Below are 72,089 nucleotides of genomic sequence, written 5' to 3' on the forward strand. Positions count from 1 at the left end.
CCTTGTGTATGCGATAGAGGCTGTATTTATCAACTGATCTTCATGAAATTTGATCAGAATGATTACCTTGATGAAAGCTAGGTCAAGTTCGAAAATAGGTCATCTGGGATCAAAAACTAGGTCACTAGGTAAAATCAAAGAAAAACCTTGTGTATGCAATAGAGGCTTTTTTATCAACTTCATGAAATTTAATCAGAATGATTTGAAATCTAGGCCAAGTTCGAAAATGGGACATGTAGGGTCAAAAATTAGGTCACTAGGTCAAATCAAAGAAAAACCTTGTGTATGTGATAGAGGCTGTAGTTTTCAATTGATCTTCATGAATTTTGGTCAGAATGATTGCCTTTATGAAATCTAGGTCAAGTTCGAAAATGGGTCATCTGGGATCAAAAACTAGGTCACTAGGTCAAATCAAAGAAAAACCTTGTGTATGTGATAGAGGCTGTAGTTTTCAACTGATCTTCATGAAATTTTGTCAGAATGATAAATTTGATGAAGTCTAGGCCAAGTTCGAAAATGGGTCATCTAGGGTCAAAAACTAGGTCACTAGATAAAATCAAAGAAAAACCTTGTGTATCTGATAGAGGCTGTATTTTTCAACTGATCTTCATGAAATTTTGTCGGAAAAATTACCTTGATGAAATCTAGGCTAAATTCGAAAATGAGTCATCTGGGATCAGAAACTAGGTCAAATAAAAGAAATGCCTTGTGTATGCAATAGAGGCTGTATTTTTCAAATGATCTTTATGAATTTTGGTTAGAATGATTGCCTTGATAAAATCTAAGTCACGTTCGAATATGGGTCATCTGGGTTTAAAAACTAGATCACTAGGTCAAATCAAAGAAAAACATTGTGTATGCAATAAGGGCTGCATTTTACACCGGATCTTCATGAAATTTGATCAGAATGTTTATCTTGATGAAATCTAGGTTGATTTTAATGTGGGTTATCTAGGATCAAAAACTAGGTCACTTGGTCAAATTAGAGAACAACCTTGTGTACGCAGTAGGGGCTGCATTTTACACTGGATATTCATAAAATTTGGTCAGAATGATTGCCTTGATGAGTTCTAGGTCAAGTTAGAATATGGGTCATCTGTGGTCAAAAACTAGGTCACTAGGTCAAATCAAAGAAAAATCTTGTGTATGCGAGAGACTGTATTTTTCAATTGATTTTCATGAAATTTGGTCAGAATGATAGCCTTGATAAAACTAAGGTCAAGTTCGAATATTGGTCATCTAGGGTCAAAAACTAGGTCGATAGGACAAATCAAAGAAAAATGTTTTGTATGTGATAGAGGCTGTATTTTTCAATTGAGGTTCATGAAATTTGGTCAGAATGATTGCCTTGATCAAATCTAGGTCAAATTCGAATGTAGGTCATCTTGGTTCAAAAACTAGGTCACAAGTTCAAATGGAAGATAATACTTGTTTACACTTAAAAGACCACATTTTTGGTCCAATCTTAATGAAAATTGGTCAGAATATTTGTTTCTATGAAATCACTAGGTCAAGCATGTTTACACTGTTATGGTGTGTTTCTCAGGTGAGCGACCGAGGGCCATCTTGGCCCTCTGGTTTGTATTTTTGAATATTCATTTCCTTAAAATCATAATCTGTGCAAATCTTACATATGTCAAGAAAGCTTAAGATGTTAGCCTTATAGCACTTGTGTCCAGTCTCTTTAGGAAGTTGTCAATGGCATCTATCTGAAGATCTTTATTTAATGGATGTAGGTATTTTTTTGTTTTATCACCAAAGACTTCAATAAATTAATAAATATCAAACAGCAGGTTTGCAACAGTTTCACATATATATCTCATTTTAAGCCAAATATATGAAGTTTAAGGCTTTCAGTGTCAAAATTCATGTGGGGAAGTTGGCAGTTACTTGCAGAGAACAGGTTTGTACTGGTACAGAATCCAGGAACACTGGTTAGGTTAACTGCCCGCTGTTACATGACTGAAATACTGTTGAAAAATAGTGTTAAACTCAAAACAAACAAACAAACAAACAAACACAGTGTCAAAAGCCGAAGAAACTGCCTAAAAATACACATGGAAGGTGGAGGGGGTGGGGGTCAGCTAGTATGAGATACAAAGCCAAAATCCATTATACACTTATTGTAACTGAGATTGTGAAGCTTTAAAATTTCATTCCTTGTTGGATTTCTGTAATTACCTATCAAAGAAAATGTATATTATGTACTTTTAGACTGCAGCGTAAAGAGAGACAGTTTCGAGACTACCTTCTCTTCCTAAAGTCTATGTTTAGTTGTCTAACAGCCTTACATAATCTCAAAGGGAGGGACATCAGGTCAAAGGTATTTGTCATATCTAGTTTTTATTCTTTTTTAGATTATCTGTATACAGTTGAATATCGTTACCTCGATACTCTGGTTAGCACGATGTGTTTGATTTGGTCCCGATTTTTCCCTATTTATCTTAATGTAATTATTTATCATTACCTCGAAATGATTAGCTCGATATTTCGTTTAGCTCGATGAGATTTTTCAGTCCCGTCGACTTACCTGTACTGTTTTGACACCTGGTTTCGTCGATATCACAGCTTGTCAAAAAATACCCATGTTATTTGTAAGGTGTGAAAATCAACCTATTGTTGTCCGGTGATGTATTAATCATAGTCAAGTTAGTTTGTGTGTTTGTTTTGTTTGTTATTTAATCTTTAATCCAATTTAAATGTCAGGAAGTTTTGCATTTAACTCCCAATAATTAGTCTTATAAAACACCGTGCAAGTAGGAAAGCTATTTTCCAAAATAAAACTAATTTGGATGAAATATTTTCTGTTTGACTGAGTAAAAATCAACCATTTAGGATTGAGTAACAATATGCATATTTAACTGGCAAATTTTCGTTATCGAAGCACAGTCAAAATGACTACTCAACTAGAAACATTACCGCTGCATTCAGACTTGTTTAGGGAATGAATAAAAATGCTAATGTTTAAATGTATATTTTCAAAAATTAAAAAGTTGTATGTATGTTTTTGATTAACATGTTTTATTTGTCAATAAAATTAAAATCATATTTACATTTTATATTATTTCTTTCCCCTTTCAAGCCCTCTGGAAAAAAGCATTAGATATAATGACAATAAAGACACAAGTACAAAGTAGTCCCTGATAGTCGATATCGTTACGTCGAACTTCGGATACGTCGATGCAATTTTTTCAGTCCCTTGAATATCGAGGTAACGGTATTCGACTGTATTTGTGTTTGTCTCTTGCTTTTGAAAATTTTGTGTAGTTAAAGATGAAACAAATCTTCTCCAGTGCCTGATTCTCGGTTACAAGTTAGTATTGAGCTCTTTGCTTGATATAAAAAGAACTTGTCAAGATTCAAACCCTGTATTTGCAGACTTGTAATTTTCAAGCTACTCAAGATCAATGTTATAAAGTAATGTCTCTCTATTTCTTATCAAAATTTTATATAATGACGTCCCTCTGTTTTGACTCAAAATTTTAGAAGATAAATCAAATGGTATCTTTATTTGTTATCAAATTCTGTAAGGTAATGTCCCTGTTCCTCTGTTTATAAGGTTATTGTTGAGAAGTTGAATAACCAACTGTGAGGAGAGAAAATAATTTCCTTTGTTGAGAAATGTTTGCTCTTCAGACTTGGTTAAAAGACTCAGGTAAACCTTTAGTTATATAGAAAATAGAGGTATTTACTGTTTAGAAGTGTCCTTCACAAAGATTAAAATTTGCTTGTGTACAGGTACCACTGTCCAGAGAGGTTGTTGAGAAACTACAAAAGGAGCATGGAAGGGATGAGGATCAGAGTAGAGGAACATATGTGTAAGTGTCAGCCAGCAGATGTTGTTTTTGATTGAGCCGCGCCATGAGAAAACCAACAAAGTGCATTTGCGACCAGCATGGATCCAGACCAGCCTGCGCATCCACGCAGTCTGATCAAGATCCATGCTGTTTGCTGTCGAAGCATATTGCAGTTAGAGAAACCGTTAGCGAACAGCATGGATCACAAATGCACTATGTTGGTTTTCTCATTGTGCGGCTCAATTAAATTTTGACAGTTAACTTCGAATTTTTATGCCCCGCCATAAAATGGGGGGAAGCATATAGTGTTACCCCTGTCTCTGTGTTAGTGTTTGTTTTTGTGTTCGGGAAATGGTGATGTTCGTGTCCGGGCCATAACTTTGACATGCATGGTCTGATTTCAAAATAGTTTGACACAAATGATAAGCATGGATAGACAATGTGACTTGTGCAAAACCATTCCACTAGCTCAAAGGTCAAGGTCACAGTCCTTGGTTGAACTTAACCAATTTTCACTGCGTAAGTGGTATTCGTGTCCGGGCCATAACTTTGACATGCATGGTCCGATTTCAGAATAATTTCACACAAGCATGGATAGATAATATGACTTGCGCAAAACCATTTCACTAGCCCAAAGGTCAAGGTCACAGTCCTTGGTTGAACTTAGCCAATTTTCACTACATATACAGATTACTAAAGTTTCTGGTTTTCCTACAATATTTTTTGTCAAGCCCATAGGGGAGCGAAGACATAGTTGTCCAAATGGCTGTTCGGTGTATGGGCGTGTGTGCGTCAGTGCGTCCGTCCAGATTTCTTTGTCTGGACAATAAGTTTGTCATTGATTGTGGGATTTTAAAATAACTTGGCACAATTGTTAACCAACATTAGACGGCATGTCGCGCGCAACACCCGTGTCAATATCTTAAAGGTCAAGGTCACACTTGGAGTTTAAAGGTCAAATATGGCTATAATTGAACTTGTCCGGACAATAACTTCGTCATTGAATATGGGATTATAAAATAACCTGGCACAATTGTTTACCACCATGAGATGGTGTGTCGCGTGCAACACTGGCGTCAATATCTTACAGGTCAAGATCACACTTGGAGTTTAAAGGTCAAATATGACTATAATTGACCTTGTCCGGACAATAACTTTGTCATTGATTGTGGGATTTTAAAATAACTTGGCACAATTGTTCACTATCATGAGACGGCGTGTAGCGCGCAAAACCCGTGTCAATATCTTAAAAGTTTAGGTCACACTTGGAGTTTAAAGGTCAAATATGGCTATAATTGATCTTGTCCGGACAATAACTTCGTCATTGAATGTGGAATTATAAGATAACCTGGCACAGTTGTTTTATTTGGCACAAATGTTTGTCTCAGTGAGACAGAGTGTCATGTGCAACTCCCAGTCCTTTTGACAGCTGGCAGCTTGACATGTTGCCCTTGGGCATCTAGTTTTGTAAATAAATAGGGCCAAGGGTCCTTCTTTCACTTTATGAGCAGTACCATGCCTGTGACCTTTCTCATGTTGCAGAGGCATCTGTGTCTGTGGCACATTTCTAGTTTATATTGTTGTTGCTTCTGCTATGTTGGCTGTTAAGATTAGGTACATGAATTATCAGTTAATACACTAAAGTGTAAGTTTCAGAAATTGAATTTAAATTGTTTAAAACATGAACAGTGATAAATCCTTAAGCCAGAAGACTGTTAAATATAAACTAAATTTTTCACAAGTAACAATAGGACTCTTCCGGTTATAGTTTTTGTTCTGTTTGATTCAAAGGAAGCTATACACCCAATATTTCTGTTGTCTGCACCCTGGCTTTTTCCAGTATTAAAAATCATTTTCAGAAAAATCTTAAAAATTAATACATTTTCTGTTGTTGTTTTTTTTTTTCTCTCTTTTTATGAAGTGGGGAGGGGGTTGTTGTATGATATTCATTAGATAGCATCTTATATAGTCAGATTCAGGATGCCCTTTCACAAATGGCAGAGAGACAGGGAGTGTGGGTGTCATGACACAAAGTGTGATAATAATATGTTACTGCAGGTACCTTAGTAAGACTTTTGTGTCAAGAAATATGCACAAGGTCTGCAGTAAAGATATATCCTGACAGTGGTATAATTATGTGATCATGGAGTCCATTCAGTATCTCGCAGTAGAATTCCGTTTAAGTTGGTGCTTGGGTCTGGATGGTTCGTTGAATGGGGAGTGGTTGGTTTTGCACTTTTCCATTACCTCATGTGAACAGACTCAGTTAAAACTATTAATTTTGCTTGGTTGTATGCCATGCTTCCTGAGGACTGTATTACAGATTTTATTTACTAAAAGTGATATTACTTTGTGATATGCATATGACCTCTAGCAGAAAGGTGAAAGGTCATCTTGAACATGGAATTAAGGTTCAAACAGAAACATTGTGGTAATGCCTTTTTTGAGTATTGGTGCTTTCTATCATCTAACGACTGTAGTTCATAGAACAGAACAGAACAGAACAAATCTTTTATTTTTTAGACTTGAGCTTAAGCTCCTCATCCTTAAACAAATAAATATATATATCAAGGTCACACATATACATATGTATATATATCAAACATCAATACAATACAGATACTTGATTAAACGAGAGTGACATTATGATAATTAAAGAAAACATCAGTTTTGCGTATATCAAAGTACACAAACAATTATGAAAGCTAAAACTTTATATATATATCAAAAGATAGACTCGCGGTTGTGATTCATACATACAGGAGTCTGAAAATATTTTTAACCGTAACAGTTATACTTTAAAGAACTTCACAATATGTTACTTCTTATTTTTAAAGCACAGTTTATAAAACAAGCTAATCTGTTTAAGGTCTGTACATTCTTTGATGAAAACAATTCAACAAGTTTAAATACACTAGGACGATCAAAATAATACTTATCAATATATCGTTTTCGAACATTTTTATACTTTTTACATTTCAGAATGAAGTGAAACTCATCCTCAATATCATTTGATTCACAAATTTCACAACGTCTTTCACTTCTATCAAGTCTATTTTGACCATATCTCCCAGTTTCAATGCGCAGTTTATGTGCAGACAGTCTAAACTTTGTAAGCAAATGTCTATACCTTTTATTTGTCACTGTATTCAGGTATCTCTATTCGAATCTTAGCTTCACATATTGTAAACAATAAAACACTGTTGTAATAAATATGTTCAGTCTTGTAAATTACCAATGCTTAATTGATGAAGTGTACCAGTTTAGACTTCAGACGTAGCCAACATTAGATATATTTACATTTGCCCATTTTGTTCTACTTACATTAGTGATAATTGCTTATTACACATTTCTGTTAGAACCTAAACAATATTAATGATCTTCATATTCAGCTTAAGCTTCACATAATTAAGTAATTTGTGCGTGAAAATCTCCTTTGCTAGGAACATACCAATGACAAATACCTAAATGAACCCAAATAAATTCCTAGAGTAAAATATTGAGGCAGTATGTAGCCAATACCTGTACAAAGAGTGTTTAGGTTCATGTAATGTTTCACTGGTTGTGTATTTCTCTATAAAGGTACCGTCATCCTACGAATATAAGACGCACATTTTTTTACGAGATTCTGGTCTCGAAGGACCGATGCGTCCTATATATGTGGATAGAAAAAGACCAAACATTTCCCCTGACTCAAAAATTAAGAAAATCGATCTTTGTTTACCCCGCGTACCTCTATATTGAAGAGAATTCAAGGGGAGTAAATACCAATGACTCGGGCATAGCTAATAGCCGGTATTGGGACCGGCGTCCTAAATTACTTTTGTATAAAATGTAAAATTTAGAGCTCGCGTAAAAAAGATAAAAAAATTAATGCTGTTTTTCAATAAAATATATTTTACAACGCATTTCTGTAACTGATCATTAAGTTTTTAACAAGACCTGTGTAAAACTTTCCAGGCGTGTTTTCACACATTTTACATTAAAATACTTGAAACTCCATAATCAGCAAAAAGTTATAAAAATAAATAGCTGTGTATTTTTTTATACTTCTTTGATATCAGGTAGCCCGGAAATCGATTATCTAATCTTCAAACATAATTTTGATAGTTGTCTATAATTCTCTTGTTCATCGAGAAATTCACTCCCGAGGCATTTTTCATCTTACACCTACTGTCACAATCTGCAAACAATTAACCGTTTAATTATACCTAGAGGCACCTGTAAACTGATGTGCATGCCAGATTTTAGACTGATCCAATATGATCATAGTCGCTGATCCGTAATGTTCAAAACAATGTGCAAAGCAGTCTTAAAATTATGTCATTTTACCGCCACGTGCCAAAGTGTACTTTCGTTTTCACTGGCGTCAATATTCATGGAGTGGTCAGGGGATGCGGCAGTTTAGTGCTTACACAGAGTTTATGCTTTTCAATTTAAATATTTGCCACAACATCCAAAAACATTGACAATGATAAGGAAAAACCAGAGAGTTCGTAGAAACTATAGCGAATTTCGGACAAACATAACTTCGGATAAGTGATAAGTGGGTATAAGCATTTTTCCAGAATTCTCCTGATATTTTTAATGCCAGAATACCATGCAAGCGTATTTAAATTGCTTATTTTCATTACGGGTCCAATATTTCAAATTTTATCATATTAGAAAATGGAAAGGTTCATTTTCAAGGCAACTTAAGAGCGTTTATCTTTCTAATATGATGAAATGTCTTCTTTCTAATCTTTCTTCCTTTCTCATTGATGTTTCTTTATTTATCTGGGTCTTTGTTTTATACAGTTCTCGTGGCCAAGGCAAACATCGTGGTGCTCAAAGCTTCAGGAGTGGTTACAGCAGTCGTCGTACCACAATTGCTGAGGCCAGCAGCGAACTCGGAGATTTTTTGCTAGATGACCTTACCCAAAAAAGACGTTCTCAATATCGTTCAAAGATAAAGTAATCACTAATATAGAGAAATATATACCTTAAACTTGTTTAGAGTTAACAGTTATACATTTGGGCTATACCAAAGAAATCTCATTTTAATACTGGAATTTTTTGTTTGTTTTTGAATTACCAAACAAATTCATTTCATAAATTAAAAGTTCATAATTTGCTGACAAACTTTGTATTATACAAGTACAACTTAAAAAAAGATGCATAGTATGAAAAGCTTGAAAATAACAGGTATATCATTCTATTTATCTATCTTTTAATGCTTGTTCTCTAGACGTTTCCAATTAATTTATATTTCCAATGACTGTTTTTGAACTCATATTTTTAGTTATCTGTCTTTCTGATAGTTCTATTTATCTCTCTAAATGACTATACTATATTCTAATTTTTCTAACCAATCTTTCTTTCTAATTTATCTTATTAATGTCTATTCTCTAACCTGTCAGCCTATTTATCTATCTTTCTATATCTCTCTCTGTCTATGTGATATAGCCCAGGCATGCAAAGTGTACATCGTGGTCGGAGACTTTCATCAGTCAGCTACAATCTTGGTGGTCAAAGCAGTCGCCGCACCTCCGTCACTGATGATTTTAGTGACTTTGGAGATTTTGGCCAAGATGCTGTCTCTCCCAGGAAACAAGCTCCATATCTTCCATCTTTACTGTATATATATATTTGTTTTTATTAGTATTATCTGTGTAATAGTATGATTTCAATGATTCACTGGGTTGAGACTATACTGTTATATTACTGCTGCTGTTTGCACAGTTAGAGCACTATCATGCTCAGTGGCAGTAGAATTGTGGCACTGTTGGATTGAAAAACTAGACATATTTATTGTTAGCGAAATTGTCTTTGTATTCTGACCTCCTGTTCACAAAACATTTTCAGTCTCTGTTGAGTTTGATAATGAAACTTAATATGTCATTTATATGAAAATTACATGTTAAAAATTAAATGATAAGTTCAGGACTATTTCAAGTGACTATACAATACGAATGGTTAGTGTCAGTTGGAATTTAATCAGACTCAACTGAGACCAAAACCTGTTTTGTGAGCATGGGGCCAGTTTTTGGAGGATATCAAAGATCAGGCCTCATAGTCTGACATGTATGCCAAAACAATTGTCCTGGAATTTTGATTAGTTCCTGTATTACTGAAAGAACAAGTGAGGTATAATGAAAATTTTGCCGGCATTTTGTTCAAAATATCACCTGAACCACAGTAATTTACCTTAATGTTCTTCTCATGCTAACCAATCAGCATTCCTAAGGAACACATTTCATGCTTAAGCCATAACAACATTTTTTAACAGTTATTTCATTATGAGCAAAGACAGTAGGGCAGCTTTATTAGAAAATTTGCCGTACTGCATCTTAACTCTCATCATGCTGGATACGATTGATTCTGCCTTTGAGACCAGTGTAGATCATGGTCAGCCTGCATATCCGACAGTCTGATCATGATCTGCACTGTTGGCTATTCAGCCAGTATCTTTTTGGTAAGCACCCCTTTCAACAGTAAATAGTACTGTCCAAATTGGGAGATGGACAAGTTCATTATAGAAACTTTAGCATGGTAAGAATTAAACTTAGGTTTAGATAAAAGACATGCTGTTATCATGATCTGACATTACAAAATTAATCATTTAACCTTTAGCCTGCTGGCGGCAAGTGGTTCTGCCTTTGCGACCAGTGCAGACCAAGATAGAGCCTGCATGGTCTGCACTGTTCGCTATTCAGTCAGTGTATTTTCAGTGAACACTCCTTCAAATAATAAATGGTACTGCCCAAATTGAAAGATGGAACGGTCCATTTTAGAAATTTAGCTGGCTAAAGGTTAATACAATTCAGCAAAATGCATAAAAACATTACAAATAAACTTTATTTCACAGCAAGAATACTTTAGCACATTTCTGTCTCTCACTGCCTGATGCTGCAGACTTTAAGCACAAAGTATATTTTGACTATTTTAATTATGCCTTTTTCTGTTACATAAGGAGTTTTGAGTAAAATACTGTAGAAAGAGTGAATTTGTTTGCTATATCTTCCTTAGGAATGGTATTTTGTTCAGAAGATACTGAATTTTAATCATATCTCACAATGTCATGGTAGTTTACTTATGAAGCACATATTTTCCAGGCAAGTCTTTATACAGGTCAAACTACACAATCTGATTTTTGATATCTTATTTGAGAAACAGAATAGAAATGGCACAACCAGCCATTCATTTGATGAATCTTTAGCATTTAAATGTGTTTGTTGTAATTATGTTTATTTGACTGGATTTCCTAGATCAAGGGGTAGAGGTACACATGCCTCTACTCTGCAAGTGGAGAGAGATCATGGGACTTACAACACTGGTGCTCGTTTGTCCATCTTTAATACAGCTTATCGTTTAAACACTGTTGATACTGCAACCAAAAATGTGTTTGGGAGGAGGTATCAGACAGTTAATATTTATTTACAATGTTTTTTTTTTCTATGATTTGTTTTAGGACTTAAAAATGCCTTATTCATAGGTTGGAAATGGTTCTTTTCATTACATATTTAAATTGATATCAGCGTAAAATCATGATATTTAGGTAATTCATGTAGCTGAAAAGAAACAACCATTTTAAACAGAACTTCCATTGAATACGTATGTGATGAAATATGTGAAAAAGAGAAAAGAGTCTGCTATGTCCATGGATAGGGCATTTTAAAGTCTGATTTGTCTAACCATCCTTAGCAAAAAATGTTAATATCTGTTAACTGACCTCAGTATGATCACAATTTCATTTTACCTAATTCAGAAAAAAAAGGACTATAATATGTGTAAAACAAGTTTTTTTTACATGTTTGACTTAATTTGTTGGAGTAAAATACCTAAAAGCCATTACTTCATTTTGATATTATACTAGACTAAGTATAAAAAACTTTGACATTGACATCGTTTCAAGTATAAGAGACGTTTGTCGAAGCAACTGGCTCTATAACAGGCAAAGAAAGATTGAGAAGTTTTGATGTTTTAGCAGGAAAAGCTAACATGTGATAAAAAGAATATTACATTTTGTGTCTTTCCACATTGAGTTTATTAAACTCATTGAATAAAATTGATAAAATGCAAGTCTGTTCTGAGCATTTTATTAGTTTTATTCAATGAGTTTAATAATCTCAGTATAGACACTGATTTATTATCATGCACGTATGTTATCTGCGAAATAAAAATTTATTTTGACATGTGATAAGTAGAGGAACTAAACGTTTTGTGTTAAGGATGGTAGACTTGTTTATAGTTTTGCGTTTACAACATGATATTGTTCTGTTGCTTGTCCAGTGTAAACAGACATGCTAGATTTGATATGTTGCTTAAAATTGTATTCTGGCACGCCCATTTCTTAAAGTTATTTTATGAAAATGCAAAAACAGTGTTTAAATCAACTTCTATCAAGTTTCACGGTCTTGTCCATTTTTGTCAAGCTTGTTTGCGGAAAGCAACAAGATTCGTAGTAATCCAAATGGTTGTTCGGTGTATGTGTGTTAGATAGTGCATGCATCTGTCTTGATTTTTTGTCAGGACAATGACTTTGACTTGCATGGAGGTTTATATTTGGCATGAATATTAACCTCAATTACCTGGAGTGTAATGCACAAACGTCCCAGACCCCTACCTCAAAGGTCAAGGTCACACTTAGGGGTCAGTGGTCAGTTTTAGAGCTTGTCCATTCCATAAATTTAAGATGCATTCTTATCTGACTAACATTATGCTTAAATCATCACATTGATATTATGTCGATGTCACGTTGACGTGATATTTAGCGCCATGTATGCATCTAGAAATGTAGCTTTCAAATTTGATCAAATATTTTACTTAATATCATGTTTTAAAACAAAATGTCACATTGCATAACTGTCTTGATTAATTTATACACATACTAAGTTGGTTATATACTTTGCAGAATAATTTACCAACATTTTAGCCCAAATTGAACTCCTCCGCAAGATGTATTACCATTTCCAGTCCTGGCGTGTATAAACAAAGGAGCGTGATGACCTACCATTTTGCGCCATGCATGCACAAAGAAACATTTCTGTCATATTTGATCTAACTGTATTAGTATCTAAATAATTTATAGCAAAACCGCGTTTTATTTTTATTTTGCATAAATGGTTGCCTCAATGAGACGGAGCGTCATGCGCAAACGTCAGGCCCCTCTCTCAAAGGTCAAGGTCACACTTAGGGGTCAAAGGTCATGTAAGATCTTAGGCAATAACTTTGACATGCATTGATCAGTTTTTTTTATTTGGTAGATTCCATCTTTTTGGTGCAATTTTTAAGAATTACTCCCCTTTGTTGTTACTATAAAGAGCTTATTTTGTAACTTTTTTGTTATTGGCTGTTGGCAAAATCCGGGAACATGTTTCTCTGCGGTACAACATGGATGCTGCTTCAAATTTTTAGGTGGATTTTGACATGTTTGACCTGGTAAGGATTTTTTGTGGACTTAGAATTTTGCTTTAGAATTACTTCCCTTTGTTGTTCCTACAAATAGCTTATTTTGTAACTTATTTATTTTGGGCCATACAGAAAAACCAACGCAACTTTAGTTCTACAGGGCTAAATAAATAAATTTTGAGTACTGTGTTCAAATTTTGAGGTATGTATCTGGAAATTTCAACCAAGTATTTTGCCTTTCATTTTTATCCACAATTGAAGATGGACAATATTGGCATCGAAGACTTTCTTACAACAAGGAAAAGTTGAGTACCCACCTAATATTCTCCTGACCTAAATCCCTGTGACTTTTTCCTATTTCCCTGGTAAAAGAAAAGGTTTACAGGTAAAAGCTATGCCACTAGAATTGCCCTTGTTTCTGCAATTTTTCAGTGTCTGAATAGTATACCAAGGGGAGACTACTTTGTAGCAATAAGGTCATGGATAGCAATACTTCAAAAGTATGTTTCTTTGCAGAGGGATGATGTGAAAATCATCTTCATTTGATTGATTACTTAGGTATACAAAGACCAGTGAAAGAATATATTGAATCCGTTTCATACTCATAGTTCTGAGACATAATTATGTTCTCATTGTTGCAAACTTTATTTACAATTTCCTGTAGCTTTTCAGTCTACAGAACTTAATATATAGCATGATTCTAATACAATTCAACAAGAAGAATTGTAAAAAAGATGTACTTTCAGCAATGCAACTTTCACAAGAACTATAAACTAGGATATAAAGTTAACCCTTATCGTGCTGGACGCAATTGATTGTGCCTTTGTGACCAGTGTAGATCATAATCTGTACTGTTTGCCATTCAGTCAGTATCATTTTGGTAATCATCCCTTTTAACAGTTAAGGGTACTGTCCATATTGAAAGATGGACAAGTTCATTCTAGAAATTTAGCAGGGTAAGGGTTAAAGAGAAGAAACTGAGGCCTGTATCTTGTGAGTAGTTTATTATTTCATTATCATGATTACAGTAAATCAAGGAATGTTGCAACCATTTCAAGTGAACGTCCACCACTAGAGACATGGGAAGATTTGTTAAATTACCAACCGGAACCATACGTTGAAAAGGAAGGAAAGTCGGGTGGAATGGTCTTCCAGATTGGAGTGATAACAAAGTTCATGCGTTGGTATAGGTTTGTATGTTATATTTATTTCTTCCCAAACCTCTCCTCTCCTGCCTTCAAGCTAGCTTTGTGTCATTTGATTGATTCCTTGGCCCTTCGGCAGACCCTTTGGTTTCTCATCAATCAGTGGCTTTCAGACTTAATAGGATGATCTCTTTGGTTTTCAGAGTAAGAACATTGGAGGTCAAGGTCTCAAGGAACTAGAGACTGAAAACAATTTCTTATCAATAACTAGAAAAGGCTTGCTCCTATTGTACTATTTCATTGACCTGTCAAAACATGTTTCTGGCTTTCATGTTAATCTTATATAGGCGTGAACAAAATATAATGAAAGCCGGTGTAACGGTCAGTTTTTTTTCCCCAGTCAGTTTTTTCCCCTTTCTTCCCCGGGGGAAAGAATTGACTAGTCAGTTTTTTCCCCGGGGAAGAAACTGACTAGTCAGTTCTTTCCCCCCCTAGTCAATTCTTTCCCCCCTCATCAATTTTCCTGGCTAGTCAATTATTTCCCCTGTTAGTGAATTGGAACTGGTTATTTTTGGTTATTCTTAACTAGCCTGTTTTTCATTTCCGATAGTCGGTTTTCATTTAAATTGCATATAAAATAAGAAATATGTTTCATATTTTGTGTAAATTAAAGAAATGTTTTTAAAAGAACTTATTTTAATTTCTGTTGTATTTTTCAAATTTTGACAGGTCAAATAAATTGCTTTTGTTAAAACTTCACTCAGTAACAAAAGCCTCTGAGAAGTGTATTATACAAGTACTGTAACTCTTTTTGCTTACTTTTTCAATTTTTATGCCCCCGAAGGGAGGCATATAGTTTTTGAACCGTCTGTCTGTCCGTCGGTCTGTCAGTCCGTCCGCAATTTTCGTGTCCGGTCCATATCTTTGTCATCGATGGATGGATTTTCAAATAACTTGGCATGAATGTGTACCACAGTAAGACGACGTGCAGTGCGCAAGACCCAGGTCCGTAGCTCAAAGGTCAAGGTCACACTTAGACGTTAAAGGATAGTGCATTGATGGGCATGTCCGGTCCATATCTTTGTCATCGATGGATGGATTTTCAAATAACTTGGCATGAATGTGTACCACAGTAAGACGACGTGCAGTGCGCAAGACCCAGGTCCGTAGCTCAAAGGTCAAGGTCACACTTAGACGTTAAAGGATAGTGCATTGATGGGCATGTCCGGTCCATATCTTTGTCATCGATGGATGGATTTTCAAATAACTTGGCATGAATGTGTACCACAGTAAGACGACGTGCAGTGCGCAAGACCCAGGTCCGTAGCTCAAAGGTCAAGGTCACACTTAGACGTTAAAGGATAGTGCATTGATGGGCGTGTCCGGTCCATATCTTTGTCATCGATGGATGGATTTTCAAATAACTTGGCATGAATGTGTACCACAGTAAGACGACGTGCAGTGCGCAAGACCCAGGTCCGTAGCTCAAAGGTCAAGGTCACACTTAGACGTTAAAGATCATTTTTCATGATAGTGCATTGATGGGCATGTCCGGTCCATATCTTTGTCATTCATGCATGGATTTTAAAATAACTATGCATGAATGTGTGACACAGTAAGACGATGTGTCGCGCGCAAGACCCAGCTCCGTAGGTCAAAGGTCCAAAACTCTTAACATTGGCCATAACTATTCATTCAAAGTGCCATCGGGGGCATGTGTCATCCTACGGAGACAGCTCTTGTCTATCATTTGATTTACACACAATAGCTTTGTCTGGAGCATTAATTACTCCAAAATTATTAAGAGATTTTATTAAAACTTCATACAATGCAAAGGCAAGTACAGAGTACATGAACCATATCTCTGCCTAGCTTACTGTTTTAATTATTTCCCTTTATCAAATTTCCCTTTATACAATTTATCCAAAGCATGATGAAACTTATTAAGAGCTGAAGGGAATTCATTTAAAGTGCATTCAGAGATGGTAGACACTGAGAGAAAGTGCTGAAAGCTCCCTTTTGGAATTTCAGTTGTGCTGTTGATAACACTTTAAGTACTTTAGGTAACTTACTTAAAATGCATAAATAGGTTGAGAACATTAAGGGAAATGTTCATTGAACAAGAATTTTAACTTCGCCTTGCATGTTTTTTTTTATTATTATTTCCCTTTATTCATTATAAGCCCATTTTGAAAAAAAATGGATGTGTTGTGTGATGTCATTTGTGCATCAGTCCTGCTGTCCATCAGTCGGCCATTTCATGTCAAGAGCATAACTCAATAACCATTCAAGATACTGACTTTATTCCTGGCATATAGATAGGTTGTGATGAGACAATGTACAGAGTGCATAAAGCAAGACAGTAGGCCGTGGTCAAAGTGAGGTCAAATCTGTGGGTCATATTTTGTGTCAAGAGCATATCTTAATAATCATTCAAGGTATTGACTTCAAACTTGGCTTATAGGTTTGTTGATGGGAGGCGGTACCCCCTCCCAGACCCGCCCCCTCTGCTGCCCCAATGGGCAAATCATCCCTACACCCCTTGGATTGTAGCTGGGGCCTCTCAGATTTATGGCCAACATTTTTCTAAGTGTAAAACTCTAGTCAATGAATTGATTTTTTGAGAATGTAGTTGCAGTGTATGTGAAAGACTGTGGAAGGGAGGGGAGATAAGCAACATAATTATGATTTTCCATGCCTTTGAATTTTTGTACAAAATTTACAGGCAGAACATTGGTTAACTATATACATTATTGATTTCTGTTCCAATATTTGCAAAAAATGTGATAAATACCAATAAAAAATAAGCCTTAAAAAAAAATTAGAAGCATCTGACGAGGTTCGAACTCCTGACCTCTCACATGTGAAGCATGTACGCTAACCATTGGACCACGAGAAAATGTAAAATAAATTTTGTTACGGCAGCGTTTCTAAATTCGTTTTACTTTGACATTTTTGAAATTTTTGGCTTTTCTACATTAAAAAAACCCGCCCGCTTAGCTCAATAGGTAGAGCGTCGGTCTATGAGATCGATCCTCGGTCGGGGAATATGTTCTCCGTGACGATTTGATAAAAGACATTGTGTCTGAAATCATTCGTCCTCCACCTCTGATTCATGTGGGGAAGTTGGCAGTTACTTGCAGAGAACAGGTTTGTACTGGTACAGAATCCAGGAACACTGGTTAGGTTAACTGCCCGCCGTTACATGACTGAAATACTGTTGAAAAATGGCGTTAAACCCAAAACAAACAAACATGGCAATGATTTTGTTATTCAAACACTGCTGTAATGTACATTATTATTCGATATTGGAAACAAAAAGCGGGCCGCTTGAATCATCTAAAAACTCGTTGCATGAAGAAACCCGAATAACACCTATTCCATTAATACCGCGAAATTTTCAACTCGTTAGAATAAGAATAATCTGTTTTTTTTTTTCACATATCTATAACGGTAATGCGGCGCCGGATCGTTCATAAGCAATTTTATTTCATCAAATGTCGTCCTGAGAATTATTTACAGCGCGAACTGCGGCAGCAGTTCCGGGAATTATGGGCAGAAACAACAACAACAATAAACGGTGAAGGTATAGAACATATTCCCAAGTTGAACGGTATATAGGTTTACTTTGACATATACGCATACACAATTATCTATAGACGGAAAAACCTTCCGTTTTCCCGTATAATAAAACTCTTGGCTTCCTTCGCAGAAACATCCAGACGAAAAACCAAAACATCAGAGAAATTGCCTACAAAACACTAGTTAGACCACAAGAATATGCCTCTTCTGTGTGGAGCCCTCATACACAATTAAATATCACTGAAGTAGAAAAATTTCAGCACAGGGCAGTCCATTGGGTAAAAGACAACTACTCTAATTATGACATTGTCACCAGCATGCAACATGTTGGCAGACATTACAAGACCGACGTGACATGGCACGGCTGACAATGTTTTATAAAATTGTATACTGTTTGGTGGCAGTGCCGGTTCCATCATATCTCGTGGTGCCTGTGAGTATGACGCGCCACATGCACCCCTTTCCTTCAGGCAAATTCACACCTCTGCCAGCTATTATAAGTACTCCTGGAATATCTGACCTAGAGGGGTTTAAGTGTAGTCTTAACCCCTCTCATTTCAAACCGCCCCTGAGTACTGGAGACAATTGTTTTTACCAGCTTTTAACCTATAAATACCTTCACCTTGTATTAACACTGTCACTTTTATTTGTTCTCACTATTTTACTTTGAAGTCTTCTTTTCAATGCTTTTAAAATACTTTTATTCTTGCACTTGACGTGCACCTGCTAGTTTACCCAAAAGGGGCTTAAGCAGTATGAAAAGATATCTGTTCTTTGCATGGGCGGAACCATAGGCATAGCCTTTAAACTTTTAAGGAAGACAATATTGATTGTGAGTACATGTACCAAAGACAGAAAAAACTGTGTCGGTTGGGTGAATTCCCAGGGGCAGATAAGGTAGCCAGATTTAACTTGCCAAGGGGACAAAAAACAGTCGGGTCAATCTGTATGCTGCTTTCTCTTTGATTCGAGCCTCTTAAATCTTTTAGGGGTATGCATATTTTTGTAAACCTGTTCAATTAAATAATTATGTCTCCCACCACACAGTGGTGTGGGAGACATATTGATTTACTCCAGTCTGTGTGTGTGTGTGTGTGTGTCTATCTGTCTGTCTGTCACAAAGCTTGTCCACACTCTAAGTCAAACATTTCTCCTGCGATCTTCTCCAAACTTGAACAAAATGTGTTTGACCATAAGACCTTGGCCAAGTTTGATAACTAGCCAAATTGGTCCAGGCATATTGGAGTTACGGCCCTTGAATTACCAAAAACTGGCCTTTTTACTCTTGTCCGCACTCTAAGTCAAACATTTCTCATCCGATCTTCACCAAACTTGAACAAAATGTGTTTGACTATGAGACCTCGGCCAAGTTCGATAACTAGCCAAATCGGTCCGGGCATTTTGGAGTTACGGCCCTTGAATTACTGAAAAATCGGCCTTTTTTCTTTTGTTTGCACTCTAAGTCGAACATTTCTCATCTGATCTTCACCAAACTTGAACAAAATGTGTTTGACCATGAGATCTTGGCCAAGTTCAATAACTAGCCAAATCGGTTCAGGTATTTTTGGAGTTAAGGCCCTTGAATTACCGAAAAATCGGCCTTTTTGCTCTTGTCCGCACTCTAAGTCGAACATTTCTCATCTGATCTTCACCAAATTTGAACAAAATGTGTTTGACCATAAGACCTCGGACAAGTTCGATAATGAGCCAAATCGGTCTAGGCATTTTGGAGTTCTGGCCCTTGCATTGTAGTGAGTAAACAGTATATAAAGACTGACTTGCTATTTAGATGCATGATTAGGCAGTTGTGGGAGACATTCGCTTTTCTCAAAAGCAGCTCTAGTTTTTGTTTGTTTTACAAAAATATTTGCATTTAACAATGGACATTAAGAATTACAATATTATCATCATTTATATGTACTTTTTTGCACGAGACTGAAGGAGGTCACATCCATCATTTTAAACTTTCTCATCGATTCGAGCCTTGTTTGTTAGGTCAATAAGTGTGTATGTTTGCACAGTTCTATTTCCATAAAGCAAATTTCTATCAAGATTGAATTCTAGTTCCCTCCTTACAACAGTCGAAATATGCTCAGGATGCTTTTAATTTGAATTTAGGCTTACAATATTACCCACTGTGTAATTTCCTTTTGAAATAAGCAATTTTTGATGCAAAACATTAAAACAGGTATTTACTCAATTTTTCAGTGGTTTCATGACTTATATTTTCAAAGGCATTTTAAAATGTAAAGGACACAAGTTTCTGATGAAAGAACTTGCTACATTCAGATGAGCATGAATTTTACTAAAACATAAGGGCTCGAATCGACGAGAAACAGGCATACTACATACACGGCCTGTAAACACTGCATGCTCTCTCTCTCTTTATGAGGTGAGTTGAAAAAAGAGCCAGAGATACTTCCGAGACGGCGCTAATGACCGGAACTATACAAGAAATGTAAACAGAGAAATAGGGTGAGTTTACTTTTTACTTCCTGTAACAAATTCAAGACCTTATTTCAAAAAGGAGCAATGTAGTTCCACTCAAAAATGGTTATACTTTTTATGTATGCAGATCGATTTGCAGAGCGACGGCATTTCTTGACATTAGAACTTTTAAAAGTTGTTAAATTAGGCCGGTTTATACCGAAAGAGGACACTTTCACCCTTACTTACAAAAGTCAGTTCTATTTCACAACTTTCAAAAGTTCTCGAGTCAAGAAATGCCTTTGCTCTGCAGATCGATCTGCATACATAAAAAGTATAACCATTTCTGAGTGGAACAACATTGCCCCTTTTTTGAAATAAGGTCTTAAATTTGTTACAGAAAGTAAAAAACTAAACTCCCCCTCCTTTTTTGTTTACATTTCACGTATTGTTCCAGTCACTGGCTCTTTTTTCAACTCACCTCTGTATTAGAGAGGGAGCCAGTGTTTACAGGCTGTGTATATTTCCATTCTTTGATATGTCTGTTTCTATCTTTCCTTTAATTTTTTCGCTATTTTTTAAGCCACTGTTGCACCAAAACATACTGGTCAGTCACTGACAGAAGTTTATAGATCTATGTATGTGCTTGCTGGAACTTAGAGGATTTTAATCATAGAAATCTTCATATTACCAAAATGTTTTTACAACAGGTTTACTGATATCTTAAACTTGAAGGCTATACTAAATTTGACAACAGCTCAGGTTGGCGAAATTTTTAGATAAATATAACACAATTAACCTTATAACCCTTCTATAACTTGGTTTTTCACATCCCATATACTATGTAGATGTTAAGTTTATTATTATAAAATATGGAAAATTACTGTGAAGTCATTTTTATTCGAGTAGGACAAATTTTTGCGTATTTCGCGCTAAAACCGATGCGCGAATTTAAGACCGCGCTATTATTTTATTTCTTCATTTCTAAAATTGAAAATGCGTGAATTAAAGCCCGCGCAAAACAGTCCTTTTTCACGTTTGCGCGAAATTTCATGCCAGCGAATTTAAATGATTTCACAGTAAACATAAATTAATGCTTAAATTCTTTACAGATATTTGGAAAGCTTAACAGTGTACATGAATGTATAATTCAACATCTTTTCATTGTTGAAATTCGTAACTTTAAGTCAAAAGATGACTAAACTGTGAATGTAGTGATGAAAAAAGATACGATACTTAATTTCACTTTGGGGAGTTGCAACTGTCAGCATGTAGTTTCAGTTTTTCTTTATTATTTTTTATTTCAGAAATGGAGGGTATTATTTGGATTAACCATTCAAGAACTTTATAGATGATACCATTTTACACCTAGACATGCTGCACAGTTCCTCTAACAGGGCCACACCTACAGGCGAGACAATCACAAAGCTTGTACGACAACATTACAAACCCGAACCAAGTAGGATTTTTTACACAGTCAAAACTTTAGAAGTATCTAAGGCCTACTAATCGTGAGTTTCTACTGTATTATGTGAAAAAATAAATTTAAAGTCCTTTTAAAGTTTTTTCTACAGATATGTGATTTGACCCTTTTTAACCCTTATCATACTGGACACAATTGATTCTGCCTTTGCTACCAGTGTAGAACATGATCAGCCTGCACATCTGTGCAGTCTGATCAAGATCTACACTGGTTGCCATTCAGTCAATATCTTTTTTTGTAAGCGTCACTTTTAACAGTTAACGGTACTGACGTCCGACAAGTTCATTATAGAAATTTAGCAGGGTAAGGGTTAAATTAAGTACTTCTGTTATTATACCCCCTCCAAACATGTTTGGGGGGTGGGGATTGATTTTGTCCGCCGCGCTTTATATTAGGAGTCAGTTTGTGTCGTTCCCTCCCGTCCCGAAATTCTATTATCTCAGTTATTACTAAATTGGATTGGATTCAGATTTAAAATAGATGTTCCAACTTATCACCCACATCACATGACACAAGGTGCATAACTCTGACACCATTTGTTCATGAATTATGCCCCCTTTTACTTAGAATTTAAGGTTAATTTTGATGCATTTTCACTGTATCTCAGTTATTACTAAATGGATTTGATTCAAACTTAAAATAGGTATTCCACCTTATCACCCACATCATGTGACACAAGATGCATAACTCTGACACCAAAGTTTCATGAACTATGCCCCCTTTTACTTAGAATTTTCGGTTAATTTTGATGCATTTTCAGTATATCTCAGTTATTACTAAATGGATTCGATTCAAACTTAAAATAGATGTTCCACCTTATCACCCACATCATGTGACACAAGGTGCATAACTAAGGGTGTAACGATATATCGCAATTCATTGTATTGTGATACCTTTGTCTGGCGATACGCATATCGTATCATAGACCTCTTTCACGATACAGAAACGATACAGTGAAAAGTAAAAAGCATTGAATGAAAATTTTCATAAAGCCAGTGTTAAAGATAGTAACTAAACAAATGTATCATTTGTAACAGTTTCTTTAACTTTAATACAAAATTTCAAGTACTTTCCAAGTGTAGGAACTTTGTTTTTCCTTTTTGTCACATGAATGCTCAATCTGTATCGCGATACGTACCATATCGTTGCATCTATATCACAATATGTATTGTATCGTGAGACTTCCGTATCGTTACACCCCTATGCATAACTCTGACACCAAATTTTCATGAATTATGCCCCCTTTTACTTAGAATTTTAGGTAAATTTTGATGTAGTTTCACTATAGGAGAGATCGTGTTTGCATACAAATCAGTGGTGTTTTTCTGACGGCTTAAACTTTCTTAAAACACAGATTATATCAGTAGTTTTTTTATCAATGGCAAGGATATAAAACAAGCAATTAATTGATTAGTTTTGATTATTATTTCGAAATAAAATGGATTAATTATGAACGCTTAACTGACAGTGTTTTTTTTCTAAAAGTATGGAGCCTCGCTACGCTGCTATTAAAATCATATGTCATTTAAAATGGTTATTCATTTTAAAAAGATATTTAAATTAGAAAATATGAAAATCGTAAGCATTTCAAAACTTTTTGAATTTTTAAAATCCATAAATGAGCGAAAAAGTTATTAAAAATTAAAAATTCTGATCCCTTACACAATTGATGTAAAAACATTTGTTTTGCCCACCACCAGATAAACAGGTGTTAATGCGTGACGCCACGACGATCTCTCCTATATATCATTCTGATTGGCTAAGAGCTAAAGGGAAGTAACTCTTTTTTAACTGTTGTACTGAGTTACTTAAATTCCATAATATTAGTCTATTTTTAGAAATTTTATTTTTACATTTCCAATATTTTAGGTATTTTTTGAACTTTTTTATTATTAGTCCAATGTAAAAGGTAAATACATTTTTCTGTGGTAACATGTGTTGGTAAGACACTTCTGTATTTAGTGTATCTCTATTATTAGAGATTTTTACATTTACCTAATCCCTCATCCTCAGGCACATATAGTTAAGGCCTAAAAAAAAAATTATTTGTTTCCGGTAACATGGTCAAAAAAATTAGGGTAGGTAGGTCGGAAAAAATTTTTTTTTTGGATTTTTTTTTTATTAAGGGAGACTTTTCGGAAATTATTTTTTTGTCAAAAAATGATTACAAATAAGGGGGTTATGCCTTTAGAGCATCAGTAAGTTGATTTCTAACATCACTGGCCATGTTTAAAGCATAAAAAGTGCAATTTTGCATTTTTTGTTAAAAAGTTGAAAAAAATATTCTCCAAGGCCATAAAAACATTTTGGGTCGGGCCAAAAATTTAGGGTAGGTCGGAATACCGGAAACAAACATTTTTTTTTTTACGCCTAAGTATTATACTTATATCATTATATGTGCTGCGGAAGCCCAGGATGAAGTACTAAGACAAGTGAATTTTTTTTTTTTTAAGTATTAAGTTTTTTTTTACGTTTTATATCATTCTAAGTATTTTTAAAATTTCTTATGGTTGCCATTCTTCTGTGACAAGACTGTATTGTGGGGGTATAAGTCACTCCTGTGACAGTTCTAGTTGAAAACCTGTCCTGTCAGTAAAACTCTTGCGCATAATTGGTGCCTCATTAAATGGCAGTTAGTCGAGTTCAACAATTTGTCGAAACAGACATGTGGTCAAATCATACTAATTGTCTATAAAGAGGTCTATTTTGTTGAAGAATTTCTAAAATTGTCTTATATTTAAGATTGTCTGAAAACTGAAGTGAAAGTAAGGCATTTAATGTTTCAGAAAGAATGTTTTATCTATGCAATAAAGTTTGTAGTTATTCATGATAGATAAATAGACAGTCAAACACATAAATTAAGTCATTATTCTAGAGCGATTAGAATTCACAATTTTAGTCATTGTTCTAAAACGTTTTATGTTTCCAGTTTTTTATCATCTGTGGTCAATTGTATCATTTTCAACAGAACAGGTGTATAGTCATGAAAAGGTGCAGTGCCGTACTGATATCACATGTCAGAAAAGTAAACCAGATGATTACTGGACCACAAACTACCGTCGACGGCAAGCCAACATGCAGAGAGGGTTTTACAGTTCCTCAAAGGAGCCGTACAAACCTATTGGTGGACAGTTAATTCTTGACCCATGTGAACTTGTGCTATCCGCAGTACCTGGAACGGTTGATAAAAAGGTAAGATTGCTCAAAATTGTCAGCAGAAAAAATACCGCACAGCAAATTTCCTACCTCTTAGGGCCCAGGCCTCATTTCTTCAAAAGACATGGAGAGCCGTATGCATGTGTGATGAAGATCTCTAAAATTTGACATTTTTGGAGATATATAATTACTGGTATGTAGTATAATTTCTTAACATTGAAAATTAAGCTTTGAACCAAAGCAGATAATTTGGGTTCATATTTTAGTACAATTGAAAAAAGGACTAGTGTAGACAAATTAAAAGTTATCTGAGTTTTTGTGATCGCCTTGTGTCCGTCGTCGCCCGCTGTCAACAATTTGACTGTTAACACCCTAGAGATCACAATTTTAGCCCAATCTTAATGAAACTCGATCAGAATGTTACCCTCAATAAAATCTTGGACGAGTTTGATATTATGTAATCTGGGGTCAAAAACTAGGTCACCAGATCTATCAATCAAAGGAAAAGCTTGTTAACACTCTAGAGGTCACAGTTTTGGCCCAGTCCTAATGAAACTTTGTCAGAATGTTACTCTCAATTAAATCTTGGACGAGTTCGATATTCTGTCATCTGGGTTCAAAAACTAGGTCAACAAGTCAAAATTAATCAAAGGAAAAGCTTGTTAACACTCAAAATTTTGGCCCAGTCTTAATGAAACTTCGTCAGAATGTTATCCTCTGCTCAATAAAATCTTGAAAGAGTTTGATATTGGGTCATCTGGGGTCAAAAACTAGGTCACCAGGTCAAATCAAAGGAAAAGCTTGTTAACACTGTAGAGGCTACAGTTATGACTGTATCTTCATGAAACTTTGTCAGAATGTTGATCCTGATAGTCTTTAGGGTAAGTTCGAATCTTGGTAATCTGGGGTCAAAAACTAGGTCACCACATCAAATCAAAGAAGAAGTTAGTTAACAATGTAGAGGCCACATTTATGACCATATATTAATGAAACTTTTTCAGAATATTAATCTTGATGATCTTTAGGTCAAGTTCAATTCTGGGTCAGTTGGGGTCAAAAACTAGGTTACCAGGTCAAATCAAAGGAAAAGCTAGTTAACACTCTAGAGGCCACATTTATGACCATATCTTAATGAAACTTAATCAGAATGTTAATCTTGATGATCTACATGTATAGGTGAAGTTTGAATCTGGGTCATGTGTTGTCAAAAACTAGGTCACCAGGTCAGAAAATCAAACGAAAAACTTGTTAACACTCTAGAGGCTACATTTATGACTATATCTTCATGAATCTTGGTCAGAAAGTTAACCTTAATGATCTATAGGTCAAGTTTGAATCTGGATCATGTGGGTTAAAAAACTAGGTCACCAGGTCAAATCAAAGGAAAAGCTAGTTAACACTCTAGAGGCCACATTTATGACCGTATCTTAATGAAACTTGGTCAGATTGTTAATCTTTTGGATCTTCAGATCTAGTTCTAATCTTGATCAGGTGGGGTCAAAAACTAGGTCACCAGGTCAAATCAAAGGAAAAGCTTGTTAAGGAGGTAGGTTACCTTGTTACCAGGGTAAATTCAAATTAGTTGAACCGCAGTGATTTTTTGTATTTCGTGTAATTTAATGTTTTAATTGCTACAATCTCAGTTCCGTTTATCTCTGTCCCTTCAAGTACAATTTTTATCCAGGTTTGAAATACATGACCATCTTTAGGTATTTTATATAGAACGAAGAAGGAAAATACGGATATTTAACACTTTTCAGTGTATTTTGGTTTCATTGTTATCCGTATAAGTCTGCATAATTAATAGTTTTTCTAGTATGCGCATTAGCTTTCTAATAAAAGCTTAAAATGTATATGTCGCGGGGCTCATGTTCCCATGGTAACGCATTTTCTCTCATTTTTCAACAATTATGTATGAAAACGGGTTTTTTCTACGGCTTCAGTGCCATTCTGTTATTGACCAACATGGAATATTTGGGTAATATGATTAGCAAAATACCAAGAACTTTACATGGTACTATGTTTTTCTTAAAGTTTAGAGTAACCATGGCAACAGAGATGTTTAAAATAGCTTATATGTTGCATTTTATCGTAATTTCTTATAAAAAAATATTATATAAAATTATCTTTCTTGTTAATGTAGCTTTAAAACATTTTATTTCTAACATTAGTAATATTTTCGTATGAAATTGCAGTTAATTTAACAAATTTCACAGCTTAAAATACTTACAGTAGTGCACGTCGTCTGACATTTTTACTGAAAAATCGTTCTGCATGCTGCTATTATTCTCATGGATATTGTTGAAATGAAAATAAAAAGCCTAAGCTGTGTTCCTTAAATAGACCAGTGTCAACGCTTTTGAATTTTACAATTAGACATATAGGTCACGGGCTTCGTTTCCATGGTAACATCAATTTATTTCAAGACACCACAATTTATACTGAAATTTGAACAATTCTAGAGCTTAGTTTTAGTATTTAAGTAACAAATTATCAACGGAAACTGGGAAACAGGTATAACAAATCAAACTGCCCAATTTTTATATGTAAATGACCGTAATAAGTTACCTTTCAGCCAACCATATTCCCAATCACATCAGTTACCATCATCCATTTTCTTACATTCCGCATAACGTTTCAATATAATTACATAAAAGAAGCAAAATATTGATCATTTTTCAGAGCAAAAGACTAATAAAAAGTATTTCATCAAATAATGGCTGTTTAAAAATAGTTCAAATAAAGAAAAAGCACAGAATAACATACTTTCAAAATAAAAGCTATTAATTTTGCGCGGTAACTGACACGTAACGTCATGACGTCAATGACGTCGTTTTAAGGCAACAATGTTTTGAAGCGTTTTTGCGGCAATTCTTTCATTATTTCTGCATTATTAAACCATTAAACATAAGATCGGAGGCAGGTTCAAGATTTATTTCCAGAAGAATGGATATACAAACACATTTAGTTTGTCGTAAACGTCGTCGTAAATCGTCACGTTAGCTTCCGGTTGGACATGCGCACTTACAAATATCAAGATAACCTACCTCCTTAATACTAGAGGTCACAATTTTGGCCCAATCTTAATGAAACTTGGTCAGAATGTTACCCACAATAAAATCTTGGATGAGTTTGATATTGGATCATCTGAGATAAAAACTAGGTAACTAGGTCAAATCAAAGGAAAAGCTTGTTAACACTCTGGAGACCACATTCATAGTATAGCTCTATGAAACTTATTCAGAATGTTTGTCTTGATGACCTCTAAGTCAAGTTTGAATCTGGATTATATTGGATCAAAAGCTAGGTCACCAGGTCAAAAAATCAAAGAAAAACTTGTTAACATTCTAGAGGTCACATTTATGACTGTATCTTCATGAATCTTGATCAGAATGTTAAACTTGATGATCTTGAGGTCAAGTTCAAATCTGGGTCAGTTGGGGTCAAAAACTAGGTCACCAGGTCAAATCAAAGGAAAAGCTAGTTAACATTCAAGAGGCCACTTTTATGACCATGTCTTAATGAAACTTATACAGAATGTTAATCTTGATGATCTATAGGTGAAGTTTGAATCTGTCTCATGTGTTGTCAAAAACTGGGTCACCAGGTCAAAAAATCAAAAGAAAAACTTGTTAACACTCTAGAGGCTACATTTATGACTATATCTTCATGAATCTTGGTCAGAAAGTTAACCTTGATGATCTTTAGGTCAAATTTGAATCTGGGTCATGTGGGTTAAAACACTAGGTCACCAGGTAAAGCTAATTAACACTCTAGAAGCCATATTTATGACCATATCTTAATGAAACTTGGTCAGATTGTTAATCTTTTGGATTTTTAGGTCAGGTTCTAATCTTGATCAGGTGGGGTCAAAAACTAGGTCACCAGGTCAAATTGAAGGAAAAGCTTGTTAACACTCTAGAGGTCACAATTTTGGTCCAATCTTAATGAAACTTGGTCAGAATGTTACCCTCAATAAAATCTTGGACGAGTTTGATATTGGATCATCTGAGGTCAAAAACAGGTTACAGGTCAAATCAAAGGAAAAAGCTTGTTAACACTCTAGAGGCCACATTCATGCGTATATTCTCTATGAAAACTTAATCAGAAGTTTGTCTTGATGACCTGTAGGGTCAAGTTTGACTCTGGATCATACAGGATTCAAAAACTAGGTCACCAGGTTAAAAAATCAAAGGAAAACTTGTTAACACTCTAGAGGTCACATTTATGACTGTATCTTCATGAATCTTGGTCAGAATGTTAACCGTGATGATCTTTAGGTCAAGTTCGAATCTGGGCCATGTAGGTAAAAACTAGGTCACTAGGTTACAAATCAAAGGGAAAAGCTAGTTAACTTATAGAGGCCACATTTATGAACTTATCTTAATGAAACTTGGTAAGAATGTTAATCTTAATGATCTATAGGTAAGTTATCCAATCGGGGTCATAAATTAGTTCACAGGTTCAAATCAAAGGTTAAAGCTTGTTAAACAATCTGAGGCCACATTTATGATTGTATCTTCCTGAAACTGGTCAGAATGTTTATCTTTATGATCTTTAGATCTATTCGAATTCTGGTGTCATTGTGCGCTCCAAAACTCGGTCACACTAGGTCAAATCAAAGGAAAAAGCTTGTTAACACTTCAGAGGCCACATTTGTGACCATATCTTAATGAAACTTGGTCATAATGTAAATCTTGATGATCTGATCTTTAGGTCCATAGGTCAGGTGAGCGATACAAGGCCTTAAGGGCCTTCTTGTTATTTTTCATTTCTCAAATCACTGGCTCATGCATAGCCTTGATTTTTTATATAAATTAGTCTATTATTGGACTTAAATGAGCTGTTTAAATGTTACAGATCAACACTCGGACAAGGAGAAGGGGTACTATCTATGAAGAACAGAAGATCGAAACCAAACCCAGTGGAAAGGAGAAAGTATGTTACTTCATATTGATCAGTTTTTAACTACCATACTGATTATGAAACACACCATGCTTAAGTTGTTGTTTTTTATAACAAGTATTCAATAAATACATGCTCAGTATATTAAAAAACAAATTGAGCCGCACCATGAGAAAACCAACATCGTGCACTTGTGACCATCATGGATCCAGACCAGCCTGCGCATCCAAGCAGTCTGTTCAGGATCCATGCTGTTCCCTAAGGGTTTCTCAAATTGCAATAGGCTTTGAAAGCGAACAGCATGGATCCTGACTATACTGCGCAGATGCGCAGGCTGGTCTGGATCCATGCTGGTTGCAAATGCATTATGTTGGTTTTCTCATGGCACAGCTCAATTTTTTCTTTTTTCTATATTTAGGACAAGAGGATAATGATTACATGACAGACTTAGTCATGAGGTCTGTAGAAAATGCCCTATGTCTTTAGTAAAATTCGCCAAATAATTATGATGCTTAATAGAAGAAAAATAAAAGTTCATTCAAAGATTATTGAAACAGGAATGTCAAACTTTGAATTAGCGTTTTTATACACCCACCATATAGGTGGGCGAGCTGCTGGACATGTCAATAGAATTGGTGTCTGCTTGATAACTATCATATTTCTATCTCAAAGCTAAACCAAACTTGTATAAAGCTTGAATATACAGTGTCTGCTACATAACTAGTGTCCGCCATACTAATGTACAGAAATGTATTACAATACAAGAGAGCCAATATGGCCTTAGGTCGCTCACCTGAGAAACACACCATAACAGTGTAAACATGTTTGACCTAGTGATTTCATGAAAAAAATATTCTGACCAATTATCATTAAAATTGGAGCAAAAACCTTGAGTAAACAAATATTTTCTTTGATTTGACCTGGTAACCTAGTTTTTGAGCCCAGATGACCAATATTCAAACTTGACCTAGATTTCATCAAGGCTATCACTCTGACCAAATTTCATGAAGATCAGTTGAAAAATACAGCCTCTATTGCATACACAAGGTTTAGCCTTGATTTGACCTAGCAGGGGTTTTTATAGCTAAGTGTTGGGAAATAGGCTATACCCAAAAGTTGAGATTTTGACTCGTAATGTTCCACATATTGGGGAAATATTTAGCCCCATAGGATATAGTAAGGATGTGTTTAAGCTCTTTCTCATGCACTTGGTTTCACATTTGTACAACCTCTTTAAACATACTTAACAAATTGTCCATAATTTGGTTTTGTGCAATTTTGGTTGATATTTTTTTCAGAATTGTGGACTGGGAATTTTGCTCGCATTTTGGGAAAAAATACACTCTTTTTATACGCCGTTTGGAAAAACGGGACGTATTATTCGGGAACGCCATGGCGGTGCGGGCGGAGGGGCGGCGTCACAAGACTTTGTCCGGAGCATATTTCTACATGCATGGAGGGATTTTGATGAATCTTGGCACAGGTTGTTCACATCATGAGACAAAGGGTGTCATGCGCAAGAACCAGGTCCCTAGGTCTTAAGGATTCAAGGTCACACTTAGAGGTCATAGGTCAAATTCAAGAATGACTTTGTTCCGGAGCATATTTTCTTCATGTATGGAGAGATTTTGATGAAAGTTGGCACCAATTGTTCATCATCATGAGACGGAGAGTGTCATGGCAAAAACCAGGTCCCTAGGGTCTAAGGTCAAAGGTCAACTTAGAGGTCAAAGGATACAAGAATGAAAATTCAAGATGACTTAGTCCGGGCATATCTTCTTCATGCATGGAATGATTGATTTTTGTTGTAGCTTGGCACAGTTGTTCACCATACTGAGAGGGAGTGTCATGCGCAAGAACCAGGTTCCTAGGTCTAAGGTCAAGGTCACTCTTAGAGGTTCAACGGATACAAGAATGAAAACTTTGTCCGGGAGCATATCTCTTCATTGCATGAAAGGACTTTGATGTAGTTGGCCCAAAATTGTCACCCTCATGAGACGGGTGTCATGCGCATGAGTAACCAGGGTCCTTAGGGGTAAGGTCAAGAGTCACACTTAGAGGTTCAAAGGATACAAGAATGAAAACTTTGTCCGGAGCATTTCTTCTTATAGAATTGGGGATTTTGATACAACTTGGCACAAGTGTTCACAAGCATGAGACGGAGTGGTCATGCGCAAGAAACCAGGTCCCTCGGTTCTAATGTCAAGGTCTCACTTAAAGGTCAAAGGTCAGATATAAGAATGACTTTGTCTGGAGCATTTCCTTCTTCATGCATGGGGGATTTTGAGGTAAACTTGGCACTATTGTACACCATCATGAGACGGTGAGTGTCATGCACTTGGTCCCTTTCTTTTGAGATTACTTCCTTTGCTGTTACTATAAATAGCTTATATTGTAACTTTTTCATTACAAGTCGTAGGGAAAATCGAGACCACTATTCTGTAGTCCAACATGCATGTTTACATCCAATCTGAGGTGTTATTTTGAAGCTATCTCTACCTGGTAAGGATTTTTGTTGTGGACTTGTAATTTTTTTTTTTCGATTTTTTTTTTTTTTTTTTTTTTTTTTTCTCTCTTTAAAGATTAATTCCCTTAGTTGTTATATAAATTAATTACATTGTAACTTTTTTATACATTGACGTAGGGAAAAAACCAAGACACTTTTCTGTGGTACAACATTGAATTTTACTTTCAAAATTTTTGGGTGTATTTTAAGGTATCTCTACTGGTAAGGATTTTTTTTGTGGACTTAGAAAAATAAAAGAATTACAATAATTTCTAAAAAAAAACAACATTGTAAACAACTAGAAATTAAAATTCCATTTGCTAATACAGGTGTAGTGTAAAACAAAGATGTGTGACGGGCGTATATTGTGACATTCTGCACCCTTGTTGGCATTGGGAATATAGCCGAATAACGGCTATAAAAACAGCAAAAATAAAACCCAGCCTAGTGACCTAATTTTTGACCCCAGACAACCCATATTCAAACTTTACCTAGATTTCATCAAGGCAACCCTTCTGACCAAATTTCATGAAAATCCAGTGTAAAATGCAGCCCTTATTGCACACACGAGGTTTTGCCTTGATTTGACCTAGTGACCTAGTTTTTGAACCTAGATGACCCATATTCAAATTTGACTCAAATTTCATCAAGGCAAGTTGAAAAATACAGCCTCTATCGCATACACGAGGTTTTTCTTTGCTTTAACCTAGTGACCTACTTTTTGATCTAGATGACCCATATTCAAATTTCTACTAGATTTCATCAAAGCAAACTATTTTGACCTTATTTTCAGGAAGATCAATTGAAAATACAGCTCATCCATACAAAAGGTTTTTCTTTGATTGACATATGTGACTACTTTCTGACCCCAGATGACATAATCAAACCTTAACCTAGATTTCATCAAAGCAATCATTCTGACCAAATTTCATGAAGCTTCATTTGAAAAATATAGCTCTCTGTTGCATAACAAGGTTTTTCTTTGATTTGACGAAATGACTACGCTTTGACCCAGATGACCCATATTCAAACTTCACGTAGATTTCATCAAGGCATTCATTCTGACCAAATTTCTGAAGATCAATTGAAAAATACACCTCTATCGCATAACACAAAGTTTTACTTTGATTTGACCTAATGAACTCCTTTTTGACCCCAAATAACCCATATTATACTTGACTTTGATTTTCAATCTAGGCAATCATTCTGACAAAATTCATGAAAGATTAATTCAAAAATACAGCCTTCTATCGACATACACAAGGTTTTTCTTTGATTTTGACCTAGTTACCTAATTCTCGACCCCGTTGACCCATTTCAAACTTGACCTAGATTTTCAAGGTAATCATTCTGGACAAATTTATGAAGATCAATTGAAAAATACAGCCTCTTTCGCATAAACCAAGGTTTTTCTTGATTTGACCTGTAGACTAGTTTTTAACCCCAGATAAACCCAATTCAAACTCACTCCTAGAAAGTCATCAGGTAATCATTCTGATCAAATTCATGAAGATCAGTTGAAATAAAATACAGCTCTTTTTGCATTCACAGCTCTAAATGTTGACAGGGACAGGCGACGGATGCAGGACATCGAGTGATCAGATAAACTCACTCAGGTGAGCTAAAAATCAAAGTCAAGTTTCAAAAAATTGTATCTTTTCATTGTGGCACTAAGACAATGGTTTAAATTCCTTAAATTATCAATGTCTGCTCTGTAGTGAAACAACAATACAGTTTTCCCTTGATATTTATAAGCAGATATTGTTATCCTCTTACAGACTGATGATGGGAGTGATTCATTTACCAGCTTGGATCTGGTAGATAATGCCCCCACAGGAGGGTATGATGACATCAAGAAGTTGCTGAAAGAATCCAATCAAAGAATCATCTGTTTACGAGCCGGCTCATGGTATGAGGACCATGTTAAGACTGTTGAGGTGAAGTTTTGTTTTTTTACGGCCCGTTTGAAAAACGGGACGTATTTATGGAACGGCCCCTGGCGGGCGCTGGGGCGGGCGGTTGGGGTGAGGTGGGTGGGCGGCGTCCACAGACTTTGTCGGAGGAATATCTTTACATGTTGAAAGGGATTTTGATGAAAACTTGGCACAGTTGTTCAACTTCATGTGAGGGTGGTCATGCGCAAAACCAGGTCCCTAGGTCTAAGGTCAAGGTCACACTTAGAGGTCAAAGGTCTCAAATTCAAGAATGACTGTCCGGAGCATATCTTCTTTCATGCATGGAGGGATTTTGATGAAAGATGGCACAATTGTTCATCATCATGAGACGGAGTGTCATGCGCAAAAACCAGGTCCCTAGGTCTAAGGTCAAGGTCAACACTTAGAGGTCATAAGGATACAGAAAGAAAACTTTGTCCGAGCATCTCTTCTTCATGCATGGAGGGCTTTTGTTTTGATATAACTTGGCATAAATTGTATCACACCACGAGGCGCAAGTGTCATGCGCAAGAACCAGGTCCTAAGGTCTAAGGTCCAAGGGTTCCCACTTTAAGGTCAACGGATAAGAATGAAAACCTTGTCCAGAGCATTTTTCTTCATGCTTAGAGGGATTTTGATATAAACTTTGTCACAAATGTTCACCACCACAAGGCGGGTGTCATGCGCTAGAAACCAGGTCCCTGGTCAAAAGGTCAAGGTCACATTAGAGGCCAAAGTCAGATACAAGAATGACTTTGTACGAAGCATTTCTTCTGATGCATGGAGGGATTTTGATGTAACTTTGGCACATATTCTTACCCATCATGAGGAAAGAAGTGTCATGGCAGTTCCCTTCTTTAGAATTACTTCCCTTTGTTGTTATATAAATAGCTTATATTGTAACTTTTTCATTATAGTCATAGGGATAATCGGAGACCACTTTTCTGTAGTACACATGCTTGCTACATCCAATTTGAGGTGTATTTTGACCAATCTCACCTGGTAAAGTTTTTGTGTGGAATTGCAATTTTTTTGGAATTTTTTTTTTTTTTTTTTTTTTAGGGTTATCTTCCCTTAGTTGTTACTATAAATAACTTATATTGTAACTTTTTTTATAATGGACGTAGGGAAAAAAACAAGACCCACTTTTCTAGTGTAACAACATGATGTTACTTTTCAAAGTTTAGGTGTATTTTAAGTTTCTCTACCTGGTAATAAGGAGTTTTTTGTGATGGACTTAGAAAAACATAAATGACTTATAATGATACTAAACAACCACAAAATTAAAAATTCCATTGCAAATACAGGTGTAGAGTAAAGAAATTGCTGTGTGGGCGTTATATTGTGACTTTCTTTTTTGCACTCTTGTTTAGCCATTGCTTAGCAACTGGTGTTAGTTCTAAATTTCAATACCAAGTTTCAACCTAGCGTCATTGAGTTTTCCTTCTATTTCTATGTGACCGCGTCACACAAATAATCTGGACATGTTCAAAAAAATAGTCCCATATTCATTTTTTATGAGTGTGTGAGCAACGGGATTCTAGCATAATTTGAACTTTTTATTTTCACATTTGAATTATTCGGAACCACTACCTCCTCTGTCTTGGTATCAGTTTTTCTTACATGAATAACTCTTGGCATTCTTGAAATTCATAATCATAACAAAACAGGCAGAAAATAAATTCTTTGGCTTTGGTTGCGTTACTAACCAGCATGGAGAGACATTGTTTTGAATGGTTATAGCATAAAAGTGGCGCATATTCTAGGAAAGTCAAAGTTAACCCTAACCCTAACCCTGAAATATCACTCAATAAGCACTCAGGGCTTTGATTTCTTTTGCAGTTTGAATTTCAAGTATTATGTGCATATTAATCTGTAGTTTCTTAAGACAATTGTTTTTAAAGTTAAAAAATGGAGGGCCAAACAGCATGTGAAACCAAAGTTTGAGGAAAGTGTTGCAACTTGGCAGGCAGAGGTTAGGGAGTGTTTTTGCCCATTCAGCATAAGACTTTGAAATATGTAGACATGAGGAGAGCAGAGTAGAAAGATATCCTTACAGAAATTTTTTACAGTAACATTGGAAAAACAAACAAAAAGTATGGTACCAAATGATTATGTTCATGGTAAGACAGAAATATCAGTGTTACATAATGTAAATCAGAAACTAAAAATGCTAATGCTATACTGGCTGTTTTTAGCTCACATGTCACAAAGTGACAGTGTGAGCTTTTGTCATCGTGCAGCGTCCGTGTCGTCGTCGTCCGGGCTGTCCAAGCCGTTGAGTCTGTCCGTGCTCGTGCGTAAACTTTTCTTGTGACCTCTCTAGAGGTCACATTTTTCATGGGATCTTTTATGAAATGTTTGGTCAGAATGTTCATCTTGATGATATCTAGGTCAAGTTCGAAACTGGTCACGTTGCGGTACAAAAACTAGGTCAGTAGGTCTAAAAAATAGAAAAACTTGTGACCTTCTAGTGTCCATATTTTTCACATGATTTCATGAAAAATGGGTCAGAATGTTTATCTTGATGATATCTGGTCAAGTTTGAAACTGGGTCCGTGCCTTCAAAAAAACTAGGTCAGATAGGTCAAAAAATAGAAAAACCTTGTGCCCTTCTAGTGGCCATTACGTTTCATGGGATCTGTATGAAAGTGGGTCTGCATATTCATCTGTGATGATATCTAGGTCCAAGTTTGAAATGGGTCAGCTGCGGGCAAAAAACTAGGTCAATGGTCTAAAAATTAGAAAAAACCTTGTGCCCTCTGTAGAGGTCATACTTTGAATGGGATTTCTTGAAAATTGGTTCAGAATGTTCCCTTTGAATGATATCTAGGTCACGTTAGTTTGAAAATGGTGTCACGTGCCATCAATAACTAGGTCAGTAGGTCAAATAATAAAAAAAACTTGTGAACCTCTCTAGAAGCCATATTTTTCTGGGGATCTTTATGAAACAAAAGTGGTCAGAATGTTCTATCTTGATGGATATCTAGATAGATTCGAAACTGGGTCACATGCGGTCAACAAACTAGGGTCAGTAGGTCTAAAAATAGAAAAATCTTGTGACCTTCTAGAGGCCATAATTTTTCACATGATCTTATGAAAATTTGTCAGAATGTTAATTTGTGTTTAGCTAGGTAAGTTTGAAAAACTGGGTCACGTGCCTTCAAAAACTAGGACCAGTAGGTCAAAATAATAGAACAAACCTTTTGGACCTCTCTAGAGGCCATTACTTTTGAATGGACTTCATGAAAATTGGTCAGAATGTTCATCTTGATGATGTCTAGGACAGGTTCGAAACTGGGTCACGTGCCCATCAATAATAGGTCAGTAGGTCAAATAATGAAAAAAACCATTTTGGACCTCTTAGAGCAGCATATTTTTCATGGGATCTGTCTGAAGTTGTTGAATGTTCTCTGATGATATCTAGATCAATTTTGAAATGGGTCAGCTGCGGTCAAACTAGGTATTAGGTCTAAAAAATTAGAAAAAAGCTTGTGACATCTCTAGTGGCCTACTTTTGAGTGGATCTTCATGGAAAATTGGTCAGAATGTTCATCTTGTGTTATCTAGGTCAAGTTTGTACTGGGTACGTTGCCATCAATAACTAGGTCAGTAGGTTTCAAAAATGAAAAAAACCTTGTGACTTCTCTAGAGGGCCTATTTTTCATGGGATTGTATGAAAGTTGGTCTGCATGTTATCTTGATGATTTAGGAGATTCCCAAAACTGGGTACATGAGTCAAAAACTAGGTCCACTATGTCAAATATAGAAAAAATACGCTGTTCTTTTACTCAGTTCAAACTGGGTATGTAGCGACAGGTGAGCGACTTTAGGACCATCATGGTCCTCTTGTTTTAATTGTATTGAGGTGTACAACAGTTTATCTCATTTTCCTAACTCTTCTCTACCAGCACTGACTCAAGCATTGTGTGTGTGGTCACAGGTTGTCTCCCTGTAGTATATAGACTGTTTCGATAGCCAAGTGGTAGAATGTTTGCATCATTTGCGGGAGGTCGTTGTTTTATGCCAAGACTGCGGAATGCCAAAGATAATGGTGAAAATGGTACTATAGTTTCTTTGCTTGGTGCTCAGCATTAAAAGGATAGTTGCAGAAATGAGGTCATCCTGGTGTCAGTGTACTGTGACTGGGTGAGGTTTATTCTATAATATTTCAGTCTCACATTGGCTGTCTTGCGGACAGCCCTTTTTTATATATGCAGTCCACGTTCTTTATGGTTTCATGCAATATGTTTGATTTTTGAAACTGAGGCAAAGTTGTGGTTGACACAATGCGTTGAAATAAAATTGTAGTAGTTCATGTAATTATGTTTGGTGCTTGAAATTGGGTTCATGCAGTAAGTCTGATGTTTGAAATTGAGGTAAAGTTGTGGTTCATGCAGTATATTTTATGTTTGAAATTGAGGTAAAGTTGTGTTTCATGCAGAATGCCTGATTTTCGAAAATAAGGTAAGTTTGTGTTTCATGCAGTATGTCTGATTTTCGAAATTGAGGTAAGGTTGTGTTTCATGCAGTATGCCTGATTTTCGAAATGAGGTAAGGTTGTGTGTCATGCAGTATGTCTGATTTTCGAAATTGAGGTAAGGTTGTGTTTTATACAGAATGCCTGACTTTCGAAATTGAGGTAAAGTTGTGTTTCATGCAGAACGCCTGATTTTCGAAATTGAGGTAAGGTTGTGTTTCATGCAGTATGCCTGATTTTCGAAATTGAGGTAAGGTTGTGTTTCATGCAGTATGCCTGATTTTCGAAATTGAGGTAAGGTTGTGTTTCATGCAGAACGCCTGACTTTCGAAATAGAGGTAAGGTTGTGTTTCATGTAGAACGCCTGATTTTCGAAAATGAGGTAAGGTTGTGCTTCATGTAGAATGCCTGATTTTCGAAAATGAGGTAAGGTTGTGTTTCATGCAGTACGTTTGATGTTTGAAACTGAGGTAAAGGAGTGATTTATGTAGTTTTTGTGATGTTTGAAATCGAGGTAAGGTTTCGGTTCATGCAGTATGTTTGATATCGAGGTAGATTATAGATGATGTTTGAAATTGAGCAATGCTGCGGTTTATGCAGTAGGTTTGATGTTTGAAATTGAAGTAAGGTTGTGGTGTATGCCATACTTTTGATATTTTTGAAATTGAGAGTAGTTCGCAGTGCATGTAGTGAGTTTGATGTTTGAAATTCAGGTTAAGCTGGAATGCATACAGTTCTCTTGACAAAATTCAGGTACGATTGTGCTTAATGGAGTATGTCCAGTTTTGGAAGTTCAGATTAGTTCCTTTACATGTTTGACTTTTTAATGCAGGTTAGGAGGCGATAAAAGCTCATATTATCACAGTAAAGAAATAGAGGATATAACATGACTGTCTTCTCATATTAAATTTTTTAAACGAGTTGAGTGAAATAATAAAGCGAGAGGCAGTATCGACCATTTTATCTTTTTTTTTCAACGAGTTTACAAACAAAAATATAATATTTCTGTACTACATGTTAGCCTTTTCTACTTAAACATCAACTTTCTTCTAACTTTATTATGACCAATTCAACCAAGGTCTCCTATACTTAAAACGACGTCAATGTTACTTTATTTCACTCCCACGACGTTAAACGTTTGATAAATACGCACTTTGTTTTTCAGGGTACCATGCCTCAATTGTGGGTGGAGTACGAAATTGGAAGGAGATATTGATGTATCTAAAAACACAACGGCTGGATCAGTTAAAAACGTTTAATTAAATTTATAATGATATAGAGAGTGTCCTCGTTGAACTTTAGTCGGGAAATTAACAGATTATCACATACTCCCGAGAGGATGGTTCTGACACAAACTTTCCTTTGTGCATGGGTTGTCAAAGTGTTAACTTGTTGATTAGACGGACTAGACAAGATGATACAAAGCTTTTGTTGTATATATCATTTTTGTTTGGTAAACTGTTGATCCATTTATGATTATTAAGTGCTTTGAATTTACATATCTGCTGTTTTACTTCGAAGTTTTAACAAAAATTTATAATATAGAAACAGGAAGTAGTTAAAACTTTATTATACCAAGTCCTGTGCATAAATCATTTAGACAGTTAATATCAAAGTCTAAAGACATGCCTGATACTGTCAATTTGTGACTGATATCATTTTGCAAATCTTGTAAAACTGCCACCATGGAAACACAACAGAACACATTCTGCTTATATATATGATAGGTCTTTTGTACAAAAAAAAACAACAAACAAACTATACTACTGCATTTTCTAATTCAGTTACCCGAGTGTAGCACTGTAACGTTTGCATCGTATCTTTGGTCATAAAACCTGAAATTGCCCTTTTTAGCTCACCTGAGCCAAAGGCTCTGGGTGAGCTATTGTGATCACTCGTCGTCCGTCGTCCGTAAACTTTTACTTTAAACGACATCTCCTCATAAACCGCTAGGCCAATTTCATTTAAACTTCACACGAATGTTCCTTGGGTGAAGCTCTACAAAAATTGTTCAAAGAATTGAATTCCATGCAGAACTCTAATGCCATGGCAACCGAAAGGAAATTTTTTTAAAATCTTCTTCTCAAAAACCAGAAGACCTAGAGCTTAGATATTTGGTGTGAAGCATTGCCTGGTGAACCTCTACCAATTTTGTTCAAATCATGACCCCGGGGTCAAAATTGACTCCGCCCCAGGGGTCACTTGATTTTACATAGGAAAATCTTAAAAAATCTTCTTCTCAAAAACCAGAAGCTCTAGAGCTTAGATATTTGACATGTAGCATTGCCTAGTGGACCTCTACTTAAGTTTTTCAAATCATGACCCCGGGGTCAAAATTGACCCCGCCCTAGGGTCACTTGATTTTACATAGATTTCTATAGGAAAATCTTCAAATTTAAAAAAAAAATAAACCAGAAGGCATAGAACTTACATATTTGACATGTAGCATTGCCTAGTGGACCTCTACAAAATTTGTTCAAATTAGACCCCCGGGATCAAGATTGACTTCGCCCCAGGGGTCACTTGATTTTACATAGGAAAATCTTCAAAAAATTTCTAAAAATAAACCAGAAACTGACCCCGCCCCATCGGGTTACTTGATTGTACATAGAAAAATCTTCAAATTTTTCTAAAAATAAACCAGAAGCCCTAGAGCTTAGATATTTGACATGTAGCATTACCTAGTGGACCTCTACAAAATCTGTTCAAATCTTGACCCCCAGGGTCAAATTGACCCAGCCCCAAGGGTTACCTGATTGTACACAGGGAAATCTTCATAAATTTGCTTAAAATAAACCAGAAGGCCTAGATCTTAGATATTTGATATGTAACATTGCCTAATAGACTTCTACAAATCTGTTCAAATTATGACCCCCGGGGTAAAATTGGCCCCGCCCCAGGGGTTACTTGATTATACATCGGAAAATCTTCCAGAAAATTTCTAAAAATCATCAGTTTGACATTTGAAACATGTAGCTCATATTACTCAGGTGAGTGATCCAGGGTCATCATGACCTTCTTGTTCAATTCAGCAAAGAGGTTTTCAATGATCTGAGAATCCTTCATTTCCATTAATGCCCCAATGTAAGTTAATGTCTGTGTGCTTAATGCAATCCAGTAGTTGTTCTTTAGAAGAAACAATCCCCAGAGAGCCTGTGTTGTTACCGTGTAAGCATATAAACACCTGATCTGCGGCTATATGACACAGAAGATTGGATTTAACCAATTAACCAGACCCTTCTGTGGCGTTAGTTATTTTCAAGTAATTGATTTAGCCAGGAATATTGTAGCAGAGGGAGTAGTTATTGTGAAGGCCTTGTTAGAACGGTGGAATGCTGAACAGGGCTCAAATAACGAACAGACGTAAATTAAACTTTTTATCATGAAATAAGCGTAATATTCGCATTAATTAGTGAAGCGATAACGTGATATTTACCACATACTTCAATGAAAATGGTATGCAATTCAAAAAGTTTATTGTGGCATTTATCATTGTCTCGTTCACACCTGTGTGAACAAAATACCTATTATATTTTGAATTATATTCTGATAGGTAGTTAACATTATGACTATATTATTACCTTTTATATAACATTTTAATACATTTCATTTAATTTCTATGTGTCACAATATCAAAAGGTTTAAACTTTGATTCATTGATGTAAATTTTTAACCGTTCAGATGTGTTACATGGAATATCTAAAAACTGGACGTTTTGAAAGTCGCAGTGCTTGCATCTTTGCTATGCCAATTTGCTAAAGGTAGAATATCTATATTTTAAGCATTTACTTTAAGCGAACAGAAAAATGTCAGTTCATATGTGTTCTTTTAACTTGACAGCTTTAAAATAAGTAATATTTTTGTACTCATGAATGTAATTATTTTCCAGCTTCTATGGGTGGCCAGTCCACTTCTTTGACGAGAGGACTAGTTGAAAGTTATGATCAACACAGCCAAACATTTAGCCACAAGATGGCAAAGCGATTGTCTTACTCAATATGAAATGGTAACATACGGATTTTTCCATGTTCAGAGCGGACGCAGTGGTCCAGTGGTAACACTGTTTGACTACAAAACCAGGGGTCGTGAGTTCGAGCCCCCGATTCTCCAACTAAAACTTACTAACTTTGGGATAAGAGTCCCGTGTATGGGTGCTTTACACCTGGCATGCTGAGTTGCCCATATGGGTTACCGGCGGTGACTTTAAATAAGCTCACACACACGCACACGTTCAACTCATCCAGCGTTCAACAACTGGAGAAAAGAAGAAAACAAGAGGGTCATGACGACCCTAAATCTCTCACCTGAGTAATATGAGCCACATATTTCAAATGGCTAACTGATACTAAAATATTAAGAAGGTAGATCCGTAGGTCACATTCATGGTAACTGAAAGTCAGTTTTAATATCGGTGTGCTAAACTGTACATGTCATCCAAATTTCAAGGCTGTATCTTAAAAAACAAGAAAGTAGGTCAAGGTCACAGTCAAGTGATCCCTAATCGCTTGGGGTCATTAGGTAACGATAATTAAACAGTCTAGGAAATATGATCTGACAATTTTTGAAGTATTTTTTTCCTCTTTAACTCATAATTATAACAAGTGACCCCCAGGGTGGGGCCTCTTTTCACCAAAGGGGCACAATTTGAACAAATTTGTTAGAGATTCACCAGGCAATGCTACATACCAAATAACAAAGGCCCAGGCCTTGAACTTTCAGACAAGAAGATCTTTTTTCCCTACAAAAGTCTATGTTAAACTTAGTACCCCCAGGACAAGGCCTCTTTTCACCCTAGGGACATAATTTGAACATTTTTAGTAGAGAAACACTAGGAAAGGCATCATACTTAATATCAAAAGACTATGTCTTACTGTTTACGGCAAGCAGATTTTTAAAGTTTTTTTTCCTATGGCTATGTAAAACTTGAGACCGCCCCCTCCCCCCAACCCACCGGGGCAGGGCCTCTTTTCATCCCAGGGGCATATTTTGAATAATTTGAATAATTTTGGTAGAGGACCACAAGGCAATGCTACATACAAAATATCAAAGGCCTAGGTCCTGTGGTTTTAGACAAGACGATTTTTAAAGTTTTTTACTAAAGTAGTCTGTGTACTTGTGGCACCCGGGGCGGAGCCTCTTTTCACCCCAGAGGCACAATTTGAACAATCTTAATAGAAGACCATAAGATGATCTCACATGCCAAATATCAAGGCTCTATGTCTTGCAGTTTTGGACAATAAGACTTTTAAAGTTTTTCCTTTCGGTTGCAATGGCAACCAGTCTCACCAGATTTCTGCATGGAATTAAATTCTTTGAATAATTTTGAAAGGGGACCACCCAAGGATCATTCCTGTGAAGTTTGGTGTAATTCTGCTCAGTGTTTTCAAGAAAAAGATTTTTTTTAGAAAATGTTGACGGATGCACGACGCACGTCGCACACAACTACAGACGACGCACATTGAGCGGTCACAAAAGCTCACCATGAGCCTTTGGCTCAGGTGAGCTAAAAATGTGCGTAGAGTCAGTGTACCCGGTTTCGCTCACATTTCTTTATATAATAAAGAAGTTTGCAAATACATGTAAGAGAAATGAACTTACCTTTAGATGTAGATAAAACTACGGTTCAACTTTCAACTTCACCTGCAATGACGTCAGCCATTTTGGCCTGCTTGATTAGTTGACTGTATTATTTGACATGTTAAATCATTCACTGTATGTATGCGGTTTCGCACACCCTACAATTTTTTAAAGAATGTGTCAAATATATGCAAGAGATCTCAGAAAACATAAAAAAAAACAACTTAAAACGCCTTTTAACAGGATTATATTGTGTATTTATCCTCAACAAAGTTAAATACAGTGTAAGTACTACAACAGGAAGTAGGCATAGTATGCAGTACATATTATAATGTATACCAGAAATAAGCATTATTTCTGACTATGATGAAATATTTAAAACATTTTTAATCAAAACAAATTTGATTTTAAACCTAACTGCTAATTACATGAATAAACATGTACACGGTATTTTTACCATGAAGAACAGAAAACATCACCAAAAGGACACAGCCAAACTCACTCTTCCTGCAAACAAGTGTTGCATAACAATTTAGTCTTCTGTTGCAGACTAAGGTCTATCAAATGCTGTTGTTTACTCCCAACACACTCATAATGCACCCACCTTTCACAATTATCACACCCAATCCATGTCATGTCATCACTTCCTGTCAAACACCCCTCACACGAAGAACTTTTGACATTATCAAATAGCTCGTGCTGTATGTAGGGTCTTTCTGTTAGATTCTGTTTTTGCTTAGTAATAATAATAATGAAAATAATTAACAGCATTTTGTCCTATGCAATTGTGTTACTTTTTATAATAATAAAGTGTGAATTATGATTTTATATCACATTTTGTCTGACCACCTAATTTAGAGCTTAGCTCAGTGGGGAAAAAACGCGTTTTAATCCAAAGTTTCCTTTTCAAGGCTTTTAAAGTATCAAGGCATATCTCAATATTTAACTTGCTTATCGTCCGTACTCTAAGCTAGCACACCGTCGTTTATATGCCTGAAAAATCGTTGAAAAAGATGTTAAACCCGAACACACACACTTTGCTAGCTCAAAATCTGAACGTTGTAGGGATAATACACGTTTTTTTTGTAACGTCTGCAGAAGCCCACGGGATTATTTGTGACCGAGACCGAAGGTCGAGGTCACAAACATATCCCAAGGGCTTCTGCAGTCGTTAATACACAAAACAAACGTGTATTGTCGCTATTCTTGCATAAAAACATTACACGACGAATTTATGTATTGTTTTCATATGTGATGACTTGACGAATCCGGTACATTTTTTATGTACCATTCTGTTGTTCTAGGTTTTAAATATCCGTATCCAGGGGCCAGAAATAAACAAGACTATCAAAAGCACATCCTGATGGTTTTTAAACGATTTTTTATCTCTCGTTATTACAAACATAAAATTAGCAATAATTGTTCATATCACTTAACAATTTGGTGGACTGGAGCACAATTTCAAGAATTATAACTTTACATTCGAGTTATATTGAGTACGGACACAGTTGGAGTACGGATGAGTACGAACGTAGTGTCAAGCTTCCAAGCTGTTTATATTAAATTCTTCGAGAAATTAGATAAAAACATACCGGCTGATACTTGCTAAAATCATAAATATGATTCCTAAAACAAAGAATCGCATAGGTTACACGCGATTCTTTAACATTCACGGTTGTCTACAAAATCTGAAACAACGCCGAGTTCTAAAAGGGGAGTAAACAGGGAAGAAACGAGTACCGAACAGTTGGCGTTATATATAGTTACTGATACAGCAAAACAGTCTATGGTTTAGATTGCATCTTTTGTGCTTTAAGAGGAGGTTTTATAAAAGAAACAAGACACAGATACCAGATGTCAATCTGCGCAGAAATACATATACGTCCCTGGGAAAAAAAAATAAAAATCGGGTATTAACAGCACGTGAATTGCCTTGTTTGCACACGAATACATGGGCGGATCCAGTGAAAAAAGTAGTTTTTATGCTAGAATGTTTAACTTCAATCAAATCAGTTCAAGGCGAAGGCGCGGAGTGAGTGATATGAGCACGCACGTAAATTGATCTGCAATGTTGTATTCAACTCGAGTGGAAGCACCGAGTGTGATCCGGCCTGGCACAATCCACGAGGTAAGGTTTAATAACTCTTTCATCATACACATTTTCTTATTTCTATTGTCATATCAGTTAACGCTAATTACAAGGTAAACAAGCAGATTCAGCGAATATATATCTTCGGGCGAGTATACGTTGTTTTGTGAATGAGGGACTATAGTTTGAAAAATATTTAATTTTCATATGGACATAAGTTACGTACAGTGGTTTGTGGGCTCCTATTTTTCAAACACTGTTCTGCTGTGATATTTATTTGTATTAAGTTTCATCAAGATCTATTAGTGGGTTACTTTGTTTAGTGGGAATTTATGAATCTAAAACAATTTAAGGGCAATAACACTGAAGTTAAAACATTCATAGGAGATTCGTAAACAAAAATGAATTCATAATGTTAATTAGTGCAAATGAGTGGGGTATTTGTTAACATCAACATTTACTCGAAATTCATAAGTACAGCAATTATTTTTAAAATGCTTCTTTTATTAAGAGACTTCAATGACCTCTCGTTTTAATAGATCCTTGATATTTTTTCACACTTTCCGTAACGTTTACCATAATTCAATTAACAACAATATTATAACCAACAACATTATTACAAATATATCAGTAAACTGCAATACTGTTATTTCAACAGGGTGATACAAATGACAGCTGTAAATTACAGATACACAATATATTGGAACATGATTAAGACATATGCGGTGCTAGATGTGCGAATTTAAGATTAAGGAGTATGTCACAAAAACACAGAAATAAACGAATAATATCTTGTGCAACAATCTACCTGGCCATTACATGTTCTGCCGTACTGTCCGGAACAACTGGATACTTTTCTCACACCCACCCCTCTCTCTCTCTCTCTCTCTCTCTCTCTCATTTGAAAGTAATGCCATTTGTAAATAATAGAACTAAACAATTGCTATAAACTACGTTCTACCTAGTTATATGAATTTTCAGCGCAGGTACATTATTGCAAATGCATCAAAACAAAGATATGTAACCGTTCTTTGAAAATTGTCAGTTTTCAAAGGCGTTGAACTATCCACAAGTGTGACCCATTCATACAGTCCTTTTCCTGAATTCAATGTATATATCAGTAAATTGACAATTGTTTTGTTTTCATGTAAAACAACCCTTTTTCTATGATTTGGTTTAGTTTGAAATGTTTTCTCAAAATGTGGAGCTAATATAGAACAGACAGTTAGTGATGTGCAAAACATTGAGCTTGGGTTATTAGGAAAAGCAGTCGGACAATTATTTTCACTAACCTATATTTCCTAATATCCTACTCGCATTGTGTTAGATTCTTGATATTAACATGTTGGATATGGAACCATTTCAATAAAAAACAATAAAAAAGATTGGTACAAGAATAGATCTACTTCAAACTTAGTTTGTTGAACTATCATCCAGAAATCATTTAAACAACCCTCTGGGATCAGAAGAGCCACAAAACTTTACCGTGTTATATAAGGACACCTTCTTGGTAAGTTGTTTGTTGAACATTGAGAGTGCATAAAAAGATACTGCTTAAAGAATTACTCTCTTGTACTTTTGAAGAAGAACATTTGTCTTTGTCTTACTTTGTATAAGATCACTAGCCACCTACTTGGCTGCCCCAAGTTATGGTAGGGTGACTTTGGCCAAGAAAGTCCACTATTTCTAGGGGTAACCCGGACCCAATTTTTAACAAGACATGTTATATACCAAAATGTTCGTAATACTCTGTACATTTCAAAACTGCCGGCATAAATTGGCGTAAATGGTGGCGAGCTGAGAAATCCAAGATGGCGTCCAAGATGGCCGCCACAAAATGAAAGAAAGGCATCTTTGATAAAACACGGTTTCTTTTATTCACAATTCATGAAATAAAACATTTGAATAAATGATATTGTAGCAATGATACAGCAAATCATTGATTTCTTGTAAAACATTTGAATTGTCATATTTAAAGGTAAAAAAATAGGTAAAAAAGGTCAAATTCACACAAAAAATTCGTATTTTACACATTAAATATAACTAATTTGTAGTCCTCTTGAATGAATTCGTATAATGGTTTAGATATTATTTTATTTATAAATCATGACAATCATTGATGTTTTACAGTGAAACTATATATTAAAGGTACCTTTTTTAATGTGACTATATGCACATCTTTTGTAATGTGACAATATGCCTATTAGTTAAATATCAAAGTACAAAAAAGATGTTCATATATATTGACAAGAATAAATTTTTTTTACATTAAACATGATGGTATGTAGTCAGTTTCTTTTACTAATGTATGTTTAGCATTTGCACAGTGATTAGTAATTCATGCATTTTGAGATTCAACGGTCAAAGGTCAAAATTTCTACCTGATAAATGAACTCAGGGTTGTCAAAAAATGACCAGAAATGAAAACATTATTTCAAAGTTCCTTTGCTAGACTGTTTTAGAAATGTGCAAAATAATTTTATAAAAAAAAATTCTCTCTCCTGATTTATATCAGGAATCTAAATTATCAACTAAAGGTACATGTAGTTATAAAACGTGTACATTAAGAGACATTTCAATTACATTGTACAGTGTTAATTTTATGCTCTGTTTTGAAACTGCCTGCTTACTTTTGTTTAACATTAAATGAACAAAACATTACCAAATTCACTTAGTCCATGCATTATGTGCCAAATCAGATTTCAAAGAAGGGTCTTCCCATACACTTTACATGTATTTATAATATTTTATAAACACTACTTAAGTTTCTATATTTTGGCAACATTCATATAAACTTAAAATCCATAAATGTGATACATTATCTTATTTAAATATTTCAGTTAAACCAAAATAACAATAATTTTATGACATTGTTCAAAATATGTAATTTTTAATGGCAAATTAATTTGCAAAAATTAGTTTTTGAATAAAACCACATCCTTACTGCAGACATCATAGAACATTACTGCAACTTCGACATTTAAATACTTTTAGCAATTTCTAATCCAAGCTGCTATTACTGTCAATACTTGCTAGCATTGTAAACAAATTTTGGCAAAATTCTGTTTCTTCTTCTACACATCCCTTACATTCACATACTTGTGTACAGGGTTGCTCATTGTTAGAGCAGATACAATCATCAGAACATTTATCTGCACAGAGACAAACAAGATCATTGAGTAGTTCAGGTGGTGCAACAGGCTGCTGCATCATCTGAGGTGTATAAAGTCCAGTTTCTGGATCAATTGTATATCCAAAATCTTTTGGATCAGGCAATTCAACATTTGCCTCTAAAGCACCCCTCCAAATTATCATCTGATACATGCACCTAAGTAAATGTAACACTAAACTATCCTCTGTTGGAGGTAACTTCCTTGGTTTTACATGTTTCTTTCCAAGTACAATACTTGTTCTCAAAGAATTGAGGGAAATACATTGATTACAATCATAAAGCAAGCCGACAAAGACGATGGTAGCAGCTTTTGTTTGAGCAGACAAACTGAGTTCCTTACCAAGACTGGAGAGATCTGAAAATTGTGCAGCATACTTTAACATAATTCGAAATGCCTTTTTTCTTACCAATTCCAAAAAAAAGAAGAACATGTATCACAACCTGTCAGACAGTAAACTGGTAGCATAATTTCCTGCACAATGGGCGACAAAGTAGCAACCACTGAATGAACTGGTATATACCTAGATAGGTCTGAATAAGTGCTCTTTCTTCCCGTTTTAAAATATAATTTGGCTACACAAAGTTTGCTGAAATGGTGGACAAGAAGAACAAAAACATCTGTATCTGGACTTACAACCACAGCTGATCTCAACCCAAATGATGCTGCATAAAAGAGATGGAAGAGAATCCTGGTGTCAGCCTCCTCATGGTTAGACTCAATTGTATCTATAAATGATACCATATCACAGGACACCTTTAATGCTATATTCTTCATTCCACCGGAGATAAAAATTGTCTTACCTTTTTCAAGCAATTTATGACAATTTTCAGTCAAATATTTAGTGTATAACTTTGTTATCTCACCTTTACTCTTGCTGCTGGTCAGTACCCTCTTCCAGTCGGGAATTGCCATGTTATACTGAATAGCGACTGGAGCATTACTGGTAATATTTTCACCACGTTTTCTTCGTGTTTGGGTTTTAAGACTATTTGACTCGTATCTGTCAAAAACTACATGCACATTGGAAATTCCTCTACTCTGGTTAAGTATATAGCTCCAAAATCCTGTTGCCATATCTAGATAAGTTTGCTTTGTGCCTGCCAATGGTTGAAGCATTTGCACTACTGCCATAGCATCAAACAAAATACAATCTGTTACTTGCACGTTCCTTTTAACAGAATCAGGTCCAATGAGATTTTCAACTTTCTCAAGGAAATCCGACTTTTTGGTTGACATCATATTGCCATCATCAGTAAACAAACTAAGAGGAACTGGTGCATTCTCAAATGATAAAACCCGATCAAGAGGAACTTTTTTGAAGGCATTTATGGCTAACAGTCTTAGGTACATCTCCTCACCATCAATCTGTACATATTTTGATTTAGTCTTAACAACAGACTTTGAACTACTCATGGTTTTAATTTTTTGCCTTTGCAAAGGATCAAAAAATTTCTTTGAAGGCTCTTGATCTTTTTCATGAATCAAACGATCTCTGACAAAATTATGTAGCATTTTTTTTACCTGTATCATGACAACTCAACAAACTGTTTTCTACATCTTGTGAGGCTTCAACACCAGTTGCAAAGTTTACCAATCTTGTTGGTGGATTGTCTAATGAAAAAGGATCAATGAAAGCCCCATCAAACAGGTCTAACATTTTACCTACCGCTTCATTGTAGGACTTCGTGTGATATGGAGTTTCTGTGTGATGTTTAATTGATTTGTTACTTTAGTTCTTTGCAATACTTGAAGTGTCATAGCATATTTTGCTGTTAAGGGTCGAGCTAAAAACCAGCGTTCAAGGGCACTGTCATTATGGGTCAAGCCAATAATACCACCTGCTGACTTTAAAGCCTTATTTTCTGTTACTTCAAGAACATAGTCATACCACACAGCACTGAATGGTGCCTGTGTCAATTTTGTGACAAACAAACCTTTGGCAAAGCTATCTGACAACTGACTTGGGAGACGATTCATTTTAAGAACCATGTAAGGCATGAACTTGAGTAGACCGTCCGATTTGAGGCAAACAAAAAAGGCAAAAGTCTTGTTTTTGAAAACTGATGCACGTCCCACATTGCATGCCTTGAAGATGAAAGATAGAGTTTTAAAGGCAATGACACTTTGTTCAGATAATCATCCCAAAATGTAAATAATGGCGATGCCTCCCTTCCCTCTGATCTGAATTGTTCAACAAGAGGCAAAACCTCCGATTCAATCGACCTTGTTATTTCAATAATATCAGTTTCATCACCTTCAAACATTATATCAAGATCTTTTAATTTCTGATATAGTATAGGGGGAACAACTTTTGAATTCCTCTCAGCCCATTTATAAAACTGCAAATAGAACCTTCTATTCAATACCTCATCAATCATAATGCAAGCACGCAATGCTCGATCAAAATCTTTTCCGGAGAGAATGTGATTTGCTGTTAGTTTAGCAAACACATCTGACTCTACCATTAGATCTCTTAAACCCGCATCACCATACACATGACCAATACCACCAAACAAGCACATCATGAAGTGCATACCACCTTCTAAAGGAATAACCCCATCAAGTTCATCAGGCTTGGCCCAAACTATCTCTAATGCTTTAGACAGTAACCCCATATCAAAATATATTGGGCAAACTGTTTGGCCCAGAGCACTCATTTGCTCTTTTGCACGTTTAAGAGTAGTATAAATGGTACTATAATCATTTGGTGGTGCCATTAAGATAGGGTTAAAAGCTATATCAGCTAGTTCAGATAAACAATCACTTTGTACATTAGCTTGGAAAACAGTCCATGGTGGCAAACATTCTGACCTATCATCACACATACTAAGCAGTTTGTCTCTTCCAATGTTATACATTATCTCTTTTAGTCGCAGTTGCTTAGCATTCTCTGGCTCAGGACAATCAAGCTCTTTCAGTTGTACTGGTGGATCAAACTGTGGCATAGGTCTGTTACTTGGTTTTTTATAGGGCACAATATGTGATAGTTTTCTGTCTGAAATAAATGAAATATATTCATAAAATTTTACTGCTTCTATAGACTTCTGTATACTAAAAAAACAGAAATAGGTTTTATAAGAGTAACATTTGTTTAGTTTAAAATACGTTTTATGATTTTTTATTATTTAAAAAACAAATGTTATTCACTTAAAATAAAATATTTTTGTGTAAAGCTGTTTAATTTTGATAATTAATATACCTCCTGGACTGCAACTCAATTTTCAAGAAATCTTGCTCTATTTAAATGTGTTCTGTCTTTTTATGCAAAAGTAATTTTATGATGACTGATTTAAGTTGTCCGCACCAGTTTTGTTATTCAGACTTAATCATGTCTCTAACTTACATGAAAAATAAATACCTGACAATGGAGATACACCAACAGACCTATCCTGGACTCTGGGGATTCTAGCAGACACTTGTGATTGGTTGGATGATTGAGAAATCAGTATGCTAGTCATTGCATGCGTAGAGCGTTTGCCACTTAAGGTATTTTCATTGTGATCCCAGTTGTCAGCAGCAGCTATTAGTAATCTTCCAGTTTCACTTGTATCTGCTGCTGTCAAATGGGCTGGAACAATACCACCAGAAGGAGTTTGTTGCTGGGTAGATGACATATGAATGGCAGCTGAGGTTAAGAAGTGTCTAACTTCTTGATATGATAATGTGTAGCCATGTGAATGTAAGTCTTCTATAAGTTTCTTACTGCCATATAAGTGATGTAAGTATACTATAAGCCCAAGATGCTTTGGGGTAACTACAGGTGCAACGAGTGCAGTGATGTCTGAACATATTGAAACTGTTTTCTTATCTATATCACTATCATGGATGTCAACTCCTTCATTTAATTTTGATTTACACGATAGCCAGTTAATGAATCGAAGGAGAAGAGGATCAATAAAGTTCCTTTGTGTCTCGAAAGACATTTCATCTGATGAAAAATATTCTTTGTGCAGGCCTTCCGTTTTTAAAATTTTGTTCCGCAGAATTGTTGCTGCCTGATGAATAACTGTTACCTCATCTGATTCTGTGAATATTTCTTGTAAGGTAGAGTCACATTCCTCTATTTCATTTACATCTTGTAGTGACTTTTCTAAGTCAACAGACTTGGACAAAGCCTCTTCAACTGTAATGGTATTTGAACACACAAGGTCTGTCAGACCTTCTCTGGAAATAAACATGATTTCCGGCCATACTTGTTTTAGAGCATTTTTAAGATGTTTAGCCTTTACTTTATTGCCAATATCAATGTCATCTGAGTCACTTATTTCAAGCGCACGGGATTTAAGAAATGACAATTCATAAACATGTTTCTCATCATCTACAGATTGTTTTAGTTCACCTTTCAAGAGTTTTCTAACTTTTACTAATTTACTTCTCTCAGGAAACTTTTCGTAATTTGCCATATTTCTGTCAGAAATGTATCGGGACAGACAACCTTTCTTTCGATGGTACCGAGCCTCAACCGCAACAAGATCTCCATTTGAACTAAGAAGGCGTGCATGCAACTTACTGTCACCTTTAAGTGTTGAAATTTTCAACAGCTCCGAATACAACTTTGAATTTTCATCTATTGATCCTTCAACCTGAGATCATTTTGACCTATGCTTTTCGCTACATTTTTCACCGCAAATAAAACAGTTTTCTTTCCAGTTAAAACTGTTGATTTTTGCCTGAGATCTTGTAAACTTAGTATCATTATCAGTTTTAACTGATTGAAATGTACAACAGTCATCTTGGTTTTTATTATAGAAAGGATGTACATACTTTGCACGACAGGTTTTGTGATAACATACTTTTTTTTCATTTGACCGTATTTGATTTTCATAAGCAACAATATTTACAGCTAGCTCATCATTCCGATTTTTACATACTGACAATAGCGAATCAAATTTCTTACAATCAAGGACTGTTTTATTGTTATCAAAACGTTTTAGACAAAAACAACATTTTTCAATGCTAAAAGTCAATCTTCTTTTCTTTGTTGATTTCTCTAAAGGTTCTGCCATTTCATTGTCTGAAAAAAAGTCATGGGATATATTACCTTGGTAATATTTTACATAAGCACCGGAAAATATTTTATTTACTTTATTTTATTATTTTTTCATTCTATGATAATATCATATTGTGGAAAAGAATTAAATGGCCCAATGTTGTCTGAAGACTTTGTGTATCTATCATTTTAAATGCTACCTTCATGTATTTGCAATTAGATTTCTATTTGAAAGACAGTGGAGGTCATTATTGTTTGTTTACAATAGAAATGTAGGCCAAAGTGATTAACTCATTGATTAAATGGGTATAAATGGAATTCCCTTTCTAAATGATGATAAAATTCATCTATTATCCACATTCTTACCTGATATTATTCAACATTAGTCTTAAGATATTGTTATTTTATTTCGTAGAGTTTAAATTTGCCTCCCTGTAAACTTTTGTGTTGTGATAAATTATACCCAGGATATTTGGTCCTACCCTTTATTACTGTATAAATCTACAACAATTGAATATAGAATTATCCTAGCAATATAGATTGCTTTAGATGTAATGAAAAACGCAAACATGAACAAAAAACTTACCATTATTCAGCTGGGGTTTTTTTGGCTTAGATCTTCCAACATCAAAAATAATCGCGATTTTGCAGCATTTCAGTACATCCGGCTTTTAATTTACCTTATCCGATATATTTGTAAGAAGTATTTGCTAGTGTGTCAGTTTCTGAACTTAAAGGCACGTATTTGCATAAATACCATTGAATTCTGGTGATAGTCTTGAAATCGAAGGCTAGATATATGCTTATATCCTTCCAATATTTGAGTTTTATGATTATTTGACCTTTTGACCTTTAATCTACATCATAATTTTAGACAATTCTTACCAAAACAAATACGCAAAAATTTTGACATGTCTTTAAACATAAATGCACAAAAAACAAATAACTTACATATCAAAATGTAAAATTGATGGCCTGTTAAAGCTTTGTGGTCATCTTTAGTTTTATGGCGGCCATCTTGGACGCCATCTTGAATTTCTCAGCTCGCCACCATTTATGCCAATTTATGCCGGCAGTCTGATAAACTTCAGACATTTACGAACATTTTGGTATATGACATGCTTTGTTAAAAATTGGGTCCGGGTTCAACTTTCTGAATGGCCTGATTGTCACCCTACCATTAACTTTCATTAGCTCTTGAAACAGTCACTGCTGTGGCTGTCCAAAGTATGATCCCTGGGTTTTATATTGAACAAACTAGACTGTGTTTTTATGTTTTTGTCCTAGGGGGCGTTATGGGAAGGGAATTGCATCTTTGTTTACCTCTAATGAAGGCTCATTCAAACCGAGCCCGGACCTGTATTCACAAAACATTTTCAGTCTTTGCTTATTTTCTATGTCATTTATATCTAAATAGCACGTTTAAAACTAAATTTTAAGTTAATTACTGTTTTCAAATTCCTATCTAGTATTGATGGCCAGTGTCAGGTGGTCCCTTGAAGATCTAGTAAAATTGATATTAAAATTTCAAACTCAAACTCAGCAGAGACCGAAAAATGTTTTGTGAACACAAGGCCTAATTTTGTTTTGCTAAGTCGCGTTCTAAATGATCTTTTTATAGACTGTATTGATAAACTTAACAACAGTTTTGCAGAGACAGGTGGCGGTCGTACAAATTATCTCCGTACTTGGAACTAAAGCTGATTTTCTACAGGGCCTTTTGAATCATGAATTTTAATAAAGTTTGTTATTGTCGGTTCCACTTTTACAGGTGTTAAAGTGTGTGTGTGTGTGTGTGGGGGGGGGGGGGGGGGGGGGGGGGGGGGAGGATTATGTGTCGCATTATCTCTTACGGAGAGTCAGTCAAACCCAGTCTGCTAAAAGTTTGCTTGGGTGCGTCCTTTGCTTCGAAAGGATTTACTTACAGATTTTGTTCGCGGGGAATCTTTAGCCCATGTATATTCTCATAAGCTAATAATGTGTTCAAGTATTTTAGGTTTGGAGAAGAATATTTTTCAAGTTTTCCGTACGCAACTCTATGTGAAACAGTACTGTCTATGGCGGTCACAATGTCAACTTCAGTGATCCAGGTTATATAATGTGCAGGAACATCGTAGCAATACGTCAAATATTTTATTTGTGAAAATAAAGATTATGTTTTCAATTTGTAATTACTTTCAATTAAGTTAACCCCTGCTGCACCCAATGGTGCCTTGGACTCGACCAGATAGACGTCACATATTACTTGTGAAAATAAAGATATTTAAATTTAAGAGGTTATCGATGAAATCTTTTATGTTTGCATAATCACCCCCACCCCTTCCCCGAAAAAAAGTGTGAACAGCGTTGTGCATTTGTGCAAGGCGCATGAATTTCCTGAAAATTAAGTGCCTGATAGTTTTGGTGTAACAGAAAGGTAAGTTTGTTCTAAGACTGTTCATAGATGTTATATATTTAAGTCAGTTCACTACTGAACTATATTCTATGATGAGATGAATGTCTACCGTACGGAACTTATCTATGAAATCTATTCACCGTATGAATGATGATCTATTTTAAATATATCTTCATGAAACATAGTCAGAATGTGAATGTTGATCATCTTTAGGTTAAATTCTAATCTGGGTCAAATGGGGTCAAAAACTAGATCACCAGGTCAAATCAAAGGAAAAGCTAGTTAACACTGTAGAGGCCACATTTATGATCATATCTTTATGAAACTTGGTCAGAATGTTAAACTTGATGATCTATAGGTCACATTCAAATTTTGGTCATGTGGGGTTAAAAAACTAGGTCACTAGGTGAAATCAAAGGAAAAGCTTGTTAACTCTCTAGAGGCTACATTTATGATTTTATCTTCATGAAGCTTAGTCAGAATGTTAATCTTGTTGATCTTTAGGTCAAGTTTGAATCTTGGTTATGTGGGGTCAAAAACTAGGTCACCGGGTCAGTTCAAAGGAAAAGCTTCTTAACACTGTAGAGGCCATATTTTTATGTATCTTCATGAAACTTAGTCAGAATGTTTATCTTGATGATCATAAGGACCACTTTGAATCTTGGTCATGTAGACCAAAAACTAGGTAACCAGGTCAAATCAAAGGAAAAGCTAGTTAACACTGTAGAGGCCACATTTATGATCATATTTCAATGAAACTTTGTCAGAATGTTAATCTTGAGGATCTTTAGGTCAAGTTCGAATCTGGGTCAGGTGAGGTCAAAAACTAGGTCACCAAATCAAATCAAAGGAAAAGTCTGTTAACACCATAGAGGCCACATCTATGACTGTATCTTAATGAAACTTATTCAGAATGTGAATGTTGATCATATTTAGGTCAAGTTCTAATCCGGGTAATGTGGAATCAAAAACTAGGTCACCAGGTCAAATCAAATGAGAAACTAGTTAACACTGTAGAGGCCACATTTATGATCATATCTTAATGAAACTTAGTCAGAATGTTAAACTTGATTATCTATATGTCACATTCAATTCAGGTGGGATCAAAAACTAGGTCACTAGGTGAAGTCAAAGGAAAAGCTTGTTAACACTCTAACGGCCACATTTATGACTATATCTTCATGAAACTTAGTCAGAATGTTAATCTTGTTGAATTTTAGGTCAAGTTCGAATATGGGTCATGCGGGGTCAAAAACTAGGTAACTAGGTGAAATGAAAGGAAAAGCTTGTTAACACTCTAGAGGCCACATTTATGACTATATCTTAATGAAACTTGGTCAGAATGTTAATCTTGATGATCTTTAGGTCAATAGGTCATGTGAGCGATACAGGGCCTTCGTGGTCCTCTTGTTTTTATATGCTCGTCTCAGTAAGAGCGGGGCGTATTATGTGAACACCCGTGGCAGGCGAGCGGGCACTCGGCGTCCAAAAGCATGTCCGCTCTCTAAGTCGGAATGTTTTCATCCAAACTTCACCAAACTTGCTGACAATGTCTGTGGGCATAATATCTCGGCCAAATTCGATAACAAGCCAAATCGCCCCAGGCACCATGAATTACTCGAAAAACTGCAAGTTTAGCTTTGTCCGCTTTCTAAGTCGAATAGTTTCATCCTATCTTCACCAAACTTGCTGACAATGTTTGTGGGCATAATATCTCGGCCAAGGTCGATAACCACCCAAATCGCCCTAAGCATTATTGATTATGGCCCTTGAATTAGGCCAAGTTCGATGACACAGTCTGGCAGTCTTGTTATAAGCCTATGAAATCGAAAGTACATTTGTATATTACAGTATCATATTGGAGTCGATCATGTCTGTCCATTCTCCACCCACTCAATATCTTATAAACCACTTGAAAGTTTTTCATAAAACTAGCATGACAAAAGGATATACATAGCACGCAACCCAGGTTACTAGGTCAAAGGTCAAGGTCACAAGAGATCAAATGTCTCAAATTTGTGTCGGCTCCATATCTTCTTAACCACTGGAAGGGTTTTCATAAAGTTAGTATCAGTTGTGAACCTGCAGATCGCAGAACCAAGGTCACTAGGCTCAATGTAAAGGTCACAGTTAAAGATCATATAGTTCAAATTTATGCCAACTCCATTTCTTCAAAGCCACTGAAATGAATTGTTTAAAATTAATATCAACTATTAACCCCATCTAGACAGTAAAGTTCATAAACCAGGTTACTAGGTACAAGGGTCAAGGTCACACTTAGAGGTCTAAGGTCACAATCACAACATTCTACTTTCCGTGTATCAAAGTTGCGTCCAGGGGTATCAATCACAGTTAGTGATGGCTAGTCTCGGGGCCAAGTTTAATGAACCTGCCAGATAGTCGTTGTGTTGTAGCTACTGTGTTCAGTAAATGTTGCAGGTACTGAATAAATTGTGTATTCAGGCACTGATGCAGCTGCTGAATAAATTGATGTATTCAGGCATTGGTGCATCTGCTGAATAAATTGATGTATTCAGGCGTTGGTGCAGCTGCTGAATGAAGTGATGTATTCAGGCGTTGGTGCAGCTGCTGAATAAATTGATGTATTCAGGCATTGGTGCAGCTGCTGAATAAATTGATGTATTCAGGCGTTGGTGCAGTATTCAGGCATTGGTGCAGCTGCTGAATAAATTGATGTATTCAGGCATTGGTGCAGCTGCTGAATAAATTGATGTATTCAGGCGTTGGTGCAGCTGCTGAATAAAGTGATGTATTCAGGCGTTGGTGCAGCTGCTGAATAAAGTGATGTATTCAGGCGTTGGTGCAGCTGCTGAATAAATTGATGTATTCAGGCGTTGGTGCAGCTGCTGATAAATTGATGTATTCAGGCGTTGGTGCAGCTGCTGATAAATTGATGTATTCAGGCGTTGGTGCAGCTGCTGATAAATTGATGTATTCAGGCGTTGGTGCAGCTGCTGAATAAATTGATGTATTCAGGCATTGGTGCAACTGCTGAATTACTGAATTGCGTTGATCTTGATAAACAAGGGAAGATAATAGTATCGATTTTTATCCAGTTCTTCAGTATGAATTGTTGTATTTAGGCAGTTGTAGGTACTGAATCAGATTGATAGCCAAAAAGTGAGATGACGACGAAGCATGGGCAACCACAAAGTTACTTTAATTCACCGTAGCGGGTGGCCTTGAGTTCATCAACAGAAGTTACTCTTTTAATATATGTAGACTGAGAGAAAAAAGATTTACAGGAATGAAGAGATGCGGGATTATTCCAGAGAGTATTTATGTAAATTCCAAAATAAACATACTAATTATTACCAAAACCTTTTCAAATCTTGAAACAAAAGCGAAACTCAAGATTTGAGGTTCATAGGAAACTTGCAAAAGGGATACACATATATCAAGACAAGAGAATAAATAACAAAAGAATAATGTTTCTCTTTAACAAAATATTATAAAAGCCGAGTTAGCAGCTGCCAATGTTCTTTTGTATTCTTTCGATTCCAAGAAATCTTTCAAAAGGAATAGGACACGCACAAGCTCTTAAGTTTTGAATTAAAGAAATAAAACAAAACAATAAAGAAAAATACTTAAACATGTTCATAATCAAAGTCAGAACAGACATTTAACGACAGCAAGGCTAAGCCCGTATGTGCGCCATTCCACATATAACATATCAAGTAAATATCAATCAATTATGTTACAGATACATCTTAGCAAGGGTACATGAGTGAATATTGCTTCATCATTTGTCTCAATAGCTAGAAGCACCACAGTATATAGATGATTGTTCTTTAACTGACAAAGTTTGAAATTAAATAAATTCGACTAAACCCATAATATCAAAGCACTGTAGATATCAGTCATTGCCTCTTATTTTCATTGCATTTACAAAACTAAAGTGCATGGTCAATTTCACTTTCCGTACAACACAAGGGAGACAACTCCGGAAGTGTTCTTGCAATTTTCCACAGAAAACATGGTTTATCTACCGTTACTTGTTAGGGTTTCAGCCCGCGCTCGTTTGTTTTTAAGAGAAACGCTAGTCATTTTCCAATTATACTGGCCAGAAAATAGTCCGCTCACAATATAATCATGCAGGACATGAAGCATATTATACTTTTGGAGAATAATTCTATAAACATCAGGAATAAATCTAGTATACTGTTCATCATGGTTCATAAAGGACACTAAACCACTGACAAAAACCTTCTCCGCTAAGCAGGTCGGTGGCAGTCGACACAGCTGGCCCCCTAATCAGTGTAGTTTCTTTAACTCAACGATATTTTCAATGGATCCCATGTTTAACACACAGAATGTTTAAAGTGCTGGTGCCTGTGTAAACTTTTAATGAGTGTACATGTTTTATACAAAATCTGTGAGCTACTTCTAAATGATCAAAATCCGTTTTAGAATAGTTGTTCCGCACGTACCTGAGTAAAACTTACTTAGTGAATGGGGCACAACCCGTCTGTAATATTTTTTCCATTACAACTTCTTTTTGTTGTGGGCCTACTTTGCAAATGCGTGGCTCTGAGGCTGTGTTTTTGGTGTTCTATGCTTCCGAGAAATCTACCCTTACCTATTACCTTTTGTCCGGACACCTGCGGAAAGAATTCGCTCCGCGCGGCAAAATCAACCGGCCTCCAGTCGCTCTGACAGACATAATCCGATACATTGACGACTTTTCTTCATCGGACGGTCCCTGTTAGAGTCCTGCATGTGCCCGGATGGTGCCAATACGGCCACCGGCTGATTCTGAAGGTTTCACCTGCCGCCGGACGGGCGCCGGAAGACATTGTCCCATTATTCGTCCAATATCCGCCGTCCGACGGCTGTCCGCCATTTGCGACTGGGGATTAACATAGCTTGGTAACATAATAAGGGACTATATGGACAAGATTACTTGCAGAGCGGACACAGTGGTCCAATCGTAACACTGTCTGGCTATGAAACCAGGGCTCTAGAGTTCGAGTCACCGCTCCTCCAACTAAAAATTACTAGCATTGGGATATGCTAAAGAACCAGTGAAGCTTCTGGAATTGGAGCGTCTACTGTATCATGCACTATCCTCCTACTAACATTTAATAACGGTCTTCTGGAGGAGTCGCCCGTATATGTTACTTGTGGCGACTACAAATAAGCTCACATGCGAACAAACAAGATTACTTAAAATGTACGGTCATAAGACAACTGCGGCGTTCGATTGTGTGAAATTAATTGCAAATATAACTACATTGTCTATTGCCTTGCCATACCTATGAAGATATAATTGACAAGGAAAATAATCGTAAATTGTGTTCAACATCTGTATTTTGTGACCTTATGTAAAAGATTTTTATGACACACATCGTTCTAAATACATTTCAGTAATTTTAAGTATCAAGCTGTGTATGTTAAATTATGTGCAAGGTGTGTAACAATAACCGGTTTGGCCACCCTATTCTTGACATATGCAATGAAAGGATTAGTGGCTATTGTTGCAATGTATACATTCATACAACACCCGTAAATTGCGTGCAAAAATCATATTCACCTACATGTATCTGTGCCGCGAATTATGTTTGGTCCACGTGTCTTCACTCTGTGAACATCTGCATTCCCTCGCTTCTTCTTTCACTATTTTTGCATTTGAATAAGATTTAGAACATTCATGCTCTAATCAGTTCATTTTCCTTTACTTACCAACATAGTTACGCAAGCTCTTCTATGCAAAGTTCTACAGACATCATATCTTCCCTACATCATATTATATCCAATCTGTTACTAAGCTAACAATTTTGATTATTAACCGGCACGTAAATATAATGTGTTTGTTTGTCTAATCGTTTTTTTTTCCCGCTAACTTTCATATATTAATAATCTTCTGTGTACTTTCTGGGAAGAAGATACAATTTATATCATTGCTCCATGTACTTTGATCTATGGAAATAATCTGCATGCAACTGTAAAGACCCTCATTTAAAAAAAAAATGAAATGCCATGACGCGAAAAAAACAAAGAAAAAATATTGGCGGATTCAAATAGTGACGGTCCTCTGCGTTTTTGCTCTATAGAGTTTTTTTTCCATATTTTCTTTGCAATGTTCTACTGAAATCACATGACGGATCTATGCATGACTTTTAGGTAGCATTTTCGTAATGAAATAATAACATGACAGAATTTGTCATGGAAACTTAGTCCATACAACAACACTACGCTTTGGGTCTCATTTTTAGCCAATTCTGCAAATTATGTGTTTGACTGAAAATATTTTTCCTCCATCAATTATGACCCCCACTTTATTTTTTGATTTTTATTCAGCACTGACAATATTCTTCAAGATAATATAAGTTACAGACATTTAAAATGGGTCCTCCTGTGTGCTGCAGCTGTTGGAAAAGAAGGATGTGATCTGCGCTGCGATGCGAGCCAGGAGAATCAAAATCCGCGACATCAACGACGGAGGACAAGATACATATAATACGTCAGTTAAGGTGTCTCTATAAAATTCAAAATTGCCACTGCATAGGAAGAGTGCTTGCTTTTTATGGATGCAACATAAAGACCCGTGGTCAAACACTGGTCAACACCCAGGGTGCAGCCTGTAGATGTTATTTTTACTCTGTGTTGTTGTTTTTTTCTAATTCAACACTAATTTAAGACTGTTATTTTTAGATGTTACCGACAAGGAAACCATAGCGAGAGCATATATGTTTATCAAAACATTCAGAGGTAGACTATTCTCTGAGGTCTTAAAAGTTTACCAAATAATGCCAAGGGCTAACCTGATGAAATCTGTATTAGCAGCATACATAACTCACCTTAAAGTCTTAACAAATAGTTGGGTCTGAACTGGTACAAGTGAGAAAATCAACAGTGTTTAAACGACAACCACATCACTAGGGGAAAAACGATCTAAAAACAAATTTAAGAAACTGAATAAAACAAATAGCATGGACACATGATTTGTTTTATTCAGTTTCTTAAGTTGTCATGTCAAATCAACAATAATATGACCGTCCGCATACGGTTAAAGTGTTATTCTTGCGTAGCAGGTGATGTCTAGTGAATTCATATAATATATGCAGTGTAGCGCGAGGTGTTGATCACGTGACATTTCTATTGGTGAACTCGTGTTCATTCAGTAAGTAGCCGCAGAAGGACGAAGGTGTGTCAATTTTTCAGCTATAGACAAAACAAAGAAAAGGAAAGGTAAATAAATGAAAAATGGTTAGGTTAATGAAGTAAAGCTTCAATTTGATGTTTAGAGTTTCTACTTCGTAAATTTGATGAGGTTATTCAGGTAAATTTCAGTTGCTTTTCTTCTCGTGACAAACTCCCGCCTGTTTTGTTGTCAACCTAAGAAGTCTTATTGGTTTGCTAGGATTGGAACCAGTTTCCTGTATAATCCATCGTCATTTGCTTGGTCTGAATCGGGTAGTGCCAGGGATAGTCCCAACCCGTGACTTATCCACCCCAGTGTGGCATGGATTGAAACTTCACAGACTTCCCCACTGTGATGATCTGACATGCTTTGATTTTGTAACTCTGCATTTATATAAAATTATTCCTCTTGTTCAACTTAGCAAATTTTGGTCAAGCTAGGTATTGTATGTAAGCTGTTATATTTCGTAGCCCCAAGAATGGGAGTTGATTGAAATTTCTCATATCCTTTGCATAGGATCCATAACTTTTCCATTGCATTTTTACAAATTATGCCCCATGTTTGACAATGCAATATTTGACTGTTATTGAATGAAAGCTAATATCTTAAATTGGTACCAACTGATGTGAATGAAGTGAAACTTCACACACTTGTCAACTATGATGATCTGACATGTTTCCCACAGGTTTCTATTGACTCTACTTTGCATTTTTGCAAAATTTGCACTTTTTTTTAGAGTTAGCATTAGGAGGTTAAATTTATGTATGTACCCAGTAAACTGTTATCTCAGTACCAAATAATGATAATCACTGTTTTATAATTGTCCACTGTAATGATATGACATGCTTCGCACAGGTTCCATAACTCTTACTTTGCATTTTTACAAAATTTGCAACTTTCTGGAGTTAGCAATAATAAAGGTAAAGTTTTCCGATGTACCCAGTAAACTGTTATCTCAATACCAAATAATGGTAATCATGGTCTCTTAATTGTCCACTGTATCTGACATGCTTCGCACAGGTTCCATAACTCTGCTTTGCATTTTTATATATTTGCAACTTTTTTGAGTTTAATAGTTAGCAATTTGAGGTTAAATTTTCGTATGTACCCAGTAAACTGTTACCTCAATACCAAATAATGGTAATCACTGTCTCTTAATTGTCCACTGTAATGATCTGACATGCTTCGCACAGGTTCCATAACTCTACTTTGCATTTTTACAAAACTTGCAACTTTCTAGAGTTAATTTGCAATTAGAGGTTAAGTTTTCATATGAACCCAGTAAACTGTTATCTCCATACCAAATAATGGTAATCACGGTCTCTTAATTGTCCACTGTATCTGACATGCTTCTCACAGGTTCCATAACTGTGCTTTGCACCTTTTTGGAGTTATAGCAATTTGAGGTTAAGTTTTCGTATTTTCCCAGTAAACTGTTATCTCAATACCAAATAATGGTAATTACTGTCTCTAAATTGTCCACTGTAATGATCTTACATGCTTCGCACAGGTTCCATAACTCTGCTTTGCATTTTTATAAATTTGCAACTTTTTGGAGTTAGATAGCAATTTGAGGTTAAGTTTTCCTATGTACCCAGTAAACTGTTATCTCAATACCAAATAATGTGAATCACTGTCTCTTAATTGTCCACTGTAATGATCTGACATGTTTCCCACAGGTTCCATAACTCTTACTTTGCACTTTTACAAAATTTGCAACTTTCTAGAGTTAGCAATAATATAGGTTAAGTTTTCATATGTACCCAGTAAACTGTTATCTCAATACCAAATAATTGTAATCATGGTCTCTTAATTGTCCACTGTAATGATCTGACATGCTTCTCACAGGTTCCATAACTCTACTTTCCATTTTTACAAAATTTGCAACTTCTAGAGTTAGCAATAATAGAGGTTAAGTTTTCCTATGTACTCAGTAAACTGTTGTCTCAATACCAAATAATGGTAATCAAGGTCTCTTAATTAATTGTCCACTAATGATCTGACATGCTTCGCACAGGTTCCATAACTCTTACTTTGCATTTATACAAAATTTGCAACTTTCTAGAGTTAGCAATAATAGAGGTTAAGTTTTCATATGTACCCAGTAAACTGTTATCTCAATACCAAATAATGGTAATCACGGTCTCTTAATTGTCCACTGTAATGATCTGACATGCTTCGCACAGGTTCCATAACTCTTACTTTGCATTTTTACAAAATTTGCAACTTTCTGGAGTTAGCAATAATAGAGGTTAAGTTTTCCTATGTACCCATTAAACTGTTATCTCAATACCAAATAATGGTAATCACGGTCTCTTAATTAATTGTCCACTAATGATCTGACATGCTTCGCACAGGTTCCATAACTCTTACTTTGCATTTATACAAAATTTGCAACTTTCTGGAGTTAGCAATAATAGAGGTTGAGTTTTCATATGTACCCAGTAAACTGTTGTCTCAATACCAAATAATGTTAATCACGGTCTCTTAATTGTCCACTATAATGATCTGACATGCTTCGCACAGGTTCCATAACTCTTACTTTGCATTTTTACAAAATTTGCAACTTTCTGGAGTTAGCAATAATAGTGGTAAAGTTTTCCGATGTACCCAGTAAACTGTTATCTCAATACCAAATAATGGTAATCACTGTCTCTTAATTGTCCACTGTATCTGACATGCTTCGCACAGGTTCCATAACTCTTCTTTGTGTTTTTACAAAATTTGCAACTTTTGGAGTTACCAATTTGAGGTTAAGTTTTCATAGGTACCCAGTTAACTGTTATCTCAATACCAAATAATGGTAATCATTGTCTCTTAATTGTCCAGGTAATGATCTGACATGCTTTGCACAGGTGCCATAACTCTATTTTTGCATTTTTACAAAATCATTCCCCTTGCAACTTAGCAAGTTTTGGTTACGTTTTGGTATGTAAGCTAAAATCTCGGGGCCAACTAATGGTAATTGGTAGAAACTTCACAAACTTGTCCACATTGGTGATCTGCCATACTTCGCACAGATTTCATAACTCTATTTTGCATTTTTACAAAATTATGCCCCTTCTTTTGACTTCGCTATTTAAATGTTAAGTTTTTTCTCTTCTTTATTTAGCATAAATGTTTGGCTCAGTAAGACGGGATGTGTCTTAAACATCATGTCCCTTTAATAGTATTTTAAAGGTCATTTAAGATCTAGCTTGTCTTGGCCATAACTCTAACAATTATCTAGTAATTTCTAAGATTTCAAAGGATTAAAACTTCTTGGATACATTATGTACAATCTCAACTTAGTATTATAGCGATACATTTCAGTCAGTTTTTGCCGGATCTTTTGAAAACTATATTTCAGGCAAGTTATCAAGACAATATTCCTAGCTGAATATTTTAGCCATGGATATGTAATGGGAAATAGATTTACATTCTAAACAATTAACAGCTGAAATTTGAAGTTAATTTGAACCATTGTCTGCAAAAATGTTCAGGAAAGTTTGCTTGGCACTAAAAAGCTTGTTCAGCTCTGAAACAATACATAGGAAAACAATTTGTTCTAAACCATTAGCACATAAAATTTACAATTAATTTGAACTAATATTCTCTAAAATGTTCAGAAAAGCTTGTTTGGCTCAAAGTATTACCTAAAAATGTTCAGAAAAGCTTGTTTGGCTCAAAGTATTACCTAAAAATGTTCAGAAAAGCTTGTTTGGCTATGAACCAGTATCCTCTGAAAGTTACATGGGAAAATCAGTTTACATTCTGAACCATCAGCATCTTAAACATTTGCTAGCTATTTATTTGGACCAGTATTTTATAAAGTATTCACAAAATCTTGTTTGGCTGTAAACAGTACTATTTTCTGGAAGTTGCACAAGAAAAACGTATTCATTCTTATAAACATCATCTAAAATTTGCAGTTAATTTGTACCAATGCTCTCAAAAATGTTCTGAAAGGCTTGTTTGGCTCTAAACCAGTATTGTTTGAAAGTTACATGTGAAAAAAGCATTTTACATTCTGAACCATCAGCATTGTTTGCAGTTAATTTGGACCAGTGTTCTCTAAGCTTGTTTGGCTGTAAAACATAAATTAATTTCCTCAAAAAATTTTCATTGGAAAAAACATTTTACATTCAGAACTATCATCATAAAAATTGCAATTAATTGGGGCCAGTATTTTAAAAACAAATTCAGAAAAAGTTATTTGGCTCTTTATCAGTATTCTCTGGAAATTTCATGTGAAAGAAAATTTTACATTCTGAACTACCATCATCTAAAATTTGCAGTTGATTTGAACCAGTATTCTTAAAAATGATCAGAAAAGTTTGTTTGGCTCTAAACCAGTATTTTCTGAAAGTTACATATGAAAAATATTTTATATTCTGAACCATCAGCATCTAAAATCTGCAGTGATTTGAACCAATATTCTCTTAGTTGTTCAGAAAAGTTTATTTGGCTCTAATCCAGAATCCTCTGAAAACATCTGTAGCTCCATTACCCCTTTAATGGTTGTTGTCCTGATATGCAATAGTTCTGAACCTGTTTTGTCCAAAAAGCATTTGAGTTAATTGGGAACAGTTTTATTAGCTCATCTGATTTTTTGAAAAAAAATGATGAGTTATTGTCATCACTTGAGCGGTTGTCGGCGTCGGCGTCGGCGTCGGCGTTGCCTGGTTAAGTTTTATGTTTAGGTCAGCTTTTCTCCTAAACTATCAAAGCTATTGCTTTGAAACTTGGAATACTTGTTCACCATCATAAGCTGACCCTGTATAGCAAGAAACATAACTCCATCTTGCTTTTGCAAGATTTATGGCCCCTTTTGTACTTAGAAAATATCAGATTTCTTGGTTAAGTTTTATGTTTAGGTCAACTTTTCTCCTAAACTATCAAAGCTATTGCTTTGAAACTTGGAATACTTGTTCACCATCATAAGCAGACCCTGTACATCAAGAAACATAACTCCATCTTGCTTTTGCAAGATTTATTGCCCCTTTTGGACTTAGAAAATCAGTTTTCTTGGTTAAGTTTTATGTTTAGGTCAGCTTTTATCCTATACTATCAAAGCTATTGCTTTAAAACTTGCAACACTTTTCACCATCATAAGTTAAACCCTGTATAGCAAGAAACATAACTCCGTCCTGCTTTTTGCAAGATTTATGGCCCCTTTTGGACTTAGAAAATATCAGATTTTTTGGGTTAAGTTTTATGTTTAGGTCAACTTTTTCTCTTAAACTATCAAAGCTATTGCTTTGAAACTTGCAACACTTGTTCACCATCATAAGCTGACCCTGTACAGCAAGCAACATAACTCCATCCTGCTTTTTGCAATAATTATTGCCCCTTTTGGACTTAGAAAATCATTTTCTTGGTTGAGTATTATGTTTAAGTCAACTTTTCTCATAAACTATCAAAGCTATTGCTTTAAAACTTGCAACAGTTTTTCACCATCATAAGTGGACACTGTACATCAAGAAACATAACTCTATCCTGCTTTTTGCAAGAATGATGGCCCTTTTTAGACTTAGAAAATCATGGGTAGGACAATATTTCTATTACACAAAAAAAATCAGATGAGCGTCAGCACCCGCAAGGCGGTGCTCTTGTCTAAAATTGTGAGGGGATTGTTTGGCTCTACAGTAAATATCCAATAAACAGACATTGCCTTAATTGGGGAAATATTGTTAGGCTCTGAGCCAGTTAGGATCCCATAAAAAGTCAGGTTAGATGTGTAAGGTCATAGGTCAATAGAAATTATAAGCACTTACAAAGTTATTCTTTAAAAGCCATTGTATTAACTAGAACACATTTTTAGGCTTTATATCGGTATGTATCCTCTAAAAAGAAAATTTTCTTAATTTTGGAACAGATCATTATGCTCACTGCAACCATATACATTAAAAAGCAATTGATTTGGTATTAATATCTAATAAAATTAATAAAATTTTGCTCATAAGATGTACTTTGTAGACAAAACCACAATAAATTGAATGCTCGTCTTTTTTTTTCTTTGCTTATAGTAACATTTTCTAAAATATTCAAATGTAATGCATCTATAGGTAGGGGCAGGCTGGCTTTTTGCATAATGTGCACTAGCAAGTAACATTTCCTATTTTCTAAGGTTCTGGTGGAATTAATACATCTAGAATCTGCTAAGCCCGTTATACTTAAACCTGACTTGGAACTTCATGTTGAGTAAGTGACATCCTTCCCTTGCATACTTCCCTTGCACTGCACTGTTCCCCAGCACGCATCCCGCACTTTGCTTGTCTGTCTCTTCCTCATTCATAAAGGTCCGAGTCAAATTAAGTATAGTGTGCAATCCAAAATGTATTGAAATTATTACACTGTTTGTATATGTGAATAGTTTGTCTGCTCAAAGTATTTTAATTGTGTATCAATTATGTAAAAGATTCCGGAAATGTTAGGCATGTCATGTAAATTATTCAGGTCAGTAGCATGTATGTCAAGGTCACACACAAGGGTACTTCTATATTACTTGACTTATTAAATTTTTGAACATTTCAATGGATTACAATGAAACTTTACACAAACGTTAAGCATAATGAAAAAGTATATGGAGTGTTTGGTCTGTTCCTCAAGATGGGTGATTATGTGCGATAGCAAAAATACTTGCTACAGTAACTGGTTCATTACATTGCATATTAAAGGACATTCCAGGGCATTTATAATGGTGTGTGTAAGACATTACAGATCTGTCTTTCAGCTGATTTTACAGGAACACATGTCTTTTAGATAATATTATGCTGTTATTAATTTTAGGTGGTAAAATAAAAAATTCATTACTTAAAATGTGACAAAAATTTCCAGTTCCCAGGATGACTGGTTTGTTTTCTGAAAGTACTGTAAAACTGAATAAGGGATATGTGAAGACTGGTCAAACTGGTTCACGTTACTGCAACAGCAAAATTTTCCATTTTAAAAGCAAGATGAAATTTGTAAGTTTGTATAGGATGATACTGGTCCTATTTTAGCTGATTGTCTTTGTAGGGTCATAATTAGCATGTCATGTAAATTATTCACGTCAGTAGCATGTATGTCAAGGTCACACACAAGGGTACTTCAATCTTACTTGACTTATTAAATTTTTGAATATTTCAGTGGATTTCGATGAAACTTCATACAAAAAAAAATTGAAGTATAGGTCATCTTTAAAAAATGCTGAAAAAAGCTAAGGGGACACTGGCTTCTGATTCCTGTATTGTATTAAAAGGCATTTAATGGACAGTGTCATCATAGGATAAAGGCAGCAGAAATACTGGTACTGTAATATTACTAGTGGTAACATTCCATGTATTACACTGTTAGAGAATAGTTCCTGTCATTTTGGATACAAAGACTGGCTACTGGATTATGAAACACTTTCCAGGATACTTGCAATTTTATGTAACATTTTAGATAAATATTCTAGTTCAAATGTTTAGGCTATAATTGACTGAAAAAGATGGATTGGGGGGGGGGGGGGGGGGGGCAACAATGGCCTCAACCAAACTTACAGAGATGTATCGCTTTAAACTAAACCTTGACAGCCAGTTACTTCTAGTATTTCTAAGGTTATATCCCTAAGATGAGGCTGAATTCAGAAAGATGGCAGAAAATAAAGTCTTTAATTTATGAAGTATCCTTTTCATAAATGAAATAAGTTTAAAACTGGTAAATGGTCTTTGCATACATTTAATTAATGTGTTAAAATACAGCCAAAGGTCAGTGACTCAGTGCTTTGGTTTAATGTTTCAGACCTAGTGAAAAGGTCTTAAGTTGATTGAAGTTTCTAATACATAACCAGTTAGTTTGGACCGGTATCTACAGAGTTATGGCTCTTAAACAAATTAAAACTTCAGTGTATTTTTTTTCAGTCATCTTCCCAAGCAGTTTACAGGAGAATA

General features: G+C 35.5%; 2 protein-coding genes across 2 annotated transcripts; both read left to right on the forward strand.

Annotated features, from left to right (window-relative positions):
* The first annotated feature begins 2,118 nt into the window (after positions 1-2,118).
* LOC123540296 (uncharacterized) lies at positions 2,119-14,534 on the forward strand. Its single transcript, XM_053527109.1, has 6 exons — positions 2,119-2,323; positions 3,739-3,818; positions 8,595-8,750; positions 9,243-9,413; positions 11,045-11,191; positions 14,216-14,534. The coding sequence occupies exons 1-6, from the start codon at positions 2,267-2,269 to the stop codon at positions 14,517-14,519; spliced, it is 915 nt and encodes a 304-aa protein (XP_053383084.1). The 5' UTR covers positions 2,119-2,266; the 3' UTR covers positions 14,520-14,534.
* Positions 14,535-21,643: 7,109 nt separating this feature from the next.
* LOC128546148 (uncharacterized) lies at positions 21,644-47,186 on the forward strand. The gene is made up of 5 exons (XM_053525945.1): positions 21,644-21,800; positions 24,793-25,016; positions 29,841-29,918; positions 34,170-34,328; positions 47,130-47,186. Exons 1-5 carry the CDS (start codon positions 21,716-21,718, stop codon positions 47,184-47,186), a joined length of 603 nt encoding a protein of 200 aa, XP_053381920.1. The 5' UTR covers positions 21,644-21,715.
* Positions 47,187-72,089: the final 24,903 nt, after the last annotated feature.

The sequence above is a fragment of the Mercenaria mercenaria genome, chromosome 16 (genome assembly GCF_021730395.1).
Source record: "Mercenaria mercenaria strain notata chromosome 16, MADL_Memer_1, whole genome shotgun sequence".
Classification (NCBI taxonomy): Eukaryota; Metazoa; Mollusca; class Bivalvia; order Venerida; family Veneridae; genus Mercenaria; species Mercenaria mercenaria.

Bases quoted from the DNA above. Each gene is read 5' to 3' on its own strand.
- LOC123540296 (XM_053527109.1), top strand. From the start codon at position 2,267: ATGTTTAGTTGTCTAACAGCCTTACATAATCTCAAAGGGAGGGACATC. The intron at 2,324-3,738 runs GTATTTGTCATA...GCTTGTGTACAG, and splicing joins GGAGGGACATCAGGTCAAAG to GTACCACTGTCCAGAGAGGT. The intron at 11,192-14,215 runs GTATCAGACAGT...TCATGATTACAG, and splicing joins AAAAATGTGTTTGGGAGGAG to TAAATCAAGGAATGTTGCAA.
- LOC128546148 (XM_053525945.1), top strand. From the start codon at position 21,716: ATGCTGCACAGTTCCTCTAACAGGGCCACACCTACAGGCGAGACAATC. The intron at 21,801-24,792 runs GTAGGATTTTTT...CATTTTCAACAG, and splicing joins ACATTACAAACCCGAACCAA to AACAGGTGTATAGTCATGAA. The intron at 25,017-29,840 runs GTAAGATTGCTC...TAAATGTTACAG, and splicing joins CTGGAACGGTTGATAAAAAG to ATCAACACTCGGACAAGGAG.